Genomic DNA, 71766 nt, shown 5'->3' with positions numbered 1-71766 from the left:
TCTAAGAGAGGATCCTTCCTGCCTCTTTCAGCTCCTGGTGGCTCCAGGTGTCCCTGGGCTTGTGGCCACATCACTACAGTCTCTGCCTCTGTCTCCACGTGACCTTTTCCTCTGTGTCTGTGTCTCCTCTTCTGTCTCTTAGAAGGACACTTACTGGTCATTGGATTTAAAGGCCACCTGGGTAATTTAGAGTGATCTAATCTCAATAATCTTACCTTAATTACATGCAAATACTCTTTATCCAAATTAGTGTGCATTCACAAATTCTGGAGCTTAGTACTTGGGCATATATTTTCGGGGGTTGGTGGTTGGAGGGGCTTTTATTCAACTCAGTACATCTTAATAAGGAACGAATGCTCCCCAACTTGCCTTACAAGTCATATATTAAAAACAGTGTTGGTGGCTGGGTGCGGTGGCTCAAGCCTGTAATCCCAGCACTTTGGGAGGCCGAGACGGGTGGATCACGAGGTCAGGAGATCAAGATCATCCTGGCTAACACGGTGAAACCCTGTGTCTACTAAAAAATACAAAAAAACTAGCCAGGCGAGGTGGTGGGCGTCTGTGGTCCCAGCTACTCGGGAGGCTGAGGCAGGAGAATGGCATAAACCCGGGAGGCAGAGCTTGCAGTGGAGCTGAGATCTGGCCACTGCACTACTCCAGCCTGGGTGACAGAGCGAGACTCCGTCTCAAAAAAAAAACAAAAACAAACAAACAAAAAAACCCACAGTGTTGGCCTAACACAGTGGCTCATGCCTGTAATCTCAACATTTTGGGAAGCCAAGGCAGGAGGATCACTTGAGCCCAGGAGTTGGAGACCAGCCTGGGTAACATAGGGAGACCCAGTTTCTACAGAATATTTAAAAATTAGCCAGGCATGATGGTGCATGCCTGTGGTCCTAGCTATTCAGGAAACTGAGGTGAGAGGATCACTTGAGCCTGGGGGTTCAAGATGGCAGTGAGCTATGCTCACACCACTACACTCCATCCTGGGCAACAGAGCTGGACTCTGTCTCAAAAAAAAACAAGACTAAAACATCAAAATAAAAAAGCAATAAAAAAAACTAATTACTCTTTCTTGAAAATATTACACTTTTTTTCTTCTATATCTCTACTCATAGCTCTCAACACCTTTCTTAAGCCCACATCATAACCTGTCTTGCATAACTTTGTGAGTGCCCGACTTTTCACTGGACTAGATTGTAGAGCTACATCCTTCTTAAGAATAAATCCGGCCAGGCGCGGTGGTTCACGCCTGTAATTCCAGCACTCTGGGAGGCTGAGGCGGGCGGATCATGAGGTCAGGAGATCGAGACCATCCTGGCTGACACGGTAAAACCCCGTCTCTACTAAAAATACAAAAAATTAGCCGGGTGTATTGGCGGGCGCCTGTAGTCCCAGCTACTGGGGAGGCTGAGGCAGGAGAATGGCATGAACCTGGGAGGCGGAGTTTGCAGTGAGCCGAGATCTCGCCACTGCACTCCAGCCTGGGCCTCAAAGCGAGACTCCATCTCAAAAAAATAAAATAAAATAAAACAAAAAAAAAGGAATAAATCTACACTTTAGGTACCAGTAAATCCATGCAATGCCTCAGACATTATAACCACATAATGCCTGGAAAATCGACATGAATTTATGTGAAGCATAAGCCTTTAATTTTTTTTTTTTTTTTTTTTTTTTTTTTTTTTTTTTTTTTTTTTTGAGACGGAGTCTGTCTCTTGTCGCCCAGGCTGGAGTGCAGTTGCGCGATCTCGGCTCACTGCAAGCTCCGCCTCCCAGGTTCAAGCCATTCTCCTGCCTCAGCCTCCCGAGTAGCTGGGACTACAGGCGCCCGCCACCGCGCCCGGCTAATTTTTTGTATTTTTAGTAGAGACGGGGTTTCACCGTGTTAACCAGGATGGTTTCGATCTCCTGACCTCGTGATCCACCCGCCTCGGCCTCCCAAAGTGCTGGGATTACAGGCGTGAGCCATTGCGCCCGGCCAAGCCTTTAATTTTTTTAAAGAAAAGTAGATTGTTGTTTTTCCACATCATTTCAGAGTTGTTCTCTAGTTATGCATGCCCTTTATTGCAGAACCATACAGATTTTGCTCTCCATTTCATACATCATTTGTTGAAATGCCCTTTAAAATGTAATGGAATATAGAGCTTTATGGGAAAAAATGCTGTAGAAAATAAATTATCTTCCCTCTTTGCATTGGGAACCAAAAGGTCTCACCTTATTAATGACCACAGAGACTCTCCTAAAGCAATTCTGGAAGTCAAAGACAGCCGGAGTCTAGTTTAATGGGAACCCTCATTTATTAGACAAGAGCATCAAGGCTATGACCACAGCAGCTGGTAGCAGCAGCCCTGCAGTGAAGTTGACTCTCAGAGGACACAAGGAAAGAGTGTGTTGATAAGAAATGTACAGCAAAGGTGTAGCACATCATCATTTGATCTTGACGCACTTGACTGTGGGCAAAGTACCTGTTATGTAAAACACGCTTTGTTAGTTAGGGCCATGCTAAGCTGCTTAAACTGATGAATGAACACCAAATCTCAGTTTTTGTTTTGTTTTGTTTTGTTTAACAAATAGCTGGTGTTAAGCCCAAAGTGTGTGTTCCTGGTTGGCTGGTGATGCTCTTTCAAGTCCTGAATCAGGGACCCAGTAACTTTCAACATTGTGGCTCAGCTCTCTTCAACAGCTGCCTCCCAGTTCTCTTGAGATATTGGTATTTATCAGAGGAGAGGGGATGGAGAAGGTATATGCATTTGCTAGAGTTGCCATAACAAAGAACCATAGACTGAGGGGCTTAAACAACAGAAATTTATTTCCTTACAATCCTGGAGGTTGGAAGTCTGAGATCAAGGTGTGGGCAGGGCTAGTTCCTCCTGAGGCCACTCTCCTTGGCTTGTAGACTCGGTGTTCTCCCTTTGTCCTTACACAGTCGTCTCTCTGTGTGTGTCTGTGTCCTCATCTCTTCTTATGAGGTGTCTTAGTCCATTTCAAGCTGCTATAACAGAATACCATAGGCTAGGGGGCTTAAACAACAGACATTTATTCTCCCACTGTCCTGGAGGCTATCTATCTACCTATGTATCATCTATCTACCCATCTATCTATCATCTATGTATAATCTACCTATCATCCATCTATCTACTTGTCATCTACCTATCATCTTTCTATTTATCTATCATCTATCTACCATCTATGTATCTATCTACCTACCTATCATCTAGCCATCTATCATCTGTCATCTATCTATCTACCTATCATCTATCACCTATCTATCATCTATCTGTCTCACCTATCATTTATCTATGTATTTTTGTATCGTCATCACCTATCTATGACCTATCTATCATCTATGATGTATCTATCATCTGTGTATCTACCTATCTGTCTGTTATCTTGGTCAAATATACATAATATAAAACTCACCATTTTCGCCATTTTTAAGTGCACGGTTCAATGGCATTAAGTGGAGTCACACTGTTATGCAACCATCACCACCACCTATCTCCGGAACTTTTTAAATATCTTCAGTGAAATTCTGTCTCCATTAAACACTAACTCCTCATGTTCCTTTCCCCCAGTGCCCAGTACCCACCATTCTGCTTTCTGTCTCTATGTATTGGATGACTCTAGGGACCTCATATGAATGGACTCATAGAGTATTAGCCTTTTTGAGCCTGGCTTATTTTGCTTAGCATAATGTCCTCAAGGTTGATCTATGTTGTAGCATGTGTCAGAATTTCCTCCTTTTTTAAGGCTGAACAGTGTCTCACTGTGTGGATGGGCCACACTTCGTTTATCCGTTCCTCTGCTGACAGACACTTGGGTTGCTCCCACCTCCTGGCTACAGTGAATAATGCTGTTACGGACATAGGTTTACAAGTATCTCTTTGAGACCCTGCTTTCAATTCTTTTGAGTATATACCCAGAAGTAGAATTGCTGGATCCTATGCTAACTCTGTGTTTAATTATTGGAGAAACCACCACACTGTTTTGCACAGGGGCTGCACCATTGGGCATTTTCACCAACAGTGCACAGAGATTCCCATTTCTCTACATCCTGGCTGACACCTGCTATTTTCTGGATTTTGTGAATCGTAGCCATCCTAGTGGGTATGAAGTGGTAGAGCTTTTATTTAACACTGAAGGACACAGCACAGCAAGAGAGAGAAAAAGTGTGTGTGCAGGCCAGCATTGGGGTACAGAGACACCCTTGTGCAAGCTCCCAGGGTTCGTATTGATGCATGAATTGAACCACCTAGATCTGTATGCAGAATCTTGGCTTCTTCAGGAGGGCTCAAAAGCAGACCTTTCCAGATTGTTGGACAAATAGTGAAACCATACTGACTTCACAAGTGGTTAGGCCAGTTGCAAGCCATAAGTAAAGAAATTGACCCTCAAAGGATTTCTTTTTTTTTTTTTTTTTTTGAGATGGAGTTTCCCAGGCTGTAGTGCTGTGGCATGATCTCGGCTCACTGTAACCTCTGCCTCCTGGGTTCAAGCAATTTTCCTGCCTCAGCCTCCTACTGAGTAGCTGGGACAACAGGTGCATGCGACAACGTCCGACTAATTTTTTGTATTTCTAGTAGAGATGGAGTTTCACCATGTTGGCCAGGCTGGTCTTGATATCCTGACCTCAGGTGATCTGCTAGCCTTGACCTCCCAAAGTGCTGGTATTACAGACCTGAGCCACCCAGCCTGACCAAGGGATTTCTTAATTGTACATTTTAAAAGAACTTAAAGAATGTCACTGAATTGTTTGTAGCTCAAAGGATAAATGCTTCAGGGGATGGATACCCCATTCCCCATGATGTGCTTCTTTCACATTGCATGCCTGTATCGAAACATCTCATGTAAGGCTGCGCACGGTGACCCATGCATGTAATTCCAGCACTTTGGGAGGCCAAAGCCAGCGGATCACTTGAGGCCAGGAGTTCGAGACCAGCCTGGCCAACATGGCGAAACCTCATTTCTACTAAAAATACAAGAATTAGCCTGGCATGATGGTGCACACCTGTAGTCCCGGCTACTCAGGAGGCGGTAGGAGAATCGCTGGAACCCAGGAGTCAGTGGTTGTAGTGAGCTAAGGCCACATTATTGCACTCCAGCCTGGGTGACGGAGCCAGACTCTGTTTCAAAAAAAAACCAAAAAACAAAACAAAAACAACTCATGTACCCCATAAATATATACACCTACTATGTATCTGCAAAGATTAAAAATTAAAATTAAAAATTTAGAGAAAGAAATCTTATCCCACCATGCAAAGCATGGAACCACTCTATTCTACAATTACCAAGCCCAGTATGAGACTTTAAGCAACATCTCATAAAACCCACTGACCAGGGGTCAAAGACCATACCTCTAGCATTTCCAAGAGATAGATAGAGCTTGTCCAGTTCAGCTATAAATCAACTTTATTTCCACAGAGGGTCACATAGCCCTTTCAAAAACAGCCATATTGGATCAAACACAAAATCCGTAAAAAATATTCTTCCTGTTCCCCCAACCTCAAAATACATGTTGGAGGTCATATGGCCAGGGGCAATGCAGATTCAAAGCCACTATTGTGAGCCGCATTGACTATACCACCATGTGATTCATAATGTGTTGAAAATCAGATGCTCATGATAAATGATCATTGATTAGGGCCCCTAGTCATGAGTGTACCTATGTTTTTTCATTTTATAAAAGCAAATATTAAATCAACATGAAGAGTAAATAATTACCCTTTATATTGACAGGCAGAAATTGGTTTATATTCCATTTAAAGTTCAATTGACCATTATTTTCATCCTTGACACTTGGGCTTATCCATTCTCCAAACCACTACTTTGGAAGAGCAAGTTAATATACAATTACTGCTAAAGAAGGTACATACCTCCAATTTTGTGTTGTGTTGAAAATTCACTTGTTTGTTCTGTCCTTCTGATTGGGAGTATTATTTTCCTAGGTCTGTTTTAACAAAGTACCATAAATCGAGATGCTGAATGGGTCTCAATAAATGTGTGTTCTCACATTTCTAGAGACCAGAAGTCTGAAATCAATGTGCGGGCTGAGACACACTCCCTCTGAAGGCTCAGCCTGGCCAACATGGTGAAACCCCATCTCTACTAAACATACAAAATTTATCTGGGCATGGTGGTGCACACCTGTGGTCCAAGCTACTTGGGAGGCTGAGACAGGAGGATCGCTTGAACCCGGGAGGCAGAGGTTGCAGTGAACAGAGATTGTGCCACTGCATTCCAGCCTGGATGACTGAGCAAGACTCTGTCTCAAAAAAAAAACACAAAAAACAAAAAAAAACAAACAAAAAAACCAGACACTGACACTCACAGATTATGTATTTCAGACTGCCAAGTTAATTCAGCATTGGCAGTGACATCATGTTCTTCCAAACAGCATCCCCTTTCTCCTTCTGGGTAGCGAATTTTTGTAAATGGCAAATGAATTCCTTCATTAAGCCACAAACAGTGACATGACAGCTGCGAATTCAGCAATCTATAAGGTTTCCAGATAAAAGACACAATACCAATTAAATGTGAATTTCAGATAAATACTGAATAATTTTTTAGTATCCATATGCCCCCAGTATGACATGGGGCATACTGATACTTAAAAATGTGTTACTTGGCCAAGTGCAGTGGCTCACACCTGGAATCCTAGGACTTTGGGAGGCTGAGGTTGGGGGATTATTGATCCCAGGAGTACAAGACCAGCCTAGGCAACATGGTGAAACCCTGTCTTTATAAAAATACAAAAATTAGCTGAGTGAAATGGTGCACACCTGTAGTCCAACTACTCAGGAGGCTGAGGTGTGGGGATCGTCTGAACCCGAAGAGGTAGAGGCTGCAGTGAGCTGTGATCACACCCACCGTACTCCAGCCTGGGCAACAGAGTGAGACCCTGTCTCAAAAAATAAAAATGAAAAAGTAGAATAAATAGAATAAAAATTCAAAACTTTTAAAAATGTGTTATTTATCTGAAATTTAAATTGATTACAATTTTTATTTGCTCAATGTGGCCACTCCAAGTGCATGGAGTATTTATTTTACCATGCAGTTTTTAACACTTGCATCTCTGCATCTGCTTCTGTTCCAGGACAGAGAAAAATTAACACCCTTCTGCTGTATCTAAGAATAGGTAGATACACCTGTGTTTTGATTCTTTCTGAGTTTAGTACTAGACATTCCTCATTATCATTCTCAGGGAAAAGATGAATGTAGAATCTCCACTGAGCTAATATTTCCTGACACCCTGTTTATGCACCTTGTGAATTATGGGCATTGCCTTGTGGGTTATTTCATTTTATCTTCACAATCACCCTCCAAAAGCAAAAAACAAAAACTGCCTCACTCAAATATCCACTGCCATCAGTGCCCCATGAGTATACATATGGTGCCAAGCTCTGCCATGAGCTCTCCAGAGAAGAGGAGTAAAACCAAAGAAGGGAAGATGTGTCTGCCTGGAAGGGAACATCTGTGACACCTTCTTTTCCAAATGTTCTTAAAGTTTCAGCAGATTATTGTAAAGGAAATATGAAGAAGTTAGTACTTAAAAAAAACCTCCTTGTATCAAAATGTCCCATTCCCAGCCTCTATTCAATTTCAATCCTTTAAATGTTTGTTTTCATATTTCCAGTCATGGTCCTATGTAATATTCTTATACTACAGTTTCAAGATTTGTCAATTTTATGTCTTACGGTTATTGAGGATTTGGTCTTGACACTGAGATTGCAGAATTATAAGAAATGTGAGAAATCTTGGCCAGGCGCGGTGGCTCACGCCTGTAATCCTAGCACTTTGGGAGGCTGAGGCGGGCAGATCACTTGAGGTCAGAGTTCAAAACCAGCTGGCCAACATGGTGCAACCCTGTCTCTATTAAAAAAAAAAAGAAAAAAATAATTAGCCGGGCATGGTGGCAGGTGCCTGTAATCCCAGCTACTCGGGAGGCTGAGGCAGGAGTATCACTTAAATCCAGGAGGCGGAGGTTGCAATGAGCTGAGATCACGCCATTGCACTCCAGTCTGGGCAACAATAGCAAAACTCCATCTAAAAAAAAAAAAAAGAAATGTGAGAAATCTAACGTGACTGACTCTATTTTCCTTCAAACCTCACATGCTACATTGTTTTGTTTTGTTTTTGCTTATTCTAGTGTGGCAGCCAAGATAACTGTGTAAGGAAGTTAGTTTAGAGTTAAACTTTGAAGCCAGGTGTGGTGCCACCCAGCACCTTGGGAGACCGAGGTAGGAGAGGATTGCTTGAGCCCAGGAATTGGAGACCAGCCTCAGGAACATAGTGAAACCCCTTCTCAACAAAAAATTTACAAAAATTAGCCAGGCATGGTGGTGTGTACCTGTAGTCCCAGCTACTCAGGAGGCTGAGGTGAGAGGATCACTTGAGCCCAGGAAGTTGAGGCTGCAGTGAACCGAGATCACACCACTGCACTCCAACCTGGACAACAGAGCAAGATCATGTCTCAAAAAATAATAATAAATAAATAAATAAATGTGTATATATTTATATACACACACAGAGAGAGAGAGAGAGAGAGAGAGAGAGAGAGAGAGACAGAGAGAGACAGAGAGAGTTAAACTTTGAGGCAAGGAAACTGACCCCACTCCTTGACTGCAGATTAAAGCCACATTCAGAAAACAAGGTTAGAATTACTGTAGGGTCTTGAACTTTGCTAAAGAATAGGCATAATCAATGACCTGCCATCACTTAGTGTGTTTTCCTGTAAGTTTTCCACTGCACCAGAGTCATGTAACCAGTGATCACAAGATGTTTAACTTCCCAAACTACTCCTGTAGATAACATTACTATTGTAAAGCCTAAACAATGGTCTTTGAAATATTTTTCAGATTTAGCATTTTGGCAGACCAAGAGATGCCACCTGGTCCTGAGATACCCTCTCCTGGGAGCTAACTCACCTGCACAAAGACAGTTTTAGACACCCCTGACGTTTCATCCCTAGCCAATCAATTGTTGCAGTTCCCCAGCCTTCTGCCCACAAAAGTACCTTGAAAAACCATAGTTTCCAACTTTTCTGGGAGACAGATTTGAGAAAGCTCTCCTATTCTCCTCAATTAGCTGTCCCTGCAATTACTAACCTCCCTCTTTGCTGCAACATCTGCTGTTCTCAGTGCATTGGGTTTTTGGGGGGCTGCAGGAAAGTAGAACCCCTCAGACTGTGACACTCTCCTGCCTGCCTTTCCATCCAATCACAAATGTCCTTTCCCTCCTACCACATTCCTTAAACATTTAGGTCACAATATTTGGTTTAAGAAATCATCAGTGTTTCCATTATAATGACCATTGCTGTCAGGCCTCTGAGCCCAAGCCAAGCCATCGCTTCCCCTGTGACTTGCACTTATACGCCCAGATGGCCTGAAGTAACTGAAGAATCACAAAAGAAGTGCAAATGCCCTGCCTGCCTTAACTGATGACATTCCACCACAAAAGAAGTGAAAATGGCCGGTCCTTGCCTTAAGCGATGATATTATCTTGTGAAATTCCTCTTCCTGGCTCATCCTGGCTCAAAAAGCCCCCCTACTGAGCACCTTGTAACCCCCACTCCTGCCGCCAGAGAACAACCCCCCTTTGACTGTAGTTTTCCTTTACCTACCCAAATCCTATAAAACGGCCCCACCCTTATTTCCCTTCGCTGACTCTTTTCCGATTCAGCCCGCCTGCGCCCAGGTGAAATAAGCAACCATGTTGCTCACACGAAGCCTGTTTGGTGGTCTCTTCAACGGACGCGCATGACAATTGCAATGATATTCAAAGATGAACCAGTGACTATAATGATTATGTCTTCTTTCTTTCCTTTTTCCTGGAGTTAGTGATTTTTTTTTTTTTTTTGATACAGGGTCTGTCACCTAAGCTAGAAGGCTGGAATGCAGTGGTGCAATTATAGCTCACTGCAGCCTCAAACTGCTGAGCTCAAGTGATCCTCCCAACTCAGCCTCTGGAGTTGCTGAGATTACAGGCATTAGCCACTGCACTGGGCTGCCTTCTTTTTATATATAAATTACTTAGTGCCTGAAATTATTTTATCCCAGTGCTCCAAAAGGCCTGCCATGTGCCCCTCAATTCATCAGTTTTTCTAACTCGCACACTTTTTGTCCATTCATTCCTGCTCTTTCTTCCTGGATGGCTCCCCCTAGCATCTTTTGAACCCCATCTCCAACATGAACTGTTTGCCTACAGAACCTGGTGAATGGCTGTCACCCTGGCCACCAACTGCACTTCTCTCCTCCACTGGATCTCCTAATTTTCTGCATCCACGTCTTACTTGTTCTCAGTTTGCGCCATCCTTTTTCTGAAGAACATATTGTAGTAGCTGTCTAAGAAAAGGTGTTAACAAAAAGAGTCAAACTCTGTAAAATATTTGAAGAAATTTATTCTGAGCCAAATACGAGTGACCATGGCCCATGACACAGCCCTCAGGAGGTCCTGAGAACATGTGTCCAAGGTGGTTGGGGTGCAGCTTGGTTTTATACATTTTAGGGAGGCATGAGACAGCAATCAAATACATTTGAGAAATACATTGGTTTGGTCCAGAAAAGAGACAAGTAGAAGTGGTGCGCCGGGCCGGGGGCAGGGGGGAGGGATGTGGGTGAAGGGGGGGTTCCAGGCTGTGGGTGAATTTAAACATTTTCTGGTTGACAATTGGTTGAGTTTATCTAAAGATCTGGGATAACAGAAAGGAATGTCTGGGTTGTGATAAGAGGTGGTGGAGACCAAAGTTTTACCATGCAGATGAAGCTTTTAGCTAGCAGGCTTCAAAGACAAGAGAGAATAGGTTGTAAAATGTTTTCTCCCTCCTGAGTAGCCGGGTGTGGACCTGTGCGCCTCTGCGCCTAAGAGGGTCGGGGCGCTCGGTCGCGGTCAGAGGTCGTCCTGGGTACCACCCGAGGGGCGCCTCGGGCGCGGAGGGGGCGTGAGCACCTCCCCAGCGCCGCGCCTGCCCACGATGACGGGGCACGCCCAGGTCTCCGGCTCCTGGGCTGGGTCGCGGCAGGGGCGGGGCGGGTGCGAAGGCGACGCCCCCAGCCCCTAGGCCTCTCCCAGGCGGCTTCCGCTCGCCTCTTCAACGCGCCCGCGGCTACCGAGCTGGAGGAGGCAGCGGGCGCGAGACTGGGAATGCGCAGGGCCCCTGCCTCGCTCTACAAGCCCGGGCCGCGGCCTCCGCCTTCCCCGCCGCCAGCTGGCGCTCGGTGCCCGCCCCCCGAGGCGTGCGGCTGCTCCCACGTGGGGCCGTTGCTGCTCGTGCCCTGAGCGCCGCACCGCCATTGTCCCCGCCGCGCCGTCAGCCGCGCCGGGCCGCGGGCGTAACGGAAGGCGCTTCGGCGTCTTGGGGGCTCCGGGCCGCGTGGGCCGAGTCCTGGCCTCCACAAGCCGCATGGCGCGCATAGGGAGCCTCAGTTGATGCCGCCGCGCCGCCCTCCTAGGCTGCGTCCCCAGAAGCCCGGCTCCCCGAGCCCTCCGGCCCGGCTCGGTGCCATGAACCTGAGTGCGTCCCCATGGAGGCGCCCGGGCTGGCCCAGGCGGCGGTGGCGGAGGAGACCCCCGACTAGGCGCCCGCGCTCTGCCCCAGCCCCGAGGCGCGGTCGCCGGAGCCGCCTGCCTACCGCCTGCAGGACTTTACACGCTGTTCACCGTGGGTGAGTGAGTGTGCGCGGGGACTCGGCCCATAGGGGTGCGCGGCGCGGCCGGGACGCTGTCGTAGGACAAAGGGCCCCGGGTGCCGGCCTCCTGGGGAGGGCCCTGCCCCGCCGCTCCGGCTCGGGATCCCAGCGCGGGGATGCCCCTGTGCCCTGGGTCTCCCTGGGGGGCGCTCGGGGAAGTGGAGCGCACCCCCCAGCCCCGGCGAGTACCCCTGACCGACCGGGTGCCTTCCCTGGAACGCCGACGGCTCCTCTCGCAGACCACCCTCCACCCCCAGCACACACAGCACTCTGGGACCTGGGCCGTCCAACGTCACCAGATTTCCTGTGGGTCACCTCGCCCGGGCTACCTCGTGCGCCCTCCCAGGCAGCGGCCCCAGGGACACTGGCGCGGGATCCGAAGATCCCTGCGGGCCTCCCCCAGGCCAGCCTCCCCGAGTGCCCAGCGGCAGGGTCCTCGGCGGGAAATGTACAGATTCCTCCAGGGGCTGCAGGAGCAGCTGGGCTCCGGGGCATAGGTGTTCCGTGGCTTTGTGGGGATGAAGACGGCGGAGTTGGGGACGCATCCTAACATGTCCTGACACCGCCTGTGCTCTTCGTCTTGTGCGTCTGAAATGGGTAATTCTTGTATTGGACGCTTTATCCGTGTCCTTTGTCCTCTGCCTTTGAACTTAATCCCGAATGGGCAGCTTGACAGGTTTCGAGTTCTCGGTGCGCTGGGATCCGGACACGCGCTGGCTTATGGGGCAGCCCTGAGTGGGTCAGAATATCCCAACCGGACATGGGCGCTGGATTTAAACAGTTGTCAGTGGTCAGCCTGTGCCTTCTTAGGGCAGGGCGGTGTTGCTGGAACAGGACTTCTCAGACCCTCTAACTCCTGTTTGTCCTCTCGTTCTGGACAAGAGGAAGCTGGGCTGGGAAGCCCAATGGCTCAGGGTCATAGCTTCTGGCTTAGGAAGACCAGCGGGCATAGCCCAGGAACCTTCAGGCCTGCTGAGGAAGAGGAGACTCTGCTTCCTTCAGTGACCTCTTTGGCACCTAGGCCTTGAGGAAGGGGTCGCGAGGAAACCCTGATTTTGGAAGGATAGTGGGAAGAGTGCCCTCTCTTTTTCTCCTCTCCCTCCCTTCCTCCTTCTATCTCATTCTCTCTGTCTCCCTCTCTGTGTTTCTCTTTTTGTCTTTCCCTCTTTCTGTGTCTCTGTGCATTACTCTCTGTATTAGTCGTTTTTATGCTGCTGACAAAGACATACCCTAGACTTGGAAGAAAAGGAGGTTGAATTTCTTTTTTTTTTTTTTTTGAGACGGAATCTTGCTCCTGTCACCCAGGCTGAAGTGCAGTGGCATGATCTAGGCTCACTGCAACCTCCACCTCCCGGGTTCAAGCAATTCTCCTGCCTCAGCCTCCTGAGTAGCTGGGATTACAGGTGCGTGCCCCAACGCCTGGCTAATTTTTGTACTGTTGGTAGAGACGGGGTTTCACCATGTTGGCCAGGCTGGTCTGGAACTCCTGACCTCAGGTGATCCACCCGCCTCATCCTCCCAAAGTGTTGAGATTACAGGCATAAGCCACCATGCTGGGCCAGGAGGTTTAATTTGACTTACAGTTCCACATGGCTGGGTAAGTCCCATAATCATGGCGGAGGGCGAAGGGTACTTCTTACATGGCAGCAGCAAGAGAGAATGAGGAGAAAGTAACAGCGGAAACCCCTGAAAACCCATCAGATCTCGTGAGACTTACTCACTATCATGAGAATAACACGGGAAAGACTGGCCCCTATGATTCAATTACCTCCCCCTGAGTCCCTCCCGCAACACGTGGGTATTCTGGGAGATACAACTCAAGTTGACATTTCGGTGGGGACACAGCCAAACCATATAATTCCACCCCGGCCCCTCCAAATCTCATGTCCTCACATTTCAAAACCAATTGTGCCTTCCCAACAGTCCCGCCAAAGACTTAACTCATTTCAGCATTAACCCAAAAGTCCACAGTCAGACAAGGCAAGTCCCTTCCACCTATGAGCCTGTAAAATCAAAAGCAAGCCAGTTACTTCTTAGATACGATAGGGATACAGGTATTGGGTCAATACAGCCGTTCCAAATGGGAGAAATAGGCCAAAACAAAGGGGTTACAGGGCCCATGCAAGTCCAAAGTCCAGCAGGGCAGTCAGATCTTAAAGCTCCAACATGATCTCCTTTGACTCCAGGTCTCAAATCAGGTGCAAGAGGTGGATTCCTATGGTCTTGGGCAGCTCCGCCCCTGTGGTTTTGCAGGTTACAACCTCCCTCCCAGCTGCTTTCATGGGCTGACATTGAGTGTCTGTTGTGTTTCCAGGCCTAAGGTGCAAGCTGTTGGTGGATCTACTTTTCTGGGATTTGGAAGACAGTGGTCCTCTTCTCACAGCTCTATTAGGCAGTGCCCCAGTAGGGACTCTGTGTGGGGCCTCCGACCCCACATTTCCCTTCTGCACTGCGCTAGCAGAGGTTCTCCATGAGGGCCTCGCCCCGCCACAGACTTTTGTCTGGACATCCAGGCATTTCCATACATCTTCTGAAATCTAGGCAGAGGTTCTCAAACCTCAGTTCTTGACTTCTGTGCATCTGCAGGCTCAACACCACATGGAAGCTGCCCAGACTTGGGGCTTCCACCCTCTGAAGCCACAGCCCGAGCTCTACATTGGCTCCTTTCAGTCACAGATGGAGCAGCTGGGACACAGGGCACCAAGTTCCTAGGCTGCACACAGCGTAGAGACCCTGGGCCTAGCCCACAAAACCACTTTTTCCTCCTGGACCTCTGGGCCTGTGATGGGAGGGGCTGCTGTGAAGGTCTGTGACAGGGCCTGGAGATATTTACCCCATGGTCTTGGGGAGTGACATTAGGCTCTTTGCTACTTATGCAAATTTCTGCAGCTGGCTTGAATTTCTCCCCAGAAAATGGATTTTTCTTTTCTACTGCATCATCAGGCTGCACATTTTCTGAACTTTTATGCTTGTATCCCTTTTAAAACAGAATACTTTCAACAGCACCCAAGGCACATTTTGAATACTTTGCTGCTTAGAAATTTCTTCCGCTAGATATCCTAAGTCATCTCTCTCAAGTTGAAAGTTCCACAAATCTCTAGGGCAGAGGCAAAATGCCGCCAGTCTCTTCGCTAAAACATAACAAGAGTCACCTTTGCTCTAGTTCCCAAGAAGTTGCTCATCTCTATCTGAGACCACCTCAGCCAGGACCTTATTGTCATATCGCTATCAGCGTTTTGGCCAAAGCCGTTCAGTAAGTCTCTAGGAAGTTCCAAACATTTCCACATTTTCCTGCCTTATTCTAAGCCCTCCAAACTGTTCCAACCTCTGCCTATTACCCATTTCCAAAGTTGCTGCCACATTGTTGGGTATCTTTTCAGCGATGCCCCACTCCCGGTACCAATTAACTGTATTAGTCTGTTTTTACGCTGCTGATACAAAAAAGACTGGGAAGAAAAGGAGGTTTAATTTGACTTACAGTTCCACATGGCTGAGGAAGTCTCGTAATCATGGCAGCGGGTGAAAGGCGCTTCTTACATGGTGACAGCATGAGAGAATGAGGAGAAAGCAAAAGCGGAAACCCCTGATAAACTCATCAGATCTCGTAAGACTTACTATCACCAGAATAGCACATGAAAGACTGGCCACCATGATTCAATTACCTATCCTGGACCCCTCTCACAGCACGAGGGATTCTGGGAGATACAATTCAAGTTGAGATTTCAGTGGGGACATGGCCAAACCATATCATTTTCTGTTTCTCTATTTCTGTCTTTCCTTGTCTCTATTTTTTTTTCTTTTCTTTCTTTCTTTTTCTTTTTTGATACGGAGTCTTGCTCTTGTTGCCCAGGCTGGAGTGCAATGCGCGATCTCGGCTCACTGCAACCTCTGCCTCCCGAGTTCAAGCAGTTCTTCCACCTCAGCCTCCTGAGTTGCTGGGATTACAGGCGCCTGCCAGCATGCCCATTTAATTTTTGGACTTTCAGTAGGCTTTCGCCATGTTGTCCAGGCTGGTCTTCAACTCCTGACCTCAGATGATCCGCCTGCCTAGGCCTCCCAAAGTGCTGGGATTACAGGTGTTAGCCACCGTGTCCAGCCTCCCCGGTCTCTATTTCTTCCTGTTTTGTTTTTGAAACGGTGTCTGGCTCTGTTGCCCAGGCTGGAGTGCAGTGGCGTGATCTTGGCTCACTGCATCCTCTGCCTCCCATATTCAAGCAATTCTCATGCAATTCTCCTGCCTCAGCCTCCCAAGTAGCTGGGAATACAGGCGCCTGCCACCAGGCAGCTAATTTTTTTTGTATTTTTACTAGAGACGGGGTTTCACCATATTGGCCAAGCTGGTCTCAAACATTTGACCTTGTGATCTGTCGACCTCGGCCTCCAAAACTGCTGGGATTTCAGGCGTGAGCCACCGCGCTGGTCCTAAGGTGGTTGCTAATGTGGTGTGGTGGACTCGGTTCCCGCATCAGCCACACACATAGCCTTTTTTTTTTTTTTTTTTTTTTTAATTCCATGAGCTCTTTATGCAACTATTTGTGAAAATGCGCCCGCAGCCCAGGCTAAGAACATGGTTAAGCACAATATACTAGTTCACTGCAGGACTTACCACCCTGAGTGGTGATGACTGATTTGTAACCACAATGGCCAGCACAGTGCCTGAATACACACTGAATGTTTGGGATATGTGAAAGCACCCTGTGTACACACAATACATCCTTTCTCAGTAGGTTTACTTCCTGGGCCACACAGCTTTCAGCTGCTGGGGGACTTGGAACTACAGCATGGTCTCCCAAGTCCAGAGGGTGTAGCATAGCACCTGAAGCCACAGGTCCTACATGGCATCTGTAAAATTCTGTGTCATTTCAGTGCTGGGGTTGTAAATAAAATTAGTCTCATCCCAAAACTGCCAAAAGAAGAGAGCTTTTTCCACTAGAAGCGATGCATTAGAGAAGAGAATCGGCCATCTTCACTCCTGAGTTTTTTTGACTTCACTCGTGCTTTTAGCTGCCTGGGGTGGTTGTATCCAGTTGATCATCAAGAGTGGAGAGTTGTCTTACTAAGGTTTAGGAAGACGCGTATGATCCTGCCCAGATGCCACACTCTCTAGAGGTGTGACCTTGGGTAACTCGACCTTCTTGGACTTTGGTCTGGGTCAGAAGGCTGCAAGATGCCATCCCGGGACAGCCATCTGCAGAGCCTCTGCTCTGTGCCGGGCACCGTGCTGCGTTGCTTAGCTTGCCGCAGTGTTTCCGTGCCAGCATTTTGCAGGTGGGAAACAAGCTCAGGGAGGTTGAGTGGCTTTGCCCAAGGTCCCTCAGGTGTGGCTGCTCTCCAGAGCCCTTGTTCTCCCCAGCACACCCTGCTGAATGTGACCACAGCTTTTTGGGTTTGGAATGGAGTCAAAAAAATGACATATTTTTCATAAAGTAAAAGCAAACTTAGTCAGGGTTAGGCAGCACGATGGGACTTATTCTGTAGCTAATCTGATGGAGATGATATCAGTTCTACCTCCAATAATGTACCTTTGTAGCACATTCTGCTAATACTTTTTCAGCCCCAGCTGTGTCATGGAGGCCACGAAGGCAAACTGGATGTGTACTTTGCCCCTCAGTAGCTTATGAACTAACAGGAGATAAAACACGACCCAGATACCTGCTAATCAAGGCCAGAAAGCTAAAGATAGTGAGGAAGAACTAAATGTAGTTCGTGGAAGGGAGACTGTTTCTGGCTGAGGCCATCAGAAGCAGCTTTGTGGAAGAAGCGGTATCGGAACTAGATTTGAAAGGGTGAGTCTGAGTTGAAAATGCAGAAGAGGAGAGGCAGGTTCTGGGGCACGTGGTGGGGTGCATTTCAACAACCACAGCAGAAGGCCCAGTGGCCTGCTGTGCATCAGAAGCACGGACCAGTGTACACACTTGGGTCAGATGGAGGCCCGTGTCTCTCCCCATCCTCCCTCTTCCCACCCCCTAGAAATGTCCAGTTCCATCCAACATGCCTGCCCCTTTTCATGCATCCATGCATTTACATGTTTTTCTTTATACTCAGAATGCCCTACCTGGCAACAATTCCCAGCCTTCAAAATGCCTCTCAGAGATCACTGCTTCTGGGCAGCGCGCCACCTCTGGGCCACTCTGCCTCTTTATTGCACCTGTGGTACCATGATGACATTTTTCCTGGCTGCCTCACCTGTCTGCATTCCATAGGGAACCTTGTCTGCCTTCAGAATCAGTGGAGCTTTTGAAAGGCAGATGGGGTCTCCGCCCCGGGAGATCTGATTCAGCAGGTCTTCGAGGACTAAGGCATGGCAGGGAAACTTCCCACCATCTCAAGGGTGAGGCTAGGTCTTGGCTGGTGTATATGTATTTATCCAGAAATATGTAGTAAACGTTCGCTGAATGAAATAAACACACAAGCAAGCACGAAGCATAATACCCACAGGGTAAGCCAGTCAGGATAGAGGATGAATATTAGGCCAGCTTTGCTGCTGTGGTTATCCTAAAACAATAGGGTTTAGGTTGTCTGTCTGTGTGTATACATATTTTATTGTTGTTTTGGGGTTTTGTTGAGACGAAGTCTTGCTTTCTCACCCAGGCCGAACTGATCACAGCTCATGGCAGCGTCGAACTCCCAGGCACAAACGATCCTCCGGCCTTAGCCTCCAGAGTACCTGGGGCTACAGTCATGCACCATTATGCCTGACTAATTTTTAAATGTTTTGTGGAGACAGGGTCTCGCTATGTTTCCCAGGCCGCCCTGAACTCCTGGCCACAAGCAATCCTCCCGTCTCAGCATCCCAAAGCACTGGGATTACAGGTGTGATCTACTGTCTCTGGCCCATAGAGAAATATTTTATGTTACTGGTAGTAAAATGAAAATGAAACAGTGTGACTGGTAGATGAAACAGATACAGTTTTTTTGTTTTGTTTTGTTTTTGAGACAAGTCTTACTCTGAGGCCCAGGCTGGAGTACAGTGGCGGGACCTCAACTCACTGCAACTTCCACCTCCCAGGTTCAAGTGATTCTCCTGCCTCAGCCTCCTGAGTTGCTGGGGTTACAGGTGAGCACTGCCACACCCAGCTAATTTGTATGAGTGTGTATGTTTTGTTTTGTTTTTTTAGTAGAGATGGGGGTTCACCATGTTATCCAGGCTGGTCTCGAACTCTTGACCTCAAATGATCCACCCACCTCGGCCTCCCAAAGTGCTGGGATCACAGGCGTGAGCCACCATGTCCGTCCTCCCCCTGTCTCTATTTCTTCTGTCTATATGTCTCTCCCTCTTTCTCTCTTTGGATCTCTCTCCGTATCTCTATTTCTCTCTGTTCCTCTTTCTCTGTCTCTCCTCCCTTCCTCCTTCTATTTTGAAGTCTCTCCCTTCCTGTCTCTTCATCTCTCTCTCCTTACCCACTCCCTTCTCTCTCTCTTCCTTCTTCTCTTCATCCCCCCTGGAAAACTGTCCTGGGCTAATCATATCACAAACCCTACCCCTTGGAACCTTCCAGAAGGACTCTGGATGAAGAGACACTGCTTGGTTCATTTTCCTCTGTGAAGAATGGCTTTAAATCCCTACCATTCATAGTTGTACCTTTTCATTTTGTTTGCTCGCTGGTTTTTTTTTTCCCCCCCTTTCTATTATTATTTTTTAATAGGGTTGGGTCTTGCTGTGTTGCCCAGGCTGGTCTCAAACTCCTGGCCCCAAGCAATCCTACTACATCGACCTCTCAAAGTGCTGGGATTGCAGGTGTGAGCCACTGTGCTTGGCCCCAAAGCTGACTTTTCTTAAAATAGCTAATCTGGCAGGCAAAACTGACTTAAACACTTTACTCCTTGTCCATCTTCCTCACATGTTTCAGCAAAATGTCTCTTTCATTTTGTCTCTTTGCCGGCCTCCCAAAGTGCTGGGATTGCAGGCGTGAGCCACCATGCTTGGCCCCAAAACTGACTTTTCTTAAAATACATTATCTGAGGGGCAGATCTGACCTAAACACTTTACCCCTTGTCTTCTGCATCTGTTTAAGCAAAATGGTCTCTTTTCCACTGCTCATCAATTGCTGGGGTCTTTCCTGCAGCATTAAAATTAAAAAGACACTCCTTTTTTAGAGGAAGACTGTCAGGTTCAGGGTCAGGTTGAGGTCAGAGGGGAGTGGGTGGATAGCTGAAGGAACACTCAGGGCCGTTGGCACATGAAGTATGTTTTATTCAGCAGCTCTCTTACACTAGCTTTCTCATCAGCAGCTCTCTCACACTGTCTGTGTCTGTCTTGGCTGTCTGCTTCAGCTCTATGGCTTCTGTCGTTCCACGCACAGCTGCATGGCTGAGTTTCCCTACAGGGTCAGCCGCATGACTCTTTCTGTGGGCACAAGCTGTGCTGTGTTCTGGCTCCCCCATGTCCCTCTGCAAGGTGGGCAGTTCTGGCTGTATCTCTCTCTTTCTCTGGGTGTGCCTCCATATGCCCAGTGTCAGCAGGACAGTCATACCTTTTGCAAACAATAGTGGCTCTGAGCCAGGTGATGAGCCTTCCCATGTTATGGCTACATAGCTGTGATTATATAACAAGTGGAGTTATGCACTTGCACACCAAACTCGCCGAGTCATGCAGGATGTTTACCTTGCCCTATCCTTGACCAAAGCACATCTGTGTACCTTACACTCTGTCTTCTGCATCTGTTTCTGCAAAATGTCTCTTTCTTTTATCTTTTTTTCTGCTGATCATTATTGCTGGAGTCTTTCCTGCATTAAAATGTAAAAGACACACCTTTTTCAGAGGAAGACACTGTTGTGGACACTTTTCATGGAGAAATGTAGTATTTGTGGACTTTTTTGGCTCTTTGCCAATTAAAGCTTTAAAGCAGAGTGATACATGAAATCACTGAGCCCATGACCATTTTACAGAGGCATTTTTGCAAGCCCTATGGGGTTCAAGTCCCGGTGAACAGCCCACCACAGGTCAGACTTGGACATGAGGACTGCTCCCAACAGGAAGAGGTCAGATACAGCACAGATACTCTTTTAGTATAAATATGGCCCAAATATGGCATGGGACATACACTAAAACAATGCTTCATTGTTTTTCTGCAATTAAATTTTAACTTGACATCTTGATCTCTATTTGCTAAATTTGGCAGACCTGTTAGGGCTGGTCAAAAGGGGAGAGTGTGAACAGAGAAATGACTTGATCTGCCGGGTTTAAACGCATGACTCTTACCTATTGGAGGCATGCTATGCCAGAGAGTGTGCTAGGCTCTGAATGTTCATTCAGCTGTAAGCAAAATGGAAAGGATGTCTGCACCCCCACCAGTACACTGAGAGGGCTGCACCCCTTTGGCCTGCTCATCCATCCATCCTTGTCCTTTGCACACAGTACGTGTCCCAGACTTCAGGAAACTAGCCCAGCCTCCCAGCACAACACCTAAACTTCTCTCTTCACTGTAATACCTGCCTGCTTTGCTGTGTGGTGAGCTCCATGAGGATAGGGATTAGGTTTCTTTGACTCACAGCTAATTGGGGGCCAGGGCACTGCCAGGCTGAATGGGTATGTCTTGACTGAGTGTCCATTTTTCTTAACCGAGTATCCTCTAGCCTCGCTCGTGGTAGGTTGACTAGCCTAATATCCTTTATATAAAAACTTGAAATCAGGTAGATTCAGTTTCTGCCGCTTGTGACAGGGAACCCTGATGATACATCAGTCCAAGCAGTTTAGTGGAATAATCAGGGCAGAATGTACAGTGTTAGAAAGCTAGTGGTCCCTTCTTGTGTTCCTGGAGTGGGAGGGCCACAGCAGCATACTATAGTCAGGCCCTCTAAGAGACCAGCATGCCCCTGGGTCATACAGTCTGGGTAGTGGACACGGTGGTGGTTTGTCTTCTCAGCATTTTCTTTGTCTCTCTCTATATATTTTTGCATACAGATACTATGCTTTTACGGTGGGTACTGTCATTGTCCACCCAGCAGCTGTTGCAACCCTTCTACCTTATTCCATATGATTCATTCATGTTGTCAGTTTACAACTGAGAGCAAAATGAATACATTTTCCAATACTGAAAGAAAAGACGAAAAATGAAAGGAGAGATAGCTATAGTTTGTCCACTCAAAACACTCAGGAATCATTTAAAATGACATTTGAAATTATTTAGGCATATGCTTAATGATAGACTACTAAGTGCAAAAAGGAAGACAAAATACACTGTTTCAAGCAAGGCCTCGGATTCCATCAATTTATTAATTTATTCCGGAGTGCTGGGATTACAGGCATGAGCCACTGCTCCCAGCCCAAGGATTCCATGTATATATATTGAAATACACGTGGACAGTGAAAGAAAAAAAAAATCAACCAGAAGGAGGTCAAGACCCCTGCAGCCGTTATTTTTTGGCGATAGGGAATTCGGTGGTTCTTTTGGCCTTTGGTTTTCTGTGTTTTCTGAGCTTGATTTAACCATGCTAAAAGACTCATGATACACGATGTTGCCAGGCCGCAGGATTTTCAGAGTTAAAAACAGCATTGAATTGAATGTGAACCTCACTGCAGAGCCAAACCTCCCATGTGCAATTTGCATTTTCCCTGTGAAAGCGTGCGGTTCCCTGTAGGAAGCCGCCTCCCTTCTCCTTGAAGTCCCCTAGGTGTCAGTTTCTGCATCCACCCAATGGGGATGACAGTGAGGAGGTCAAAAGTCGCAGCTGGGGCCACACGGGAGGCAGCCAGTGGCGTGGGGTCTGTAAGGAGTCAGTCGCGGGCCGGCGCGAACGTGCAGCCCTTTTAGACGCTGGGGCAACACTAGGTGGTCTGGGGCAACACTAGGTGGTCGGGTGGTCGGTTAGCTCAGTTGGTGGACGCGTGGTGCTGATAATGCCATGGTGGTGGGCTTGATCCACGCATCGGCCGTAGTCCCAGTTTTTTGTTTGTTTGTTTCTTGTTTATTTCCCATGAACTGTTTATGCAACTCTTTTTCAAAATGTGCTTTTCAGGTTCTGTAAGCCCCGTGAAGGCAGGAGCGACTTGCGGAATTTCTTGGACTCTATAGGTTGTCGAGGGCAGCCTGGCAGGGAAGAGTGGGAGGCACCCGGCCAGCGCTGGGACGATGGCTCCTCACCAGAGTCCCCGCAGCTCCAGGAAAGCAGCAGGCAGCCAGAGGCGTGCGGGCTTGGCAAGGAATCGCTCGTGGACGGGCGTGAACGTGGAACCCTTTTATAAGCTCCAACGGCACCGTGGCGTCAGGTGGTCGGTTAGTTCAGTTGGTAAGAGCGTGGTGCTGATAACGCCAAGGTCGTGGGCTCGATTCCCGCACCGGCCATAATTTTAGCATTTTTTTTCTCGCCACCCCGCAAGGAACTCTTTATATAACTGTGAAAAATACGCGTTTCAAGTACTGTGAGCGGCATGCAGGTGGGAGCGAATTGCGGGATCTCTCCGTCTCCGGCCAGGGGTTGTCGAGGGCAGCCTGGCAGGGAAGAGCGGGAGGAACCCGGTCAGCGCTGGGGTGGTGGCTCCTCACCAGAGTCCCCAACTCGGGGAAAGCTGGAGGCAGCCAGCTGCGCGCTGGCTTCACAAGGAATCGCTCGTGGACGGGCGCGAACGTGGAGCCCTCTTATATGCTCCAGCGGAATTATGGCGTCAGGAGGTCGGTTAGCTCAGTTGGTAAGAGCGTGGTGCTGATAACGCCAAGGTCGTGGGCTCGATTCCCGCACCGACCATGGTCTTACGTTTTTTCCCCCTGCTGCCACCCCGCAAGGAACTCTTTATATAACTGTTTGTGGAAAATACGCCTTTCAAGTATTGTGAGCGGCGTGCAGGTGGGAGCGAATTGCGGGATCTCTCCGTCTCCGCCCATTGGTTGTCGAGGGCAGCCTGGCAGGGAAGAGCAGGAGGAACCCGCTCAGGGCTGGGGCAGTGGCTCCTCACCAGAGTCCTCAACTCGGGGAAAGCGGGAGGCAGCCAGCTGCGCGCTGGCTTCACAAGGAATCGCTCGTGGAGGGGCGCGAACGTGGAGCCTTTTTATACGCTCCAGCGGCACTGTGGCGTCAGGAGGTCGGTTAGCTCAGTTGGTAAGAGCGTGGTGCTGATAACGCCAAGGTCGCGGGCTCGATTCCCGCACCGGCCATAGTCTTATCTTAGCCTTTTTTTTCTGCCGCCACCCCACAAGGAACTCTTTATACAACCGTTTGTGAAAAATGCCCATTCAGGTACTGTGAGCAGCGTCCGGGTAGGAGCGAATTGCGGGATCTCTTGGACTCCCCGCCCAGAGGTTGTGGAGGGCAGACTACTGGGGAGATCGGGAGGTACCGGGCATGCGCTGGGGCAGTGGCCCCCCCCCCCCCCGAGTCCCTGCACCATCCGCCACCTGCAGGGCACTCAGGACATCCAAAGCCATCCATATCTCTGGCCCTCAGTCCCCACCCGCTGCCATCCCCGCGGTTCCTGAGGCTGTGGAATCGCCCAGTGAAGACAGGTGCTCCCATATGTCACCGTGTTCCCTTGGTCGCCTTGCGGGGAAGTCTTAGGATTGTAAATCCAGGTCTGGAATGAATGCATTCCACAGATGGTATCTAAGGCTGCGGCATGTCCAGCACCGTTCTAGGTGAGGAGCAAAATGGTAAGTGAGACACAAATCCCAAGCCACGTGGAGAAAGTGACCAGCCAGTAGATGACTGCCATATTTTTAGAGAGGCGTTGTGGTTGTGGAAGCCTCTGGAAACCTTCTCTTGCTCTTTTTTTTTTCCCCCTCGTTTCTTTTCAGAGACATCTTAGGCTTCACATTTTTTCCTGTTGGTTCTGCATTTTGCAGCCAGAGCAAGTGGATGAATTTCCCACTGGTGGTTCAAGTTTCCAGGATGTTCAGGTGTGCTCAGTTGAACAAAGCCAGTTGTGTAGGGTCAGTGCCATTTTCTGTCAGGATCCAGCGGGGGCTCCACCTGTTTTTGAAAATTCTCCAGTGGAAACATCTACCAGCTCTGACCTAAATCAGTAGCTGCTCAAAATCTACAGACTACTGGCTTAAAACCTTGGTAAGTGCCAGGGTGTAGTAAAAGTTCTCAACAAATGCCAGCTGATGGCGCTGCTGTTATTATAAGCAAAGTTAGGAGAGCCTGGGTAGGCTGACAACTAAAATAGAAGCCTGTACACAAGTTGGATGTCACATCTTGTAATAGTCGTGCCGGGTTAGATGAAGGGACAGAGCACGGAGGAGTCGGTGGAGGTTGCTGCCCTCAAGTTTCCTGAACTTGAAGGGGTTTAGAATGTGCCACGGTGGCATGAAAATTATTTTGAGCAGAAGGCATTTGAATTGCTGAAATTTCTTACCTGCTGAAAAGCAGAGCTTCCAAAAGATCTCAAAAGAACTCAGTTGTCATAAATCCCTTCTTGGGAAGCAGCTAGGAAAGATTGACTCGGGCCAGGTGCAGTGGTTCATGCCTGTAATGCCAGCACTTTGGGAGGCCGAGGCAAGCGGATCATCTGAGCCCAGGAGTTGGAGACCAGCCCAGGCAACATGGTGAGATCCTCTCTCTACTAAAAAAAAACACAAAATTAGCTGGGCATGGAGCACATGCATGTAGTCCAAGCTATTCCAGGGGCTGAGGTGGGAGGATCACCTGAGCCTGGAGGATCAAGGTTGTAGTGAGCTGAGATCGCGCCACTGCACTCCAGCCTGGGCAACAGAGTGAGACCCTGTCTCAAAAAATAAATAAATAAATAAAAATGCTGTAAGATACCCATAATAGGAAATTCATGATTAAAAATAGCAGGGAGCATCGTGAATTCAATATATTGATGACGACGATGATGATGATGTTCTACAACTTTCTCTGACACCAGCCTGGCCCCCCAGCCTTTCCTGGCTTCATGGTACTCATCATACTGTGCTTCAAATGCCAGTTTCGCCACCTAGACCTGTGTACCCCACAGGGCAGGAATGGCAACTCACCCACCAGGTGCTTAATATGTGTTTGTTGACCATTGGACCTCCTACCCTTCCTGGGGAGAGGAACTGGGACATGTGTACACACCTGCAGCTACAAGACTCGATGGGGAGGGTGCCCAGAGCCTGGACCCTGTAAGACAGGCGATCATTCTGACTAAGATGGGGCAGTGGAGCTGGATGGTTAGGACGCACATGTGGAGAGGGTGGGTTCATTCATTCGTTCACTCATTCATTTATTGGTTTCTATGCATCCGTCCATCTTTCATGCCTTGAGCATGCGTTCTGGGCAGGGCCTGTGCTGGGCACCGAATGAGTAACATATCATGTCTCTCTTCAAGGTACACGCAGTCTGGGTGGGTGAGGAGAGAGACAGTAGGGTGACATGGGAATAATGTGGGGAGTTGGGAAGCACTCTTCTTAAAAATTCAAACTTTGCAACCCCTCTCAGGACTCCGCATGTCCAGACAGGATCCTCCGCTGATTGGGATGCATGATGACATCAGAGCATGTGGATAATGTGATAACTTTAGGGCCAGGGACTTTGGGACCTCAAAGACCTCCGCCTGGGAGATCCGTGACAGCTTCCAGAGGTGACATCTGGGTGTTAAACACATCCGTGACAGGCAATGAGAAAATAAGGTGAGTCCGCTATGCTGATCAACTCTAGGCGCCGCGGTGGCTGTCAGCGACGGCAGGGCTGGCTCCCGGACCTTCCCGGCCGGGCACGGTCGCCTTCCAAGGTGTCTTGGCCTGCGGGCACTCCTAGCCCACCGCTTTACCAGGTGAGGTATGTTGGAGGTGTCATCGCCCAGTGACGCAGGTTCGAGTCCCCGCCTTGTTCGCCATGGCGGATGCGGCGGCCAGCCTTCTCCGGGCCCGGGCAGCGTCGCATATGTGGCCCCGCTGGGCCCTGAGCAGCTGCGGCGGGTCCCGAAGCAGGTGATGAAGGCGCAGCTGCTGACGCCTCGGCCCAGCAGGCTAACCTCCAACGGGACACTGGCGCCGAGCCCCCATGCCGCGCCTGCTGCCACCCCAGCAAAGGCTCCGGGAGGGACATGGGGAAACTGAGGCCCAGAGGGGGCTGAGGCCATGCGGCGGGGTTAGCTGCTTAGCTGGGGAGGCCAGTATCCGGACCCGGTCACGATTCAGGGTTTCCCGAAGCTGAGTTCCTTAGGGACGGCGTTCAGTCCCCACCTGCCACCACCCTGGCGTTTTCACTGCAGGAGCTTCACTTGATGAGCCGATGCTCACGCTGGGCCCTCTGCCTGGGACGCCATCGTGTCCTCTCTGCCTCCACAGCCCTGCCCGGGGCCACTCTGTGTTGCCTGGCTCTTCTTAAACGCCTTTGACCACTTGTTCAGCCTTTGTGGAGCGCTCAGAGACGGGGTATCCAGCACTCCCACCTAAATGCAGGAGGTGCAGCCTTCAACACACTGGAAGAACCTACATCAGGTAGGTTCTGGGTGTGATGGGGCCGCTTTAGAGTCAGTGGTCCCTTAGGCCAGACACCGCAGCTGAGACCTGAATGAATTCAAAGGAACCAACGGAGCTTTTCAGGTCTAAGGCGCACAGCAAGTGCCATGGCCCAGCATTTTCTTCTCTTCATTGCTGCTTCTCAGCATTTTCTATCTCTGTCTGTCTCTGTCTCTCTCTGTCTCTCTCTCCTCTCTCTCTCTCTCTCTGTCTGTCTCTCATTTTCGCATACAGATACTATCGTTGTCAACCCAGAGTCTGTTTCAACTCTTCTACCATGTACCATGTGATTTATTCATGTGCTCACTTAACAAGCAACAGCAAATGAATAGTTTTCCGACACTTAAAAATAAATAAGTAAAAGAAAAAAGGAGAGATAGCTATAGTTTGTCCACTCAAAACACCCAGGAATCATTTAAAATGACATTTGCAATTATTTAGGCATATGCTTAATGATAGACTATTAAAAGCAAAAAGAAAGACAAAATACACTGTTTCAAGCAAGGCTTTGGGTTCCTTTTATTAATTTATCCCAGAGTGCTGGGATTACAGGCATGAGCCACCGCTTCCGGCCCAAGGATTCCATGTATATATATTGAAATACACGTGGACAGTGAAAGAAAAAACAATCGACAAGAAGGAAGTCAAGACCCCTGCAGCCATTATTTTTTGGGCGATAGGGAATTCGGTGGTTCTTTTGGCCTTTGGTTTTCTGTGTTTTCTGAGCTTGATTTAACCATGCTAAAAGGCTCTTGATACATGAAGTTGCCAGGCCGCAGGATTTTCAGAGTTAAAAACAGCATTGAATTGGAATGTTTGAAAACCTCACTGCAGAGCCAAACCTCCCATGTGCAATTTGCATTTTCCCTGTGAAAGCCTGCGGTTCCCTGTAGGAAGCCGCCTCCCTTCTCCTTGAAGTCCCCTAGGTGTCAGTTTCTGCATCCACCCAATGGGGATGACAGTGAGGAGGTCAAAAGTCGCAGCTGGGGCCACACGGGAGGCAGCCAGTGGCGTGGGGTCTGTAAGGAGTCAGTCGCGGGCCGGCGCGAACATGCAGCCCTTTTAGACGCTGGGGCAACACTAGGTGGTCGGGTGGTCGGTTAGCTCAGTTGGTGGACGCGTGGTGCTGATAATGCCATGGTGGTGGGCTTGATCCACGCATCGGCCGTAGTCCCAGTTTTTTGTTTGTTTGTTTCTTGTTTATTTCCCATGAACTGTTTATGCAACTTTTTTTCAAAGTGTGCCTTTCAGGTTCTGTAAGCCCCATGCGGACAGGAGCGACTTGTGGAATCTCTTGGACTCGGCCCAGAGGTTGTCAAGGGCAACCTGGCAGGGAAGAGCAGGAGGGACCAGGCCAGCGCTGGGGCGTTGGGTCCTCACCAGAGTCCCCGCAGCTCCAGGAAAGCGGGAGGCAGCCAGAGGCGCGCGGGCTTGGCAAGGAATCGCTCGTGGACGGACGCGAATGTGGAGCCCTTTTATAAGCTCCAGCGGCATTGTGTGGTCAGGTGGTCGGTTAGCTCAGTTGGTAAGAGCGTGGTGATGATAACACCAAGGTCGTGGGCTCGATTCCCGCACCGGCCACAATTTTAGCTTTTTTTTTTCCCGCCGCCACCCCACAGGGTACTCTTTATATAACTGTTTGTGGAAAATACACCTTTCAAGTATTGTGAGCTGCGTGGGGGTGGGAGCGAACTGCGGGATCTCTTGGTCTCCACCCAGAGGTTGTCGAGGGCAGCCTGGCAGGGAAGAGCAGGAGGAACCTGGTCAGCACTGGGGTGGTGGCTCCTCACCAGAGTCCCCAACTCGGGGAAAGTGAGAGGCAGCCAACTGCACGCAGGTTTCGTAGGGAATCGCTTGGGGACGGGCGCGAACGTAGAGCCTTTTTATATGCTCCGGTAGGGGTATGGCATCAGGTGTCGCTTAGCTCAGTTGGTAAGAGCGTGGTGCTGATAACGCCAAGGTCGTGGGCTCGATTCCCCCACCGGCCATAGTCTCAGGTTGTTTTTTTTTTTCCGCCGCCACCCCGCAAGGAACTCTTTATACAACTGTTTCTGAAAAATGCGCCTTTCAAGTACTGTGAGCCGCTTGCAGGTGGGAGCGAATTGAGGGATCTCTCGGTCTCGGCCCAGAGGTTGTTTAGGGCACCCTGGCAGGGAAGAGTGGGAGGAACCCGGCCAGCGCTAGGGCGGTGGCTCCTCACCAGTGTCTCCGCAACTTGGGGAAAGCGGGAGGCAGCCAGCTGCGCGCGGGCTTGGCAAGGAATGACTCGTGGACGGGCGCGAACATGGAGCCCTTTTATACGCTCCAGCGGCAGTGTTGGGTCGGGCAGTCGGTTAGCTCAGTTGGTAACACCGTGGTGCTGATAACACCAAGGTCGCGGGCTCAATTGCTGCATCGACTACGGTTTTAGCTTTTTTTTCCACCGCCACCCCACAAGGAACTCTATACAACTGTTTCTGAAAAATGCCCCTTTCAGATACTGTGAGTAGCGTCCGGGTAGGAACGAATTGCAGGATCTCTTGAACCTCTCTGGACCCGCCAGCCTTCTCCGGGCCAGGGCAGCATCGCACATGTGACCCCGCTGGGCCCTGAGCAGCTGCGGCGGGTCCTGAAGCAGGTGACGAAGGCGCAGCTGCTGCCTCCGAGGCCCAGTAGGTCGCCCTCCAGCGGGACCCTGGCGCTGAGGCCCCTCGCCCACCGCGCCTGCTGCTGTCCCAGGTGAGGCTCCGGGAGGGACATGGGGAAACTGAGGCCCGGAGGGGGCTGAGGTCCCGCGGCGGGGTTAGCTGCTTGGCTGGGGAGGCCAGTATCTGGACCCAGTCAAGACTTAGGGTGTCCCGAAGCTGAGTTCCTTAGGGACGGCGTTCAGCCCCCACCTGCCACCACCCTGGCGTTTTCACTGCAGGAGCCTCATTTGATGAGCCGATGCTCACGCTGGGCCCTCTGCCTGGGACGCCGTCGTGTCCTCTCTGCCTCCACAGCCCTGCCCAGGGCTCCTCTGTGCTGCCTGGCTCTTCTTACACGCTTTTGACCACTCGTTCAGCCTTTGTGGAGCGCTCAGAGAAGGGGTATCCGGCACTCCCACCTAAATGCAGGAGGTGCAGCCTTCAACACACTCGAAGAAAGAACATCAGGCAGGTTCTGCGTGTGACGGGGCCACTTTAGAATGGGCGGTCCCTTAGGCCAGACACCGCAGCTGAGACCTGAATGAATTCAAAGGAACCAACTGAGCTTTTCAGGGCTGAGGCACAGCGAGTGCCACAGCCCAGCATTTTTTTTTTCATTGCTGCTTCTCAGCATTTTCTTATCTGTCTCTCTCTCTCTTTTTGCATACAGATAGTATGCTTTTGGGGTGGGTATTCTCGTTGTCCACCCAGCAGTTCTACAAGGCGCCTGTACAATTCCATCTCATTTCAGTACTGAGGTTGTAAATAAAATTAGTCTCATCCCAAAACTGCCAAAAGAAGAGAGCTTTTTCCACTAGAAGCGATGCATTAGAGAAGAGAATCGGCCATCTTCACTCCTGAGTTTTTTTGACTTCACTCGTGCTTTTAGCTGCCTGGGTGGTTGTATCCAGTTGATCATCAAGAGTGGAGAGTTGTCTTGCTAAGGTTTAGGAAGACGCGTATGATTCTGCCCAGATGCCACACTCTCTAGAGGTGTGACCTTGGGTAACTCGACCTTCTTGGACTTTGGTCTGGGTCAGAAGGCTGCAAGATGCCATCCCGGGACAGCCATCTGCAGAGCCTCTGCTCTGTGCCGGGCACCGTGCTGCGTTGCTTAGCTTGCCGCAGTGTTTCCGTGCCAGCATTTTGCAGGTGGGAAACAAGCTCAGGGAGGTTGAGTGGCTTTGCCCAAGGTCCCTCAGGTGTGGCTGCTCTCCAGAGCCCTTGTTCTCCCCAGCACACCCTGCTGAATGTGACCACAGCTTTTTGGGTTTGGAATGGAGTCAAAAAATGACATATTTTTCATAAAGTAAAAGCAAACTTAGTCAGGGTTAGGCAGCACGATGGGACTTATTCTGTAGCTAATCTGATGGAGATGATATCAGTTCTACCTCCAATAATGTACCTTTGTAGCACATTCTGCTAATACTTTTTCAGCCCCAGCTGTGTCATGGAGGCCATGAAGGCAAACTGGATGTGTACTTTGCCCCTCAGTAGCTTATGAACTAAGAGGAGATAAAACACGACCCAGATACCTGCTAATCAAGGCCAGAAAGCTAAAGATAGTGAGGAAGAACTAAATGTAGTTCGCGGAAGGGAGACTGTTTCTGGCTGAGGCCATCAGAAGCAGCTTTGTGGAAGAAGCGGTATCGGAACTAGATTTGAAAGGGTGAGTCTGAGTTGAAAATGCAGAAGAGGAGAGGCAGGTTCTGGGGCAGGTGGTGGGGTGCATTTCAACAACCACAGCAGAAGGCCCAGTGGCCTGCTGTGCATCAGAAGCACGGACCAGTGTACACACTTGGGTCAGATGGAGGCCCGTGTCTCTCCCCATCCTCCCTCTTCCCACCCCCTAGAAATGTCCAGTTCCATCCAACATGCCTGCCCCTTTTCATGCATCCATGCATTTACATGTTTTTCTTTATACTCAGAATGCCATACCTGGCAACAATTCCCAGCCTTCAAAATGCCTCTCAGAGATCACTGCTTCTGGGCAGCGCGCCACCTCTGGGCCACTCTGCCTCTTTATTGCACCTGTGGTACCATGATGACATTTTTCCTGGCTGCCTCACCTGTCTGCATTCCATAGGGAACCTTGTCTGCCTTCAGAATCAGTGGAGCTTTTGAAAGGCAGATGGGGTCTCCGCCCCGGGAGATCTGATTCAGCAGGTCTTCGAGGACTAAGGCATGGCAGGGAAACTTCCCACCATCTCAAGGGTGAGGCTAGGTCTTGGCTGGTGTATACGTATTTATCCAGAAATATGTAGTAAACGTTCGCTGAATGAAATAAACACACAAGCAAGCACGAAGCATAATACCCACAGGGTAAGCCAGTCAGGATAGAGGATGAGTATTAGGCCAGCTTTGCTGCTGTGGTTATCCTAAAACAATAGGGTTTAGGTTGTCTGTCTGTGTGTATACATATTTTATTGTTTTGGGGTTTTGTTGAGACGAAGTCTTGCTTTCTCACCCAGGCTGGACTGATCATTCCTCACTACGGCACAGCCTCAAACTCCCAGACTGAAACGATCCTTCCCCCTCAGCCTCCGGAGCAGCTGGGGCTACAGGCATGTACCATGAAGACTAATTTTAAAATGTTTTGTAGGTGGGGCACGGTGGCTGACGCCTGTAATCCCAGCTGTAATCCCAGCACTTTGGGAGGCTGAGGTGCGTGCATCACCTGAGATCAGGAATTTGAGGCCAGTCTGGCCAACATGGTGAAACCCTGTCTCTACTTAAAAATACAAAAATTAGCCAGTCGTGGTGGCGCATGTCTGCAAGCCTAGCTACCAGCAAGGCCAAGTCAGGAAAATCACTGGAACTCGGGAGGTGGAGGTTTCAGTGAGCCAAGAATTTCGTGCCACTGCAGTCCAGCCGAGGCAACAGAGTGAGAGTTTGTTTTTTGCAGGTTGTTTTTTTTTTTTTGCGTTTTGGTTTTTAATGTTTTGTAGGGACAGGGTCTTGCTCTGTTGCCCAGGCTGGCCCTGAACTCATGGCCTCAAGCAATCCTCCCGCCTCAGCATCCCAAAGCACTGCTATTACAGGTGTGATATGTGTTTGGCCCAGAGAGAGAGATTCTATGTGACTTAGTAAAATCAAACAGACATTATGTACAATCTAGTTGTCATTTGATTCACAAGTAGCCCAGAAATGGGGACTCCCAGGGCTGTGGTGCCAGCTCGGTACACTTGACCTCTGTTATTTGTACTAGTGTATAACAAGAGACAGACGAGAGACACACTCCAGCCTGATCTCAGCGAGGGTCTTTATTCTGTCCTGTTTGACATTTTTATTGACTTTCTACTGTTTTAGGGTCACACCAGAAGGCTGAGTCCAAAGAGAGCCAGTTGGTGGTCCCAAATAAGTGGTTCTCAACCGAGGGCAGTTTTGCCCCACAAAGGACACTTGGCAATATCTTGTCAGGACTTGGGATCACTACTGGCATCTAGTGGGTAGAGGCAGAGATGCTGCTGGGCATCCTCCAGCCACTCATGTCAAAGGATTATGTTCTGAAATGTTGGTTGGGAAATCGTGCTCTGGATGATGAGGTTTGCCTCTTTTTCTCTGTGGAGGAAAATGCTCATTATTTCTGCTCTGTGAGGGCAGGAGCCTTGTTTCTTTTGCTTCCCGACCTTCTCCCCTGAGCTGTATGAGAGCTGTTTCCCTGACACCTGTAGCAGTGTCTCATGCACATGGTCAGTACTCAATAAATATTTGTGGGATGTTGTTGAAGGTAGCTCTCCCCTTTGGTAGGTGTTTTGCTATTACAGACAGTGCTGCCTGGATCCTCGTAGAACATAACATCTTTATGGCTGAGTTTTTTTTAAATTTTGGAATCCAGGAAGTGGAATTACTGGGTCAAAAAGCACATGTATTTGAAATTTTGTTAGATATATTTGTAAAAAGTTGTTGAAGATATTCAGCCCGGCCAGGCACGGTGGCTCATGCCTGTAATTCCAACACTTCGGGAGGCTGAGTGGGGCAAATCAGTTGAGGTCAGGAGTTTGAGACCAGCCTGGACAACATAGTGAAACCCCATCTCTACTAAAAATACAAAAATTAGCCAGGCGTAGTAGCATGTGTCTGTAATCCCAGCTACCCAGGAGGCTGCGGAAGGAGAATCACTTGTACCTGGGAGGCGGAGGTTGCAGTGAGCTGAGATCATGCCATTGCACTCCAGCCTGGACAACAGAGGAAGACCCTCTCTCAAAACAAGAAAAGATATTCAGCCCTACTCCTAGATACGTGCCCCTGGACAAACTGACACATGTCCACACATACATCCATGGAGATTCAGAGCAGACTTTAGAGCAGAAAAAGTGTTGGAAAGTACCTGTCCATCAATAGGAGATTGGTGTACTCATACTGCAGAGAAAATCAACCCAAGAGCTACACATGTCAATGAGGATAAAATTCACAAAGCAAAATGGAGTAAAGAAACCTGAAAAAGCCCTATCAAGTTGCAGGAGATGATATCATTTCTATAAAGTTTTAAAGCATTTCAGAACTGAACTATATATTTTTAGAAATATCTGCATATGCCATGTAAATATTTAAAAAGCGTAAGAATGCTGAACAGCACGTTCAGGACAGGGTGAAGAATCGGGCATGCACGTTGGGCAGGAGGATCCTGGGTAACATTGTTCTTTATGGCTTTCTTGTGGCTTCTAGAATTTCATTAGAAACTTTTTTAAAAACATGGGGCCACATTATGAATTACATCTGATTTTAGAGTACTGAAAACTCCAAGCAAAAACACATGGGTAAAACTGTTAAGAAGGCTTTTATTATCTCCTAATTCATCATGAAACCAACTTAGTGGATTATGACTAACATTTTTTTAAAAGTGATGTAGATTAGGGCCAAGTGCAGTGGCTCACACCTGTAATCCCAGCACTTTGGGAGGCCGAGGCGGGTGGATCACTTGAGGTCAGAAGTTTGACACCAGCCCGTCCAACATGATGAAACCCCTCTCTCTACTAAGAATAGAAAAATGAGCCAGGCACAGTGGCGGGCACCTGTAATCCCAGCTACTCAGGAGGCAGAGGCAGGAGAATCACTTGAACCTGGGGGCGGAGGTTGCCATGAGCTGAGATCACGCCACTGCACTCCAGTCTGGGCGACAGAGTATGAGACCCTATCTCAAAAAAAAAAAAAAAAAAGAAAAAAAAGTGATGTAGAATAGATACAATCAGCAGGCATTTACATAGGAATGCTAAGTAGTTCCATCAACTTCTCACTTCGTTTATGTATGCAAATATTTATATTCATGTGTACTAGGTCGTAATGTAAAATGTGTCACTGTGGTCTGTTTTTGGTTTTTTGTTTTTGAGACTGAGCTTAGCTCTATCGCCCAGGCTGGAGTGTAGTGGCACGATCTCAGCTCACTGCAGCCTCTCCGCCTCCCAGGCTCAAGCAATTATCCTGCCTCAGCCTCCCAAGTAGCTGGGAGTACAGGAATATGCCACCACACCTGGCTAACTTTTGTATTTTTAGTAGAGATGGGGTTTCACCATGTTGGCCAGGCTGGTCTCGAACTCCTGGCCTCAAGTGATCCACCCTCCTCGGCCTCCCAAAGTGTTGGGATAACGGGCGTGAGCCACCATGCCTGGACTTTTTATTTGTTTTCTGAGATGGAGTCTTGCTCTGTCACCCAGGCTGGAGAGCAATGGCGCGATCTTGGCTCACTGCAACCTCCGCCTCAAGGTTCAAGCGATTCTCATGCCTCAGCCTCCAAAGTAGCTGGGATTACAGGCGTGCACCACCACACTTGGCTAATTTTTGTATCCTTAATAGAGAAAGGGTTTCACCACGTTGGCCTCAAACTCCTGACCTCAAGTGATCTGCCCACCTTGGCCTCCCGAAGTGCTGGGATTACAGGCATGAGCCACTGCACCCAGCCTGTATCACTGTGGTTTCTGGTCAGAAAGGTCTGAAGAACACTTAATACAAACACGTTACATAAATTGTATATGTTAAGATGTAATTTAGAAAAAAATGTCAATAATGGATTTACTATGAGAGCAAAATTGCAGACATGTTGATAAGCACAATGCTTCTTTTCCCTTACTTGTCTTTCTGTAGGAAAGCAACTAGACGCCATTTGTGTCAAGGTAACGTCTGGAGAAACAAAAGGTCAGGAACGGCCAACGTCCCTACTGGCCACAATCCAGCCCCAATCTGCAAGACAGCCAGCCGCCCTGGGGGAATTCCCACCTGGTGGGGCTCCACATCACCAGCCTTCAGCTGCTCAGGGTACGGCCCCTCGTGAGAACCGAGCTACAGTCATGTTTCCTAAGTGACCTACATCAGCCTCCTGCTCAGGGGTTTGTATAGAGACCACTGCCAGCCTTCCAGGTGGTCCCTGCAAAGAGAGTCCCAGCCCTCAAGGCTCCAAATGGACAGGGCTCCATGTTGACCCCTTTGTCGGCCTCCATTCGGCCGGCTGTAACATGTTTAATCCAGTTCAGCACATTTATTTATTTCCAACTTGCATATAAAACATACTGAGAAACTAAAACCATCGTTAAAAGTGAAGACACATTGAGACGGGTATCTCGACCTGCCAAGTATAAAGCTAAAGATAAGTTCATAAAAAGGGATGATTTGGCGGGCGGTCATTTGTCAGATTCTGATGATGATTCAGAACTCAGCGTGGAAGAAGATCAGAGGGAGAGGCAGGTGCTCTTCGACTTATCAAGCTGCTCCCTGAGGTCCCAAAGCTTTAAGTGTCAGACTTGTAAAAAGTCATATGTAGGGAGGTGGGGACTGGCGCAGCATTTTAAACTTAATCCAGGCCGTGGCCAGCTGGACGCTGAGATGGTGCTGTCTGAGAAAGCCAATGAGAGCACCGTCCGGGGGTGCACGGCGGAAAGGACGCTCGGCCTGAGCTCCCCGGGGCTGTCCATGCCAGCGGCTCCGCATGAGGGAGGGGCCGGCTCCTGCTTGGTGACAGTCAGCATGCGGTGGCCTGCAGGTAATGTTTGCGTCTGAGTGGTGTTTCCGGCCATTCTCACACTGTTATAAAGAAATACCTGAGACCGGGTATTTTATAAAGAAAAGAGGTTTAGTTGGCTCACAGTTGCACAGGCTGTACAGGAAGCATGGTGCTGGCATCTGCTCAGCTTCTGGGGATGCTTCACAAACAGTCACGGTGAAGGCAGAGTGGGAGCAGGCACATCACATGGCCACAGCAGGGACAAGGGGTTGGGGTAGGTACCACACACTTTTAAACCACCAGCTCTCATGAGAACAGCACCAAGGGGATGGTGCTAAACCAATGTGAGATTGGGTGGGGATGGATTCAAACCGTATCAGTCCTTATTCCTGCCTCTGCCTGCCCATCATCCTTAAGTTGACCTTTACAATGTGTGATGGGGACTCAGGCGAAGGCTCAAGCAGGACCAGAATCATTCTAGTGGAGGATCTGAGACCCCCCATGTTTGCACTGCTGCCGAACAGGCTGGAAGCTGCGTGTCTGTGTGTCGGCATGATTTAGTGAGCACATCTGATGGGAACGCAGCTGTTTCTTGAGGTTTGGTCAGGAAAACCAATGGCAGTGCGCTCTTGGCTGGCGCTGCCATTCCAGAGGGTGATGTTGAGAAAGGCAGTCCCTGGGGGTGCTTCTGGAGTGTCAGTAGCCCCTGGCTGCTTAGCGTGTCCTCTCCCTCCTGCCCCTTCTGAAACTCCCAATAAAGCAGGTATGAGTCGCTGTAAGTTTGCATTATCACATCAAAATCTTTTTTCCAAAATATTGTAATAAAATACACATAACATTTACCATCTTAGCCATATTGAAGTGTGTGGTTCAGAGGTATTAAATACATTCACAATGTTGTACAGCCATCACCCCCACACATTTCCAGAACTCTTTTCATCTACAGCTAAAACTCTGAGCTTCAAGGTGGGGTAAGGGGGGAAAAAACAAACAAAAGAAAACTAAAACTGTCCCCATAAACACCAACTCTCCATTCCCTTTTTCCGCAACCCCGGCAGCCACTATTCTACTTTCTGTCTCTATGATTTTCACTATGCTACTTTCCTCACAGAAGTGGAATCACAGAATATTTGTCTTTCTGTATCCTCAAGGTTCATGTTGCAGGAAGTGTCTGCATGTCCTTCCTCTGCAAGGCTGAGTAAAATCTCGCTGTTGTGCGTATACCACATTTTGCGTATTCATTCATCTATCAATGGACACTTAGGTTCTTCCACCTTTTGGCTATTAGGAATAATGCTGCTATGAACATGGGTGTTCAACTACCTCCCTGAAACCCTCCTTTCAGTTTTTGGGAGTATATATCCAGAAGTGGAATTGCTAGATTTTAAGTGGAATTTTCATTTTCTTTAGTTCCTTTTCAGACTATTCATTGTTAGTATTTAGAGATGCAGCTGATTTTTGTGTATTGATTTTTTTTTTTTCCCAGTCTCACTCTGTCGCCCAGGCTGGAGTATAGTGGCACAGTCTGAGTTCACTGCAACCTCCGCCTCCCAGGTTCAAGTGATTCTCCTGCCTCAGCCTCCCGAGTAGCTAGGACTACAGTCACACACCATCAGTAACTTTTTATATTTTTAGTAGAAACAGAATTTCACCATGTTGGCCAGGCTGGTCTTGAACTCCTGACCTCAAGTGATCTGTTCACCTCGGCCTCCCAAAGTACTGGGATTACAGGTGTGAGCCACCACACCTGACCTGTGTATTTACTTTGTATGCTACTACATTGCTGATTTCATTTATTAGTTTTTTTTTAAATTATTATTTTTTCTTTTTTAAAAGAGACAGAGTCTCACTCTCTTGCTGTGTCACCCAGGCTGGAGGGCAGTGGCACAATCTTGGCTCACTGCAACCTCTGCCTCCCAGGTTCAAGTGATTCTTGTGCCTCAGCCTCCCAAGTAGCTGGGACCACAGGCTCCCACCACCATTCCTGGCTAATTTTTGTATTTTTTATAGAGATGGGGTTTTGCCATGTTGACCAGGCTGGTCTCGAACTCCTGACCTCAAGTGATCCGCCCACCTCTGCCTCCCAAAGTGCTAGGATTATAGGCATGAGCCACCGTGCCTGGCCTCGTTTATTAGTTCCTGAGTGTGAGTGTCAGTGTGTGTGTGTGCGTGCACGCACTCTTCAGGCATTTCTACTTATAAAATCCTATCTGCAAATAGAGATAATTTTACTTCTTTCTTTTCAATTTTGATGCCTTTTATTTCTTTTTCTTGACTAAGTGTGCTGGCTAGAACTTCCAGCATTGTGTTGAATAGAAGTAATGAGTGCAGGCATCCTTGTCTTGTTCCTGATTTTAGAGGAAAAGCTTTCAGTTTTTCACCATTGAGTGTGATGTGGGTTTTTCATATATACTTTTATTATGTTGAGGTAGTTTTCTCTATTCTTTGTTGAGTGTTTTTAATCATGAAAGGGTGTTGAATTTTGTCAGTGCTTTTTCTCCGTTAACTGAAATAATCATACTTTTTTGGAAATGGAAATGGCAGCCACAAATAATGGCCAGCCTGAGCTCTCCTGGTGCCCACTCGCCCCAGCTGGCCTCTTCCACCCCAGGTTCTGCTCCGCTCTGAGGCTGCAGTCCAGGCTGCCTGTGCCTCACACTTCCCATGGATGCAGGCTCAGTGCGCCCCTCGGGAGCTGACAGCCCAGCCCGTGCCCAGGGCCTTTCTGCCTTCCCTTCCCGCCCTGTCCTGAGAGCTCACTGTGCCCTCTGCGGCCCTGACCCAAGGCTTGTTTCTTGGCCTGCTCCTCCCTGCCCTGCGCCATACAGAGCACACAGTAGGTGCTCACTGGGGACTGAAGGAAACGCCCACCAAGTGGCTGCTCAGGGGCTGAGAACTGAAACTTTGTTTAGGTTTTCTTTATTTTCCTTATCAGTGCCTCGGGTTTAAACTTTTTTCTTAATCTTTATCTTCACAAAGGCTGAAAAAGATCATCTAGCAAAGCCTTTTTTCCCAGCTACATATAAGGAATTTGAAAGTCGCATAAAATGGTTAAGAAAATGTGCCAAGATTACCTCAGTAATTCTGGTCTGTGTTCTCAGGAGACCCTGGAAATAAACAATGGTAAGGTACAATCTCCCATGGCAGAAAGAGTTTCACTCATAGAGTTAGCCAAAACAAGGGCCAGGTGCAGGGGCTTACACTTGTAATCCCAGCACTCTGGGAGGCTGAGGCTGGTGGATCACTCGAGGTCAGGAGTTCGAGACCAGCCTGGCCAACATGACAAAACCCTAATACAAAAATTAGCTGGGTGTGGTGGTGCATGCCTCTAATCCCAGTTATACAGGAGGCTGAGGCACAAGAATTCATTTGAACCTGGGAGGCGAAGGTTGCAGTGAGCTGAGGTTGTACCACTGTACTCCAGCGTATGCAACAGAACGAGACTGTCTCAAAAAAAAAAAAAAAAACCATGAAAGAAGAATGTTTTTAGTAATGATACTTTTCTAGGCAACCTCATTTTAGCTTTTTTCCATCAAGTGAAATTTTTTTTTCTTAAAGCAATAAATGTGGCCGGGCACAGTGGTTCATGCCTATAATCCCAGCACTTTGGGAGGCCAAGGCATGTGGATCACGAGGTCAGAAGATCAAGACCATCCTGGCTAACACAGTATGAAACTCTGTCTCTACTAAAAATGATACAAAAAATTAGCCAGGCGAAGTGGCATGCGCCTGTAGTCCCAACTACTCAGGAGGCTGAGGCAGGAAAACTGGTTGAACCCGGGAGGTGGAGGCTGCAGTGAGCCGAGATCACGCCACTGCACTCCAGCCTGGGCAACACAGTGAGACTCCATCTCAAAAAAAAAGCAATAAATGCTCTTCCAGAAAACTCAAAATGAAGATAAGCTAAAAGAAAATGGAAAACACCAGAATACCAGAACCTTTGCACTCAGTGATGATCAGAGTTAGTAACTCAGGTATCCTTTTCTTCTTTTTGTTTTTGAGACAAGGTTTCACTCTGACTCCCAGGCTGAAGTACAGTGGGGCAAATACAGCTCACTGTACCTTGATTTCCCAGGCTCAAGCAATCCTTCCTTCTGGGCCTCTCAAAGTGCGGGAATTACAGGCATGAACCACCACGCCCAGCCCTGTCTTCTTCTCTACGTGGGTTTTGGGGGATGGGTTATAGAGGAGCCATTTCATTATTGTTTTTGGTTTTTCTGACACAATTCTCATGTCGATGCCATTGTTATTATCAAATTGCCTTTAGCTACATTGGATTTTTTGGGGTTTTTTGCATAGAGTCTCGCTCTGTTGCCCAGGCTGGAGTGCAGTGGTGCAATCTCGGCTCACTGCAACCTCCGCCTCCTGAGCTCAAGTGATTATCCATCCTCAGCCTCCCCATTAGCTGGGATTTACAGACACCCACTACCATGCCCGGCTAGTTTTTGTATTTTTAGTAGAGATGGGGTTTCACCATGTTGTCCAGGCTGGTCTTGAACTCCTGATCTCAAGTGATCCACTTGCCTCGGCCTCCCTAAGTGCTGGGATTACGAGTGTGAGCCACTGCGCCCAGCCCCCTGCTGCGCTTTAAACAGAGAAAAACACTGCAGTATTAAGACGTATTAATATTTAAGACGTATTTAAGACGTATTAAATACAGTACATAATCTTAAAACATTGTTGAAACACAGAAAACACATCCTCTTTTGACCACAGGAGTTAGTAGGGGAGGCTTGCACACATCCATGCTTTTGAGCGTGCACTCACACATGCATGCACATGACCACTCATTCACATACCCTCACACACACTTGCACTCATGCCCTTTACACTTGCCCTTGCACACTTGTACACACATGCCCTTTACACTGTGCACACTCAGATCCACACCACGTACACTCATACACTGGCACTCACACCCACACATGCATCACACCCCTACACTTCCACTGTCACATGCACATACACATACATTTACACACATTCACACACTCACACGCACAGCCTCACATGCACACTCATACACTCATTCAACACTCATTTACATGCTCTCACATTTATACACACACATCCACACACACCATCACATGACACACTCTTACATGCTTTCACATATACCCACTGGCACACACATGGACACACCCACAAGTGCTCATTCCCACACACGCACACACACTGACACATTACATGCCTTCATAGGTAACACACATTCCTATACACTCATTGACTCCACACCCTTGTGCACACATTCACACTCCCATCACAACACTGACACACTTCTGCCTGTCCTCACATGCCTACACACTCGCCACACACACACTGACAGTGTTCCATGCACACTCACATATCCTGCGCATTTGGTCACTAACCCTCATGACCACACACACACACGGGCTTTCAAATGCACTTATCCACACATATTCTCATATGCATACACACTTGCACACACGTTTGCACGCTTGTTCACACTCCCTCACATGCAGTCACACTAGCCGTCACATGTGCTCACACGCATACATACACCCCTTGGCGCGCACGCGCACACACACACCCACTCACCCCAAGCCCACCTGACAGGTGACACACTTTACCTGTGCGGCTGGGATGGCTGGTCCTCTGCCTGCGCTTTGAGGTTCCTTGGGGCAGCGGCTCATGCTGGTTTTCCCACTGCGGTGTCTTCTGTGGCTTCAGCTTCGCCTAGTGCAGGCTGCCATTCAACAAACACGTTGTCAACAGTCGATCAAAAGAAACCCATTGGCCACCGTACCCTGAGGACTAACCCTGAGGCAGCTGCCCTTCCAGATGCCCTCAATAGTCTAACTGATTCCATCCCCCAGCCTCGGGGGAGAAGAACTGCTGCCGATGCACTCCACTCACAGGTGAGACTGGGAGAGCTTTAGGGAGTGGCCAAGTCCCCTGCCTACACAGCTGCCTCCCAATCTATCTTCTCACCCTCCCCTTTCTCAGGCGAAAATCATACTCAGTGTTTCTGTGGGATCCTTTGATCTGGACATTGTCAAAGAAAACATTGCACCAGACAAGTTAACCCTTCAAGGAAGGCCTCAGTCAGGACTACTGCAATACGGAAGAGAGAAGGAGCTTCACTTCGTTGAAACAAAAGGCTGGAGTTTTTAAGTGCTGGGGTGAGATGCTGAGAAGGAACTGGAGACATAAGGAAGAGGTTAGGAAATGCAGTAAAGCTATGTGTTGGCTTATTGGAATTTTTCAAAACTAGGAACCTGCCCTTCTGCAAAGACTGAGAGACAGATGTATCATCTTCAATAATTACATTTTAAAGGGATGGCTCTGAGGTCTTGAGAAAGACATTCCTGGGTTGCAAAACTAGCAAGAGGCTAGAAGAAAATTTGGGAGAAGATTTGCATCTCAAAGAGGTAGAGAAAGAACTCACAATTGCAAGTTTCCTAAAATAAATCCTCCGTGACAAAGGAGGCCTGATGGATGGAGCTGGAGGTCATTATGTTAAGTGAAATAAGCCAGGCACAGAAGAAAAATACTGCGTGTTCTCACAGGTGGGAGCTTAAAACCTGGATCTCATGGAGACAGAGAGTAGATTGGTGGCTACCAGAGGCTGGGAAGGGGGCAGAGAAGGGAGATAAAAATAGTTTGATTAATGGGTACAAATAAGTAGGAGTTGTTTTGTTTTTTTGGAGACAGGATTCTGTTCTGTTGCCCAGACTGTAGTACAGTGATACGTATGATCGTAGCTCACAGTAACCTGGAACTCCTGAGCTCAAGTGATCCTCCTACCTCAGCCTCCCCAGTAGCTGGGACTTCAGGTGCGTGCCACCATGCCAGGCCAATTTTTGTATTTTTTGTAGAGACAGGGTCTCACTAGGTTGCCCAGGCTGATTCTCGAACTCCTGGGCTCAAGCAATCTTCCTGCCTTGCAAATAGAATTTTTGATAAAAGAAATAAGACCCACCGTTCAATAAATCAGCAGGGTAAGTGACTGTGGTTTACAGTAATCTATTGTACATTTCAGAATAGCTAAAGATAAGAATTTAAATGTTTCTAGCTAAACAAAAAGGCAAATATGCAGAGTGATGAATATCTTGATCACAATGATGTAATCTTTACAAATTATGAGTGTATTTAGTAATCACATGTACCCCCAACATATGTGCATCTATTATGTATCAAAAAAATTAAAACTGAAAATAGAAAGACAAGGTCGGGAGGAAAACTGTAACACTCAAGCCGAGGGAAACATGAAGGCTGTCTTAGTCAACAGATTAGCCCTTTTCCCTTTAATCTGCTAATTATCAATTGATATGGTTTGGCTCTGTCTCAACCCAGATCTCACCTTGAATTGTAATAATCCTCACATGTGGTGGAAGGGAACTGGTGGGAGCTAATTGAATTATGGGTGTGGGTTTTTCCCATGCTGTTCTCGTGATAGTGAATGAGTCTCAGAAGATCTAATGATTTTATAAAGGGCAGTTCCCCTGCACACCGTCTCCTGCCTACCACCATGTAAGATGTGACTTTGCTCCTCCTTTGCCTTCCGCCATGATTGTGAGGCCTCCGCAGCCATGTGGAACTGTGGATCCATTAAACCTCTTTCCTTTATAAATTACCCAGTATTAGGTATGTCTTTATTAGCAGCATTGAGAACAGACTAATATATCAACAACTCCCTTTGAGGACATTTTAATTGTTTGGAAATGTCTGCTCTATCTTTTTTTTTTTTTTTTTGAGACAAGGTATTGGTCTGTCACCCAGGCTGGAGTGCAGTGGCAAGATCTTGAAACTCAATATAAATGCCTAAAGTGCAACACTTGGCAGATAAGAAGCCATATGCAGACACATTCTTTTAAAATAATATGTCATTATTTGGTTCTTTATCATGTGAGAATCGGATGACTCAGAGCCAACATAAATTCCAAGTGGTAGGCAGAAAACCAATGCATAGCTGGAGAGGGGAATGAAGGTTAGTATCTGCAGTAAGGCTGAGTTGATGCAAACGGCCACACAGTCATGGATTCACAATGATATGGATCTCCATCATCCTGCAACCCAACACCTTGCACAGCCTTCAAACACCAGCTGGGAAATCAAAAGTGTCCTGTGCAGTAGCAGGAGATCTGTTCACCCTCTATTTCCTCTCATCCCCATGCAGCAATCTGGTGCGATCATAGCTCACAGTAACCTCGAAATCCTGGACTCAAGTGATCCTACCACCTCATCCTCCCTAGTAGCTGGGACTACAGGTGTGTGCCACTATGCCAGGCTGATTTGTGTAGTTTTTGTAGGGACAGAATCTCACTAGGTTGCCCAGGCTAGTCTCCTGGGCTCAACTCCCGCCTTGCAAATACACAATTTGATAAAAGAAGAGAAGTCTTTAAACTCCAGGGTCTGCTGCCCTGCAGAGACAATTTGCGTTTTTCTCACCACCCACAGAATGCTAACTAGGCAGCCCAGAGTACCCGGGAGCTCAGGCCATCCAGTGTCTTTTGAGATGTTAGGAGGAAGCAGAACAGCCAGCTCCCAAATGAAACACAGCAAAATGCTCACGCTTCAAGGGTCTGATTTTGTTTTGTTTTTGTTTTTTGAGACAGGGTCTCACTCTGTTGCCCAGGCTGGAGTGCAGTGGTGCGATTTCGGCTCACTGCAACCACCACCTATTGGGTTCAAGCAATTCTCCCACCTCAGCCTTCCAAGTAGCTGGGACTACAGGCACGCACCACCATTCGGTTAATTTTTGTTTTTTGGGTTTTTTTTGGGTAGACGGGGTTTCACCATGTTGGCCAGGCTGGTTTCACCTGACCTCAAGTGATCTGCCCACCTCAGCCTCCTAAAGTGCTGAGATTACAGGCATGAGTCACCGTGCCCAACCTCCTTCAAGGGTCTGAATCCAGCCAGCGTCCTACATCATACCTGCTTCAGCCTATGCAATGGAGAGAGCCTGAGATTTTATTTCAATAAGAAAATAAGAGTTGCATTATATCAAACTAAAAGGGAGAAACACAAACATAAAAAAAAAAATTTAAAACCCAGAAATTCCAATACTAGGCAACCCTCCAAAATTGGCAAAGCTCTGTGTATATTAAAAATGTATTGAGTCCAGGCATGGTGGCTCACGCCTGTAATCCCTGCACTTTGGGAGGCCAAGGCAGGTGATCACTTGAGGTCAGGAGTTCAAGACCAGCCTGGACAACATGGTGAAACCCCATCTCTACTAAAAATAATTAAAAAAAAAATAGCCGGGCATGGTGGCAGGAGCCTGTAATCCCAGTTATTCAGGAGGCTGAGACTGGAGAATCCCTTGAACCCAGAAAGCAGAGGTTGCCATGAGCTAAGATCATGCCACCGCACTCCAGCCTGGGCAACAGAGCGAGAGCCTGTCTCAGAAAAAAGAAAAAGCACTGAAACATGCGACATCCACCTTTTTGTAATAGTTCCCACGACCTACACAAATGCATACAAAATGCTTAATATTTTGCTTGCGCTATTCTTTTCTGCTGGAAGGGTGGTTCTGAATAAAAAATTTTATTTTCCCATTCTTTGTTTTTTCATTAATGCTACTTTCTTTGCCCCAGGGTTACAGAGTGGAAAGTCCCACAATCTTTTTCTTCTCTATTTTCAGGTAGATGCATTTTATTACTATATTCTATCTGTCTGTTTATTCTATCCTATTTATCATCTACCTACCTATTATTATCTGTCATCTGTATTCCATCTACCTATCATTGATCTGTCAATCTACATTTTGTCTTGTAGAAAAACACTGACCTCTTGGTGAGAATGCACAGAAGGGAATGCTTATACACTGTTGGTGAGAATGTAAAATTGTACAACTTCTATGGAAAACAGTAGTAGATTTCTCAGAGAACTAAAAATAGATCTACCCTTTGACCCAGCAACTCCAGTAATGGTTATCTACCCAAAGGAAAGAAATTATCAGAAAAGACACCTACACTTACATTTTTACTGCAGCACAATTCACAATAGCAAAATCATGGAATGAACCTAAGTGTTCATTGGATGAAGAAAATATGGTATACACACACCAACGAGTACTATGCATCTATGAAAAAGAATGAAACTATATCTTTTGCAGCAACATAAATGGAGCTGAGGGTCAATATCCTAAGTGAAATAACTCAGAAACAAAATCAAATACCACATGTTCTCACTTATAAGTGGGAGCTAAAAGAAATGGGTACACATGGACCTATAGAATGGAATAACAGACACTGGACACCTTTAAAAGGGGGAAGGTGGGAGTGGACGAGGGTTGAGAAATTACCTATCTGGTATTATGTTCACTGTTTGGGGGAGAGAAGGCCAATCCCCACCACTGGGCAATATATCCCTGTAACAAACCTGCACCCTTATGCCCTGAATCTATTTGTTTTTTCAACATTGACTTCCACGGTCACTATTTGTGAAATCACTCCTCATCAACCAGGACTTGCATGTTTTTTTGTTTCTCAGGTGAATTGTCACCCCTGCAACTCAGCCTGCAACCAGCCCTGGCCACCACCAGTTTCCCCACACTGAGCTGAATATTGGACATGCCCATCTTAGACATTCCAGCCCATTCTGAAATTCCACATCGATTCACCTGACAAAGTCTGAAGTTCCAGGGCAATTTATCTGGAAAAGCTCACCTGGAATCACGTGTCATTTCAACCAACAACTATGGAAGAGGACGTGGCATCAAAACCAAGGGTATCAATTATTTATAAGGGTTGTGTGATAGTTGGTCCAGGTATCTCTCCTTCACGCCATCACTCCTTTCAAGAGCTGCCAGTTTTCTAATTTAGCACAGGAATTTAGATGCCCCTAAATAAGTAGGCATCCAATATCCGCCCACACCACTTTTTGTGAGAGTCCGTATGGAGACACTACCACCACCGCTGCTCTCCTACTGCATACCCCACCATGCCAAAGAATGGTGGCTTATACCTGTAATCCTGGTGCTTTGGGAGGCCAAAGAGGAGGAACACTTGAGATCAGAGGTCTGAGACCAGCCTGGGCAACATAGTGAGACCTCATTTCTACAAATAAGTTAAAATATATATATATATATATAGCATAGTGGCACACACCTGTGTTCTCAGCTTTTCAGCAAGCTGAGGCCGGAAGATGACTTGAGCCCAGGAGTTTGGGGCTGCAGTGAGCTAGGATTATGCCACTGCACTCTAGCCTGGGCAGCAGAGAGACGCCATCTCTAAAAAGAGGAGGGAAAATACTGCTCCTTCTCAGACCCAAGGTAAAAAGGTTTTTGGTCTCACACTGACCAAAAAACATTTGATATTTACTTAAGCAATATAAAAAGGGTCACTGTTTTAGAACAGAGGATTAAAGAGAAAGTAAAATCAGCACTGAGATAGGAGGACGGAGGACATTAACTGAGTTCCGATCCCAATGAAAAGAAGAAAAAGCTCCATCTACGTGAAATATCTACTTATCCTAGAAAAAGCCTTTTGACAGCAACATAAAATTCATACCTCTTAGTTTTTAAATTCTTATGGATGCTGTAGCAAATAACCACAATTTGGGTGACTGAAAGCAATGGAAGTTTATTCTTTTCCAGTGCTGGAGACCAGGAATCTGAGATCAAGTTGTGGGCAGGGCTGGACTCCCCCTGGAGGCTCTAGGGGAGGATCCTTCCTGCCTCTTCCAGCTCTTGGTGGTTCCAGGCATCGACGCTGTCATAGGACAAAGGGCCCTGGGTGCCGATTTCCTGGGGAGGGCCGTGCCCCGCTGCGGTTCGGGGTCCCCCGCGAGGCTACCCCTGCGCCCTGGGTCTCCCCGCGGGGGCGCTCGGAGAGGTGGAGCTTCCCCCGCAGCCCCGGCGAGTCTCCCCGACCTGCCGGATGCCTTCCCTGGAAAGCCGACGGCTCCTCTAGGAGACCGCCCTCCATCCCCGGGTCCGACGTCACAAAACCTCCTGCGGGTCACCTCGCCTGGGGGACCTCGTGCGCCCTCCCTGGCAGCGACCGCAGGGACACTGGCCTCCGTTTGCCCAGCGGCAGGTCCTAGGCGTGGAAAGTACACATTTCTCCCAGTTCGCCCGCCCCCTGCGGCTCGGAGCCCGAGAACCGCCTGCTCTCATTTCCAATCGGATAATAGGGACGCTGAGAATAACAACTAGGACCAGCACCGCGAAGGCGCTCCTCTCGTGGGTCAGAGGTCGGCGCCCCTGCTCCGCAGCACCCAGCACCCACCCAGGGACCCCCGGTGGCCTCAGGCCTCCAGTCCCGCCCCGGGCTCCCGAAGCCCTCCGGCCCCCCAGGCTCGTCCCGAGACCTGCGGCGCAGCTCCGCCGGCGGGGAGGGCCTGCAGGCCGCAAAGCTGCGCGAATGCCCCGCGCCCTCCGTCCACCGTCCTCAGACCAGCGGCGCCTCTCACCGGGCTTCGAGGGCTGCGCGGCTCCGCGACTGCGGTTCTCGGCCCGAGTGGGAAGGCGACGGCGGCGCGGACTCCGAGCCCAGCCGAGCTGCGAGGGCCTACGGAAGGCGAGCCTGCCCCTCGGGTGCGCCCACGGCTTAGGCGGGCGCCACTGAGGGGGGCGTCTAACTGCGGGCTCCGCAGCGGCGCCTCTTCGGCAAGAGCCCTCGATACACTGCGTTCAGGGCGGCTCCGGCCCCTAGGACCCAGGAGCGACTGCGGCGGACGCCAGCCGCACACCACGTTCCCGCCCATTGGCCCGCCCCGGCCGGCCGCTGTGCACGTCATGGCGTCGGAAGGAAATACGCCAATGGGGTGAAGGGGTCAAGCTGAATTTACACGCTCTGCGATGGCCCTGAGGCGGGACTAGGAGGGCGTTCCCGGTAACGATTGGACAGGACCTTTCGCAAGGGCGCCCCCGACAATAGAAGTAAGGAGGAACTGGAGTGGCTGCCTCCGTCGCAAAGTGGGCAGGTCTTGCATTGTCGGGCCTGACGATTGGTCTTTCCAATTGCCGGAAGCGACCGGCATATGGTCTGGAAACAACCTGTGGTATCGAATCCCTGAGAGCTAAAACGTCCGTTCCCGGGCCGGAGAGTCCCGTAACCGCCACTTACCCGTGGTCTGTTGCCTGCCGTCCCTGCCGTGGAGCATCTCGGTCCTCGTTCGACCTGGCCCCCGGAAAGCCCGGCTCGTGGCAGCGCTACCCTGGTGCGGCGGCGAGAGGAGGGGACCGGGGCCTCGGGGCGGGTGGCGGCCGCAGCGCGAGAGCCCTGGACCTCGCGCCCTCAGAGCCTGAGCCGCGTGAGGGAGGGGAGCCGCAGCCCCTGCCTTGCTAGTTCTCCAACACGCGAAAAAGGTGGATGAGAACTGGTGTGGGGATAGAAGATTTGGGTAGGGTTCACTTGACACCACCCAATTTCTAAATTAGCCATATTTTCTGAGTAGTTCTACCAACAAAGGTCAAGCTGGAGCCAAGTGCTGTAATCCCAGCACTTTGGGAGGCCCAGGTGAGGGTATATTGAAGCCAAGAGTTCGAGACCAGCCTGGGCAACATAGCAAGACTGTCTCTACAAAAAGTTTTTGGTTTTTGGATTTTTTGAGACAGAGTGTCCCTCTGTCGCCGAGGCTGGAGTGCGGTGGCACAATCTCAGCTCACTGCAACCTCCGCCTCCCGGGTTCAAGCAGTTCTGCCCCAGCTTCCCGAGTAGCTGGGATTACAGGCGCCCTCCACCACGCCTGGTTAATTTTTGCGTATTTACCAGAGACGGGGTTTCACCATGTTGGCCAGGCTGGTCTTGAACTCCTGACCTCATGTGATCCGCCTGCCCCGGCCTCCACAAGTGCTGGGATTACAGGCGTGAGCCACCGCGCCCAGCCACAAAGTTTTAAAATGGCCCTGGCATGGCGGTGCGTGCTGGTAGACCCAACTACTGAGCAGACTGAGACGGGAGGGTTGCTTGAGGCCAGGAATTTGAGACTTGCCTGGGCGTCATAAGGAGACTCCATATCTAGAAAAAAAAAAAAAATATATATATATATATATTAGCTGGGTGTAGTGGTGTACGCCTGTGATCCCAGCCGCTCAGGAGGCTGAGGTGGAAGAATCGCTTGAGCCCAGGAGGTCAAGGCTGCAGTGAGCTATGATTGTACCACTGCACTCTTTCCTGGGCCAGAGACCCCTGTCTCCAAAAAAATAAAAGGACACAGACACGCACAGAGGGATGACCATGTGAGGACACAGGGAGGATCGCTTGAGTCTGAGAAATGGAGGCCGCACTGAGCTGTGATCATGCCACTGCACTTCCCAGGCGGAAGCGATTCTCCCGAGTAGGCAGGATCACAGGTGTGTGCCACCATTCCCGGCTAATTATTTGTAGAAATGAAGTCTTGCTATGTTTCTCAGGCTGGTTTTAAACTCCTGAGCTCCAGTGATCCTCCCACCGTGGCCTCCCAAAGTGCTGGTATTATAGGCATGAGCCACTATGCCTGGACCAATTCTTAATTGGTGACTTGACTTTATTCATCTGTCTCACTCAGCTTCCTTCAAATGCTGAGCCTCCGTCTTTTAAGAAGGTAGTGTACCATGTCAACCTGTTCTAAATATTTGATGAGAGAAAGTTCTAGAATTCACATCCCCACCAACTTTCTTTTTTTCTTTAAAAGAATTTTTTAAGAGACACGGTCTTACTCTGTTGCCTGGGCTGGAGTGCGGTGGTGCAATCATAGCTCACTGCAGCCTTGACCTCCTGGTCTCAGGTGATCCTCCTACCTCAACTTCCCAAGTAGCTGGGACCATGAGTGTGCATAACCACACCCAGCCAATTTTTTTGTTTGTTTACTTTTTGTATCGGTGAGGTCTCGATTTCCTGGCTTCACATGATCCTCCCGCCTCAGCCTCCCAAAGCACTGGTATTACAGCCATGAGCCACCGTGCGTGGCTGCCACTGACTTTCTGAACCCCAGGTGTGTTAGCCACCATAACAGACATCTTTTGTCTGATATATTCTGTGGATCATATTGTTTGGGTGGTACAGGTGCAGGTTTGTTTCATGGGTATATCGTGTGACACTGAGGTTTGGAATACAGATGATCCCATCACCCAGGTGCTGAGCATAGCACCCAACAGGTAGTGTTTCGGCCTGGCGCCTCCATCTCTCCATCCTGTAGTATTACCCAGTATCTACTGTTCCCAACCTTATGTCCATATATAGATTATGTTTCTTAGAGTTCTCTAAATAACGGGGCAGGGAAGGTAGTGTGAATGATGTAAAGGTGTGACAAATTGATTCTGCAAAATTAACTTTTTTTGAATAAAATATTCAATTTTCTGAAGCCAACAGGCTGCTTTCTCAAGCAAAATTTCATTTGAATCCACCCCCAGCCTGCAGAGAGGGAGGGAGGGAGACCTATTAAGAGTTTTGTTTGTTCTCTTGAGTCTTATGACTTACTTCTTAATGAAAACCCTTATTGTTTTCTAAGAGAAAAAAAAGAATGAATGCAGTGTTCAAAATGGGATTATGTAGAATTTTTAGGAGCATAAAGAGAAATTGAAGAATTATGAAAACAAAGGCCAGAAAAGCAAAGTGTTCTTCCTCTATGTAGCAGCCAGATGGCGTTTTAGGCAAATACACCGCAAACTGCACAGCCGGGGATCCCCATCTCAAAGGGCTTTCCACGGAGCAAAAGCAGTTTCGATTGTATTGTCATCACCACCATCAACTTTTTTTTTTCACTCATATGATGTATACCAATATCATTATTCTCGTTGTTTGTATATCCATCATCATCATCATCATCATCATTAATGTCTGTTAATTTTTGCATGTTATTTTTAACATAGCATGTAAACAGCATCTCCCCACAAAAAAAACTAGCTCAGGATAAACATCTCTAAGAGTATTTCATAGCAGCTGATAGTTTGACCAACAAAAAAATGTTTTCTTTTCCCAAAATAAAGTTCTGTGGCTTGTCTCAGGGAAAGTTGTTTGTTTATTTGTTGGATTTTTGGTTTGGTTTGGTTTTGTCTTTTGTTTGTGGGTTTGGTGGTTGGTGGTTGAGTTTGTTTATGGCTTAAAGGGTACCCTTGATGAATAAATGTTTATGTTTTCAGATAGGTAGGCTTTAGTGAACTATCTCATTCTGAGAAATCTAAAGTTTCAGTTGTTCTGTCTGTGAACACCACTGAAAGAATCCACCTTCCTTCTCAAGCCACATTCTCAGGGACAGACTTGGGGATGCTAGAACTCCCCTCCCATCTCCCCTCTCCCCTCTCCCTTCCCGAGACAGTCTGGCTCTGTCACCCAACCTCCGCCTCCCGGGTTCAAGCCATTCTCCCTGCCTCAGCCTCCCCAGTAGCTGGGATTACAGGCGTCCACCACAATGCCCAGCTAATTTTTGCATTTTTAGTAGAGACGCAGTTTTGCCATGTTGGCCAGGCTGGTCTCGAACTCTTGACCTTAGACAATTAGAATTATGTTAGAAAAAGAGCCAAAGAAACCTGATCCATGTTTAACACAGGGGAGACACTTTCTTTTTCTTTTTTTTGAGACGGAGTCTCACTCTGTCATCCAGGCTGGAGTGCAGTGGTGTGATCTTGGCTCACTGTAACCTCCACCTCCCAGGTCCAAGCGATTCTCCTGCCCAAGCCTCCCGAGTAGCTGGGATTACAGGCGCGTGCCATCACGCCCAGCTAATTTTTGTATTTTTAGTAGAGATGGGGTTTCACCATGTTGACTGATCTCGAAACCCTGACCTCAGGTGATCCGCCTGCCTAGGCCTCCCAAAGTGTTGGGTTTATAGGCATGAGCCACCACACCCAGCCAACACTTTTATTTCAAAAACAAATAAAATTTGAGTTAGGAGGAATAAGTTCAAGGGATCCATTGTATAATATGGGGACTATAGTTCACAACAATGTATTGCATACTTGAAAATCACTGAGAGCAGGCCGGGCGCGGTGGCTCAAGCCTGTAATCCCAGCACTTTGGGAGGCCGAGACGGGTGGATCACGAGGTCAGGAGATCAAGACCATCCTGGCTAACATGGTGAAACCCCATCTCTACTAAAAAATACAAAAAACTAGCCGGGCGAGGTGGCGGGCGCCTGTAGTCCCAGCTACTCGGGAGGCTGAGGCAGGAGAATGGCGTGAACCCGGGAGGCGGAGCTTGCAGTGAGCTGAGATCCGGCCACTGCACTCCAGCATGGGCGACAGAGCGAGACTCCGTCTCAAAAAAAAAAAAAAAAAAAAAAAAAAAAAAAAAAGAAAATCACTGAGAGCAGATTTTCTTTTTTTTTTTTGAGACGGAGTCTCGCTCTGTAGCCCGGGCTGGAGTGCAGTGGCTGGATCTCAGCTCACTGCAAGCTCCGCCTCCCGGGTTTACGCCATTCTCCTGCCTCAGCCTCCCTAGTAGCTGGGACTACAGGCGCCCGCCACCTCGCCCGGCTAGTTTTTTGTATTTTTTAGTAGAGACAGGGTTTCACGGTGTTCGCCAGGATGGTCTCGATCTCCTGACCTCGTGATCCACCCGTCTCGGCCTCCCAAAGTGCTGGGATTACAGGCTTGAGCCACCGCGCCCGGCCGAGAGCAGATTTTAAATATTCTCATCACACACATAAAAGATAAATATATAAGGTGATACATATGTTAATGAGTTCAATTTAGCCACTCTGCAATGTGCACGTATTTCAAAACATCATATTGTACACCATAAATATATGCAATTTTTATTTGTCAATTTTTTAAAATAAAAAAAGAGGCTGGGCATGGTGGCTCATGCCTGTAATCCCAGCACTTTGGGAGGCCGAGGTGGATGGATCATCTGAGGTCAGGGGTTTGAGACCAGTCTGGCCAACATGGTGAAACCCCATCTGTACTAAAAATACAAAAATCAGCCAGGTGTGGTGGCCTGTGCCTGTAATCCCAGCTACTCGGGAGCTGAGGCAGGAGAATTGCTTGAACCTGGGAGGTGGAGGTTGCAGTGAGCCGAGATGGTGCCACTGCACTCCAGCCTTGGCAACAGAAACTCCATCTCAATAAATAAATAAATAAAAATCCATCCTGCCAAATCCTTTTTAAAGAATTTTGTTGTTTCCATTGATATATAATAACTGTCCACATTCCCCACATTCCTGGGATACACAGTGATATTTCAATATATATATAATGTATAGTGGTCACAGCAGGGTAATTGGCATATTCATCATCTCACACATGTACCATTTCTTTGTGTTGGCAACATTTAATATCCTCTCGGCTACTTGAAACTGCATATTATTGTTGCCTAGAGTCATCCTACAGTGCTATAGAACACTAGAACTTATTCCCACTCTCTAACTGTAACTTAGTATCCTTTAACAATTCTTACTTTTAAGTAGGCAGTTGGGTTCACAGTTTCACGCAAAACTCATGCCTGCAAATGATGTACAACAGTCTCCCATGTGAAAAGGCAACTAAAAATGATAAAGTTCAGGCTTTGCTTCTGGTACTTAGTGATTTGTATTTTGTAGCTTGCCCACTTCCCAAAAACTCATGATCCACAACTACACCAGTAGTTACCATTTTAGGGAGACCAAAAAGAAAAAAAATTAAAAAACCTTTTTTGAGAAGAAGAAAATGACCTTAGTTGTACAACATTGGGGCAAAGTGATTTTGATGAAATACGTAGTCAAACAATGACTTGCATTGATAGAGCTTGCTAAAGACAAGATTTATGTTACCCCCAAATCAAAATTGAACCCCCAAGGTGATGGTGTTAGGAGGTGAGGCCTTTGGAATGTGATGAAGTCAGGAGCCTCATGAATGGCACTAGTGCCCTTATAAAAGGGACCTCAGAGAGCTCCTTCGCCTTTTCCACCATGTGAGGACACGGCGAGAAGGTGCCAAGTCTGTGAACCAGGAAGCCCTCATCAGACACTGAGTGTGCCACACCTTGATCCTGGACTCCAGAGCTGTGAGTAATACATGTCTTTTGTTTAACCCCTTTCCCGTTTGCCCCGAGAATACTCTTGTCTCTAAACCCAATGTAACAGAAATGTATATGATTTTACATTAGGATGAGACACAAGTTCTGTTTAGAAATAACTCCAAGAACAAGTTTTGTATTTTATTTTCACGTTGAAAATCAATTAGATTTCCTTCAGCCTCAAGGAGCGAGCGTGTTTATGTGAAATTAAATGAGTGCAGGCAGCAAGCTGTACCTTTTTTTTTCTAAACAGGAAATGGGTTAAAAGTCATTCATTGTATAGTATTTTGTCATAGCAGTCCAAATAAACTAAGTCAGAGCTCCAATGGGGTACCCCAGATGATAGGAAACACTGGTGGCATCTTGCTACTGTTTTGATGTTCTTTTTGTAAAGGAAGAAGGAAGGAAACACCCCATGAATTCTATCTGGGCCAGACCTTTTATCTTTTTTATTTTATTTTTTTTTAAGGTGGAGTTTTGCTCTCGTCGCCCAGGCTGGAGTGCAGTGGTACAATCTTGGCTCATTGCAACCTCCACCTCCAGGGCTCAAGAGATTCTCATGCCTCAGTCTCCCAAGTAGCTCGGATTACAGGTGTGCACTACCACACCCAGCTAATTTTTGTATTATTAGTAGAGATGGTGGGGGTGGGGGGGGGTTCGCCATATTGGCCAGGCTGGTCTCGAACTCCTGGCCTCAAGTGATCCATCCACCTCGGCCTCCCAAAGTGCTGGGATTACAGGTGTGAGACACTGCGCCCAGCCCCAGATAAATTTTATTTATTCATTTATTTATTTATTTGAGACAGAGTCTCTTTCTGTCGCCCAGGCTGGAATGTGGAGTGCAGTGGCGTGATCTCGGCTCACTGCAAACTTCACCTCCTGGGTTGAAGCGATTCTCCCACCTCAGCGTTCCAAGTAGCTGGGATTACAGGCGTGTACCACCACACCCGGCTAATTTTAGTATTTTTAGTAGAGACGGGGTTTCACCATGTTGTCCAGGCTGGTCTTGAACTCCTGACCTCAGGTGATCCGCCCACTTCGGTCTCCCAAAGTGCTGGGATTACAGGTGTATGCCACTGTGCCCAGCCCCAGCTAATTGTTTTATTTTTTGTAGAGACGGGATCTCGCTGTCTTGCCCAGGATGGTCTCAAACTCCTGGGCTAAAGAAATCCTCCCACTTCAACTTCCCAAAGGGCTGGAATTATAGGTGTGAGCCACTGCGCCCAGCAAGAAGCACTTCTTAGGTGTCAAATGTGTTTACCCCAAGTGACTTTCCCGAGGCTGCCGTAATACAGTATCACAACCTGAGCAGCTTAAAACAACCAGAGTTTATCGTCTCCTGGTCCTGGAGGCCAGGAGTCTGAAATCAAGGAATGTCGGGGCTGCGCTCCCTCCGGAGGCTCCAGGGGAGGCTCCTTCCTGCCTTTCCCAGCCTCTGGGGGCTCCAGGCATCCCTGGGCTTCTGGCCGCATCGCTCCAGTCTCTGCCTCCATCTCCACTCAGCCTTCTCCTCTATGTCTGTGTCTCCTCTTTTGTCTCTTAGAAGGATACCTGTCATTGGATGCAGGACCCTCCCTAACCCAGGATGAGCTCATTTTGGAATCCTTAACTAATAACTGCAAAGACTCTATTTCCAAATGAGATCCCATTCACAGGTTCTGTAAATTTAAAGGGGTTAGGAATTGAATGTATTTTGGGGGATCACTATTCAATCAATTGCAATTGTGTTTGGTTCCTTTGAGAGGCTCAAGTGGAGGATCCTTCCTGCCTCTCCAGCTCCTGGGGGCTCCCGGTGTCCCTGGGCTTGTGGCCACATCACTCCAGTCCCTGCCTTCCCATGCAGCCTCCTTCTCTGTGCCTGTCTCCTCTTCTGTCTCTTAAAAGGATACTTGTCAGGGGACTCAGGGCCCATCCTAATCCAGGATGAGCTCATCTTCAGATCCTTAACCTGCATCTGCATCACCTACATCACACACATCCTTCAGTACATCTGTGAAGACCCAATTTCCAAATAAGGCCCCATTTACAGGTACTGGGGCTTCAGGTTTCAACATATCTTAGTTGAGCATACAATTCAACCCTCAACAAAGGAATGTGAATCCATGGTAAACTCTTCTGTGCTTTCAAGCATTTCTCTATCCCCTTCATTATACGGGCTTTCCCTTTCTGCAAATTTATTTTTACAAATAATAGCCATAGCTGTGACTGTTGAAGCACTCATGATGTGCCATCCACTTCTTAACTTCTTTGCAAACGACAATCATATAATTGTCACCCAAATCCTACCAGGAAAGTACTACTGCATTTTATAAATATGGACACAAAAGTTTGGAGACATTAAGACAAGTCTGATATTTTACAGCTAAAACATGGTGGGTTTCCACTCCGAAGTATATTTCCAAGAGAAATGAAAACGTGTTCACGTAAACTCTGAAACACACATTCACAGCAGCATTGTTCATAGTAGCCTAAAGGTGGTAACAACCTCAAATGGCCTGTCAGCAAATGAATGTGTAAACTTAATGTGGTCCATCCATATCATGGAATATTCTTCAGCCCTAAAAAGGACTGAAACTCTGACACAGGCTGCCACATGAGTGAACCTTGAAGGCATTTTGCTAAGTGACGGAAGCCAGTCATAAAACGCTGTGTTCTGTGTGATCCCATGTATAGGATAATTCAAAACAAGGAAGTCTATAAAGATGGAAAGTAGATTCGTGGTTGCTTAGGGATGGGGCAGGGGGTGTTAAGGTGGTTATAGCTAAAGGGTACAAAGTGTCTTACCGAAGAAATCAAGTGCTCTGCGGGGCGCAGTGGCTCACGCCTGTAATCCCAGTACTTCGGGAGGCCTAGGCAGGCGATCACCTGAGGTCAGGAGTTCGAGACCAGTATGGGCTACATGGTGAAATCCCGTCTCTACTAAAAATACAAAAATTAGCTGGGCGTGGTGATGCATGCCTTAATCTCAGCTACCCAGGAGGCTGAGGCAGGAGAATTGCTGGAACCCGGGAGGTGGAGACTGCAGTGAGCTGATATCGTGCCACTGCAGTCCAGCCTGGCGACGGAGCAAGACTCTATCTCCAAAAAAAAAAAAAAAAAAAAGAAATCAAATGCTCTAAAACTGATAGTGGTGATGGTTGCACAACTCTGAATATACTGCAAAACACTGAATTGCATGCATTAAATGGGTAAATGATATCGTATGTAAGCTATATCTCAATAAAGTTGTTAAAAACGAACAATAGTTTCTACCCAAAGGAAAATAAATCATTCTACCAAAAACACACATGGACATATATGTTCATCACAGCACTATTCACAATAGCAAAGACATGGAATCAATCCAGGTGCCCATCCGTGGCAGACTGGATAAAGAAAATATGGTACATCTATACCAAGGAATACTACACAGCCATAAAAAGAACAAAATCATGTCCTTTGCAGTAACATGGATGGAGTTGGAGGCCATCATCCTAAGGAAATTAAGGCAGGAACAGAAAGTCAAATAACGCATCTTCTCATTTACAAGTGGGAGCTAAACATTGGGTACCCATGGACATAAAGATGGGAACAATAGACTCTGGGGACTGCTATAGGGGAGAGGAAGGGAAGGTGACAAGGGCTGGAAGGTACTTATCAGGTACTAGGCTCACTACCTGGGTGACAGGTCCATTAGGAGCCCAAACCTCAGCATCATGCGATATACCCAGATCAGAAACCTGCGCATGTACCCCTGAGTCTAAAATAGACATTTAAAAAATTAAAAATTAAATCATTTTAATTTAACTTACATTTTTAAAAAATTGGTCAGGCACAGTGGCTCCGGCCCGTATTCCCAGCACTTTGGGAGGCCGAGGTGGGCAGATCACTTGAAGCCAGGAGTTCGAGACCAACCTGGCTAACATGGTAAAACCCTGTCTCTATGAAAAATACAAAAATTAGCTGAACTTGGTGGTAGATGCTTGTAATCCCAGCTACTCAGGTAGCTGAAGGAGGAGAATTTCTTGACCCCGAGAAGTGGAGGTTGCAGTGAGCCAAGATTGCAGCACTGCACTCCAGCCTGGGCAACAGAGTGAGACTCTTATCTCAAAAAATAAAAATAAAAATAAAAAATTAGCTGGACATGGTGGTGTGTGCTTTTCATCCCAGCTACTTGAGACCACGCCACTGCACTCCAGCCTGGGTGACACAGAGAGACCCTGTCTCAAATAAATAAATAAACAAACAAACAAGTTAGAAATACCCATAAGAGCATTAACTCCACCAGAAACCAAAAATACTTCAAATGAAAAATAGCATGTAATTTTACCGAATGTGGAAAAGACAATGATTTGAAATGCATTGAAGTTTTGTTTTAATAAAATAATGATGAAGTAGTGGGTTGAAGATTTAACGCCAGACTCACACCTGGGTACCTTCTCATCCTCTGAACACAATTAGGACACATTCTCTCCGTTGTATAGCGCCTTTTATAATCCATTGCACACCAAAAACTTTATCATTATTTCCCTGTTGCAGTTTCAATTTCTTCCCAGGTACTTTTCACAGCCCGTCTGTATCTTCTCTTCTTTAAACTTCTTCTTCCTATCTATTGATATGCTTCACACAGTACTAGCACATATGATCCAAATGGCACACTGCTATTTATTTAAATCTAAGATCGCAGATCTGGAAGCAATCATGAATAACCTAGTCCAGGTGTCCCGAGTCATAGGTTAAAAAACATCTCAAGTGGAATCAACCCAAATGACCATGAGTAGATGAAGACAAACACAACATGGTCCATCCACACAAGGGAACATGATGCAGCCCTAGGGAGGAATGTGGCTCGCACACAGGTTCCAGTGTGGGTGCACCTGAGTAACACCACACTCAGCGAAACAAGCCACACACAAAAGACCATGTGCTAAATCATGCCATTTCTATAAAGTGTCCAAAATAGGCAAATCCACAGAGACAGAAAATACATGGTCATTAGAGGCTGGGGAGGCGGAATGGGAAGTGACTGCTAGTGCGTACAGGGTCTCGTTTTGGAACAATGAAGATGTTCTGGAACTAGATAGAGATGTGGTTGTGAACATACTAAATCTCACTGAGTTGTACATTTTGAAATGGTGAATTTCGCTGGGCGCTGTGGCTCACACCTGTAATCCCAGCACTTTGGGAGTCCAAGGTGGGTGGATCACCTGAGGTCAGGAGTTCGAGACCAGCCTGACCAACATCGTGAAACCCCGTATCTACTAAAAATACAAAAACTAGCCGGGCATGGTGGTGGGCGCCTGTAATTCCAGGTACTCAGGAGGCTGAGGCAGGAGAATTGCTTGAACCCAGGAGGCAGAGGTTGCAGTGAGCCAAGATTGCACCACTGCACTCCAGCTTGGGCGATGGAGTGAGACTCTGTCTCAAAAATAAATACATAAATAATAAAAATAACAAAATGGTGAGTTTCAAGTTCTATAAATTTTCTCTCCATAGAGAAAAAGTTAGTCTTCTCCTAACTCTCAAAGCCTACGGTAGGCATCACTTCAGGTACCCCAAAAGTTAAGAGCCAGGGCCAGGCACAGTAGCTCATGCATGTAATCCCAGCATTTTGGGAGGCCAAGGGAAAAGGATCACTAGAGCCCAGGAGTTCAAGATCACTGGGGCAACACAGCACCACCCCATCCTTACAAAAATTAAAAAACTGGGCATGGTGGAGCACACCTGTGGTCCCAGGAACTCAGGAGGCTAAGCTGGGAGGATTGCTTCAGCCCAGGAAGTCAAGGCTACCTCATCTCCAAAAAAAGTTTAATTTATAAAGAAAGTTAAGAGCAGAGACAATCCTATCCTCCCCATCCCTGCATCGTCCAATACTCAACAGACAAACAGATACCAGTCTTCCTTTATATATTTTTTTCTTTTTTGAGACAGAGTCTCACTCTCTTTCCCAGGCTGGAGTACAGTGATGCAATCTCAGCTCACTGCATCCTCTGCCTCCTGAGTTCAAGCAATTCTGCTTCAACCTCCCGAGTAGATGGGATTACAGGCATGTGCCACCACACCTGGCTAATTTTTGTATTTTTAGTAGAGATGGGGTTTCACCATGTTGGCTAGGCTGGTCTCAAGCTCCTGATCTCAAGTGATGCGCCCACTTTGGCCTCTCAAAGTTCTGGGATTACAGGTGTGAGCCACTGCACCCAGCCCTTCCTTTATATTTTCACATGGCTTCATCTTAAAAGATTTATCTGTGCACCTCTTTGGGGAAATTTTGCAAACAAATGTTTCTGTCTGGCCATTGGGAATTTGAAAGATGTTTAAATCTTATTGACTTTACAATCTTTCCTGTGTTTCCTAGAAGATGATGCAGGAACCCGATGGACGTAGAAGGGAAGGGTAATATAGAATTAGCAGAAAGTTTATCAATTAAGATCCATACTTATTTATTAGATAATAACATTGGCCTCATCATGAAAAAAGTGCAGGTAAGTGACACACCAATTATATCCCAGCTAGAAGCAGCAAACAATCAATGGGGTGAAAAGATAGCTCTACTTATCATGTGGTCAGAAACACCTGAAAGTACCTCAAGCATATAGAGCTTCCAGTGCTGGGTGACCAGGGGAGAAAACCATGAGTTTTCAAACCTGTCCCAGCATGTCCCTGAGGTTTACACTTACTTTTTTTTTTTTTTTTTTTTTTAAGATGGAGTCTCGCTCTGTCACCCACGCTGGAGTGCAGTGGCGTGATCTCGGCTCACTGCAAGCTCCGCCTCCAGGGTTCATGCCATTCTCCTGCCTCAGCCTCCCGAGTAGCTGGGACTACAGGCACCCGCCACCACGCCCGGCTAATTAGTAGAGATGGGGTTTCACCAGGTTAGCCAGAATGGTCTCCATCTCCTGACCTCGTGATCCACCCGTTTCGGCCTCCCAAAGTGCTGGGATTACAGGCGTGAGCCACGCACCTGGCCAGTTTTCACTTACTTTTTTGGGGGGGGGATTGGGGGACAGGGTCTCCGTCTGTTGCTCAGGCTGCAGTGTAGTGGCACGATCATAACTCACTGTAACCTCAAACACCCAGTCTCAAGTAATCCTCCCACCTCCCAGCTTCCCAAGTAGCTGGGACCACAGGCATGCACCACTGTACCTGGCTAGTTTCAAATTTTTGGTAAAGACAGGGTCTCACTATGTTGTCCAAACTGGTCTTAAACTCCTAGGCTCAAGGAATCCTCTGTCCTCAGCCTCCCAGAGAGCTAAGGTTATGGGCATGAGCCACTGTGCCCCGACTTTCACTTACTTACTTTGGAAACAAGCTGCATCCCACTAGAGAAGTCCCAGCGTCTGCAGGTGCTGTACAGGATGACGATGAAGTTCTTCCTACTCCATCAAGACCATCAGCCAAAGGAAAGAGAGCACATTGTTCCAGGCTGGAGCAGGTGTTATGGACTGAACCATGTCCCTTCAAAATTCACATGGGGAAACCCTAACCCTAATGTGGCTGTATTTGGAGATAGAGTCTATTGGCGTATAATAAAGACCCAATGAGCTCGTAAGAGTGGTGCCCTCATCCTATAGGACTGGTGTCCTCATAAGAAGATGAAGACAGATCTCTTTCTTTCTCTCTCTCTCTCTCTCTCTCATTGTGATAAGAGCCCTTAATATGAGATTTACTCTCTTAAATACTTAAGTACACAATATGGTATTGTTAACTATAGGCATGATTCTGTACAGTAGATCAGAGCTTATATGTCTTGCATAACTGAAACTCTACACCCGCTAAACAATTCCCCATTCCTTCTCCTGCCAACCCTGGACCACCACAGTTCCTTCATTCTCTCTCTTTCTCTCCTTCTCTCTCTTTCTGTCTCCACCGCTGCCTTTCTGCTTTAGGACAAAGGAAAGGCCATGTGAGGATACAGCAAGAAGGTGGTCGTCTGCCAGCCAGGAAAAGAGTCCTCACCAGACCCCAATCTTAACAGCATCCTGTTCTTGGACTTCCAGCCTGCAGAACTGTGAGGAAATAAATTTCTGAGCACTGTGGGACCTAGCAGACTAATATGGTCAGGGTTTGTCCCCAGACAGGAATGCCTGAAGTTGGGACTGTCTGACTCGATAGAGCTGTATGTGTCCATTCTCACACTGCTATGAAGACATACCTGAGACGGAGTAATTTCTGGAGAAAAGAGGTTTAATTGGCTCACAGTTTCACAGGCTGTACGGGAGGCATGGGTGGGGAGGCCTCAGACAACTCACAATCATGGTGGAAGGCGAAGAGGAAGCAGGCACAATCTTCACATGCCCAGCAGGAGAGAGCGAGAGTGCACAAAGCAGGAAGTGTCACGCATTTTTAAACAACCAGATCTTGTGAGAACTCACTCACTACGAGAACACCAAGGAAGAAATCCACCCCCATGATCCAATTACCTCCCACCATTGTGAATTACAATTCAACATGAGATTTGGGTGGGAACACAGAGTGAAACCATATCAAGAGCTAGGTCAGGATCAAGCCTCTGTTTCCTCCTTTTATAAGGACACCAAAAGCATTAGCTGCAAGTCACTGAATTCACATGGTTTAACTGTACAGACTGTACCCAAATCTTATTTCAAAGACAACACAGATAAGCTTTTTGAGACCAAGTTGTTTCCAAAGGTAAGGGAAGATTCAACTATACAGTGTGCAAAGCAGTTAACTTATATATGATACACTATGCACAACTACCAGAAAAGAACATACAGGAAGGTGCTGGAAATTAACTCAAGGCTCCTCCTCTCTTCCAGATGTGGTTTTAAAAAATGCCCATTTCCTGTTCCTCAAAAAATTAAAAATAAATCTACCATGTGACCCAGCAACCCTACTTGTATTGGTCCAAATGAAATAAAATCAAGATCTCAAACAGGCATCTGCACCTCCATGTTCACTGCAGCACCATTCACTATAGCCTGGGCATGGAGACCAAGTGTCCGTGGGTGGAAGAATGGGTAAAGAAAATGTCATGTATATATACAGTGGAATACTATTCAGCTTTAAGAAAGAAAGGGAACCAATCATTGGCAACAACACAGATGAACCTGGAGCACATTATGCTAAGCAGAATCAGTCAGGCACAGAAAGACAAATACTGTCATGTCTCACTTATACGCAGAGTCTAAACTCATCAAACTCATAGAAGCAGAGGATGAATGGTGGTTGCCAGGTGCTCCAAGGAGGGGTAGTAGGGAGTTGTTCTGTGGATATAAAGCTTCAGTTACACATGACGAATAAGCTCTGATCTGCTGTCTACAACACTGTGCCTGTAGTTAATAACACTGTGTTCTGTACTACTCACCCATAAAAAGGAATGAAATAATGGCAATTGCAGCAACCTGGATGGAATTGGAGACTATTATTCGAAGTGAAATCATTCAGGAATGGAAAACCAAACATCGTATGCTCTCACTTATAAACAGAAGCTAAGCTATGAGGATGCAAAGGCACAGGAATGGCATAATGGACTCTGGGGACTCAGGGGTAAGGGTGGGAGGGGGGTGAGGGATCAAAGAGGACACATTGGGTACAGTGTACACTGCTCGGATGACAGGTGCACCAAAACCTCAGAAATCTCCATTAAACAACTTATCCATGTAACCAAATACCACCTGCTCACCAAAAACTATTTGAATGTTTTAAAGAGTTAACAAGTAATAATAATACTGTATTCCTTACTTAAAAACTTGAGAGGATAAATCTCACGTTAGGTATTCTTACTGCAATTTTTTAAAATGTGTCTGTTTCCTGGTTCTATCCAAATCTTCTGATCTGCCACTATCTGACTCTCTGCCACCTAAGAATTTCCTTCAGTGGTCCCCACTAAGACATCCCGCATCCTACTCAGCTATGGGACACCTGTAGCTTTATTCCAGGTCACACAGGTTAATATCAGGGAATCCACTACTCTCTGTCAAACCACAGGTACACAGCATTTCTTAACGCCAAAACGTCTCTATAATTCCACCGGATTCTCTTGTCATAGTCCAATTCCATGCCATACTGAAGTTTGAGGAGATTCATTCTTTCGTTTTCCAATTCACTTTAGAGAAAAAAATTAAATAAATAAAGCACACACTCTAGAATCTCATCCTTTCTCTCCCCAAGAGGTAAAATCTCTGAGCAGGTGCCCTGGGAACATGCTGGGAAGGTTCTAGTCTTGGATGAGGGTTGGAGCATGTGTTCCTAGTGGAAACTTTTAGAATAAAATTGGACCACAGCCACCAAGTATGGGTATAGGAATGCATCCAGGTGAGGGGACTGGACCCAGCAGACCAAGATGGGAAGCAGAATTTGTAAATTCCCTCAGCTGTAGGAGTCCTGAGACAGACCCTTTTCACGGGGTGCACCTGGAAACATTCAAGACTTAGTTCAGAGTCCTCCTGACCTGACAGCCGGGCCCCCTGCCCGAACTTGGGAACGCCTCCATAGACAGCCATCAAAGACTAAACAACGGGTAAACAATGACCCGGAACAGTCTCCCCATGGTGCAGGTGCAGTGGTAACTTCCAGGTCATGTCAGACATCTCTTGGGCTGCAAGACCTCCCCACTCTCCTTCCCACTCTCTTCCTCCTTTTAAAAAAACCATCTAACACCTTCACATGCTGCTGAGAAGACACAAACCCACACCAACCTGTGAAACTTAAATGTGTCCAGGAGTGCCCTCTATTTTGTTGAATTTTTTTTTTTTTTTTTGCTACATTATATTAGAGCCTTGAATTAATCATATAACTGCACAGAAATCTGTGTGGATAATGTAAAAGAGTTCTCAGGGTGTGAATACCCTTCCTTCCTCCTCCTCCAGCTCCTTCTTCCTCCCTCCTCTTTCTCCTCCTCCCTCCAAGTTTTCTTTCTTTTTCTCCTCCTCTTTCTATTCCTCCTCCTCCTTCTCCTCCTATTGTTCCTTCTCTTTCTCCTCCTTCTCCCTCCATTTTTTTCTTTTTCTCCTCCTTCTCCTCCTATTTTTCCTCCTCCTTTTTCTCCTCCTCCTTCGTCTCCTTCTCCCTCCTCATCTTCCTCTTCCTCTTCTCCTCCTTCTCCTTCCCCTCTTCCTTTCTCTTGCTTCCTTTTACCTTTCCTCCCTCCCATCTTCCGTTCATTCCTTCCTTCTTTCTTCTCACTTTGAGCACTCCACACAACCAACCCCACACAGTCAAGCATTCCCAGATATGTGTCAAGAAAATGTGACGAAAGACATATAAAAAAGAGTACCAATCAGCCAAAAGAACAAAAGTGGGTCTGATAAGGTCAGATATAATTATGAAACCACCAGGACCTCTATTCCGGGATGGGATGGAGGTTGAAAGCTGATGCACAGCCAACATAAAACAGTCTCAACCGCATGACCAGCAATTCCACTCCTGGGTAAATACAGAAAATAATTGGAGGCCAGGCACAGTGGCTCACATCTGTAATCCCAGCATTTTGGCAGGCCGAGACGCGTGGATCACCTGAGGTCAAGAGTTCAAGACCAGCCTGGCCAAATGGTGAAACCCTGTCTCTACTAAAACTAAACGTGTAATCCCAGCTACTCAGGAGACTGAGGCATGAGAATCACTTGAATCTGGGAGGCAGAGGTTGCAGTGAGCAGAGACCGTGCCACTGCACTCTAGCTTGGGCAACAGAGTGAGACTCTATCTCAAAAAAAAAAAAAAAAAAAAAGGGGGGGGCTGGGCATAATGGCTCACACCTGTAATCTTAACACTTTGGGAGGCCAAGATGGGAGGGTCACTTGAGACCAGGAGTTTGAGACCAGCCTGCCTGGTCAACACACTAAGACCCCCATCACTAAAAATAAAAACAATTTAAAAAAGAATTGAGACTCCAACAGATATGTACACATCATATTCATAGCAGCACCATGGGTCGGGCAGTGTGGCTCATGCCTGTAATCCCAGCACTTTGGGAGGCCAAGGTGAGGAGATCACTTGAGCCTAGGAATTTGAGACTAGCCTGAGCAACATGGTGAAACTCAGTCTGTACAAAAAATACAAAAATTAGCCAAGGGTGGTGCACACCTGTAGTCACAGCTACTCAGGAGGCTGAGATGAAAGAACTGCTTGAGTCAGGGAGGCAGAGGTTGCAGTGAGCTGAGATCATGCCACTGCACTCCAGCCTGTGTGACAGAGCAAGACCCCGTCTCAAAACAAATGAACAAATAAATAAATGAAGAGCAGCTTCATGCACAAGAGCCAAAAAGTAGAAACAACTTAAACATTCACTGGAGCATGAATGCATTTACATAAATGTAGCTCACACATACGACAGACTATGATTGCACAATAAAAAAGACTGGAGCTCTCATACATGCTGCAACTGAATGAACTTGGAAACATGATGCTAAGTTTAAAAAGACAGACACAAAGGTCTCATATTGTATGATTCGATTTATATGAAAGGCCCAGAATAGGCAGAGAGACAGATAGCAGAGCGGTATTTGCTGGAAGCTTCAGGTGGGGAGAGGATTGCAGGGTGAGGGGCTGATAACTATTGGGTGTAATTTCTTTGCAGGTAATAAAAGTGTTTCATTAGGCATGGTGACTCGTGCCTGTCATCCCAGCACTTTGGGAGGCCAAGGCGGGTGGATCACTTGAGGCCAGGAGTTCAAGACCAGCCTGGTCAACATGGTGAAATCCCGTCTCTACTAAAAACACAAAAATTAGCCGAACTTGGTGACGGGCGCCTGTAATCCCAGCTATTGGGAGGCTGAGGCACGAGAATCACTTGAACCTGGGAGGCGGAGGTTGCAGTGAAACGAGATGGTGCCACTGCACTCCAGCCTGGGTGATAGAGTGAGACTCTGTCTCAAAAAAGACAAACAAACAAGTGTTTGATCATTGATTGGCATGATCATTGCACAACACCATTGTGCACTAAACACGAATTCAATGTTGCGAATGCACTAAATGCCATCAAATTGTACAAAGTGGCTAAAATGGTAAACTGTATGTTATGTGCATCTTGCAACAATTGAAACAGAAAACTAAAACCACACAGTCTCAGAGATACCACACCCATCCCTCCATGGCCGGTGGCCGGCATCCTGCTGGGACCTGGAGCCAGGAAGAAGGCCCAGGACGGGCAGTGGTTTCCGAGTGTCTTCACTGGCAGTTTTCTATAGACACCCTTTATTCATCATGCCATTTTTTGGAGGGCTTTGTGGTATCCAGGTCAAACCCTGAAGGACATGGGATACCGTCTGCTGCTCCTGTCTGGGACTGCGTTTCTCCCAGTTCCCAGCAGTGGCTGCATCTCATCTATCCTCTGAGCTCCTCTGAGGCTGAGACTCAGGCAGCCGGTGGGCGCCAGGAGCCCGCCTGTGCACACCTGCCCAGCAGGGACCCTTCCTCCTCTGGGAACTGCTTGCTTTCCTGGGTGCCCCATTTCCCAGCCATCTGGAGAGTTGTGGAGAGCAGGCACCTGGGAAGCACTGGAGTAGTGGTGTTACCGGCGGTGAAGCCACACCGGGCTGCAGCAACCTCAATTCCTGCCTCCTCAGGAGAAACAATTTGACTGAGGGGCATAAGGCAGAAGGAGAGACTGAGGCAAGTTTGAGAGCAGGAGTGAAAGTTTGTTAGAAAGCTTTAGAACGATCGAAAGAAAGGAAAGTATACTTGGAAGACGGTCAAGTGGGCAAGTTCAGAGTCAAGTGCATGGTTTGACCTTTAGACGTGGGGTTTTATGCGTTGACCTTTAGACTGGAGTCTTGTGTCCCTTCTCCCCTTCTTCCTTTGGTGTGGGCTGTCCGCATGCACAGGGGCCTGCCGGCGCTCGGGAGAGGAGCATGCGCAGTGTGTTTACTGGAGTTGTACGCGTGCTCACTTGAGGCGTTCTTCCCTTACCAGTCGCGTGTTCCTAGAGGGTTATAGACCAGTTAAACTCCGCCGTTTTGCCTCTTAGTGCGCATGCTTGAGCCCACTCACTCACCTGCTGAGATCGTATTGGGAAGCTGCTGACCACCAGTTTTAGGTGTTTTCTATTTACTGGGAGACGGCCTTTCCCTGGTGCTGACTGTGACCAATTATTATTTTAGAGAGACGGTTTATCAACCGCCTGACCATCACCTGATGGCCTTCTGACATTTCTGGTGTGTGTGGGGCGGGGAGCAGGGGGAGCCCGTCTCCTACCCTGTTCATACCTGCACGCTACCTACCCTAACAGTAGTGTCAGAGGCGTGTGAACCAGAACAACTCCATCTTAAATAAGAGCTGGGTAAAATGAGGCTAAAACCTACTGGGCTGCATTTCCAGATGACTGGGGGATTCTAAGTCACAGGATGAGATAGCAGGTCAGCAAAAAATGCAGGTCATAAAGACCTTGCTGATAAAACAGGTTGCAGTAAAGAAGCCAGCCAAAACCCACCAAAACCAAGATGGCCATAAGAGGGATCTCTGGTCGTCCTCACTGCTACACTCCTACCAGTGCCATGACAGTTTACAAATGTCATGCAACGTCAGGAAGTTACCCTATACGGTCTCGGTCTCGGGATCCCTGTCCTTAACAGTAGGAGGCACAAGATTCCAAGTTTGTTTAAATCCCCTTAGGGGACCTCCCAAGCCTTGCAGTGACCTGCCTTGCTGAGGGTGGGAGACCCGGCCCCATATCCTATCACTCGAAGGATCTCATTGTTGGTAACCTCAGGTAGGACCCACCTGTCTGCAAAAAGCAAACAAAACAAAAATTTAACCAGGCTCTCCTTCTGCTTGGGGTGAGGCTTCTGTAGACAGATCCAGGGCAGGTCTTCAAAGGGACAGTTTGAAAGAGGAGTCGTGAGGTCTGCCTTTTCCCAAAGCCTCCTCCCCTGGGGACCTGCAAGGGAAAGGACGGAGATTGGATTCCATTGACATTGCATCTGCTTTGTTCTGAAAACTCCCCAGGTAGCTCTGCGGAGCCGGTCGCCTCCCTAAAGCCCCACGCCCAATCTTTTCTCTTCTTTCTCTCTCTCTCTCTTTTTTTTCCTTTTCCCTTTTTATTTTCTTTCTTTCTTTCTTTCTTTTTTTTGAGAGGTCTCCGAGCTAGATGCATTCAAGTCTTTCTGTATCCAACAAGATAACCTCTAAAAAAAACCTGTCTGCCAGGTTTTAAGTATTCCAGTAGAGACACATGCAGAGAAAAACATTTGCAGTGAAATGAGAGCTGTGACTGATGTTTCTGTTCCTTAGATCCTGGGGAAGCAGGAAGATACTCCAAGGAAACATCAGAAACCCAGGAGGCAGACAGAAGAGGATCCTGGCTTCCCCAACAGCCAAACCATAGCACTCACTGCTGTAAACTGCCTTTCTGAGAGCTGATTATTTTCCACATTTGAAAAGTGGCCAAGCTGAGTCAGAAAATCCTCCCGTGAAACAGCTAGCTCACCCAGGGGTAATTCTAAGCGCTGTAGATTCCTCCAAACACCCGTCTTTGCAAACCAAGCAACTTTTCCAGTGTACAATAAGACAATTAAGAGGAACAAAAGCATTCTGGCTCTCTCTTCACTCACCTTTTTCTTTGTCTATGTGATTTCAACATCAAGTTAATTGGCAATTGCGGTTACCATAAAGTGCTTCCTTGCCAGTTTTAGAGTGTCTTTCAAATTGCCCACGTATTTAAAATTGTCTTCTTCTTGGAATATTAAGCCCTGCCTGAAAGCTTTTGTTTCAAATTGTTATTGATTGAATCATTCAGCCTTCAAAGGGAAGGAAATTCTAACACGGGCTACAATGCAGATGAAACTTGAGGCTGTGATGCTAAATGAAATAAGCCAGGCACAAAAGGACAACTAGAGTGTGGTTCTGCTTATTTGAGGTGGTCAACCTAAAAGGAAGAAGCTGAGGCAAAATTAATATAAATAGAGAGTTTATTTGAGCCAAGCTTGAGGCTTGCAACCTGGAAGAATAGATTCAAGTTGCCCTGAATATACACCTAGACGTTCTGATTAGCAGCTGTTGCAAGTGGATGTGTTTGTTTAAGACAGGGTCTCACTTTGTCGCCCAGGCTGGAGTGCAGTGGCGTGAACACGGCTCACTCCAGCCTTGACCTCCTAGGCTCATGCGATCCTCTTGCCTCAGCTCCCCAAGTAGCTGGGACTACAGGTGCACACTACCACGCCCAGCTAATTTTTACACTTTTTATAGAGAAGCAGTTTCACGGGGAGTGGATTGATACAAAATTGTTCGTCAGAAATTCTTGCTGTTTACAGAAATAATACTGATTCGTGATTGGCTGTCTCT

General features: G+C 47.6%; 4 non-coding genes and 1 pseudogene across 5 annotated transcripts; all 5 read left to right on the top strand.

Annotated features, from left to right (window-relative positions):
* The first annotated feature begins 22895 nt into the window (after positions 1 to 22895).
* On the top strand, positions 22896 to 22969 carry TRNAI-GAU (transfer RNA isoleucine (anticodon GAU)). The gene has a single exon. It is a non-coding gene; the product is annotated as a tRNA-Ile (tRNA).
* Positions 22970 to 23295: 326 nt separating this feature from the next.
* Positions 23296 to 23369, top strand: TRNAI-GAU (transfer RNA isoleucine (anticodon GAU)). The gene has a single exon. It is a non-coding gene; the product is annotated as a tRNA-Ile (tRNA).
* Positions 23370 to 23702: 333 nt separating this feature from the next.
* TRNAI-GAU (transfer RNA isoleucine (anticodon GAU)) lies at positions 23703 to 23776 on the top strand. The gene has a single exon. It is a non-coding gene; the product is annotated as a tRNA-Ile (tRNA).
* A 3170-nt stretch (positions 23777 to 26946) lies between these two features.
* Positions 26947 to 47708, top strand: LOC126946810 (zinc finger protein 839-like; annotated as a pseudogene). The gene is made up of 3 exons (XR_007722760.1): positions 26947 to 27046; positions 35815 to 36706; positions 47126 to 47708. The product of XR_007722760.1 is annotated as a zinc finger protein 839-like (transcript).
* On the top strand, positions 28575 to 28648 carry TRNAI-GAU (transfer RNA isoleucine (anticodon GAU)). The gene has a single exon. It is a non-coding gene; the product is annotated as a tRNA-Ile (tRNA).
* Positions 47709 to 71766: the final 24058 nt, after the last annotated feature.

The sequence above is a fragment of the Macaca thibetana genome, chromosome X (assembly GCF_024542745.1).
Source record: "Macaca thibetana thibetana isolate TM-01 chromosome X, ASM2454274v1, whole genome shotgun sequence".
Taxonomy (NCBI): domain Eukaryota; kingdom Metazoa; phylum Chordata; class Mammalia; order Primates; family Cercopithecidae; genus Macaca; species Macaca thibetana.
This window is presented reverse-complemented; position numbering and strand designations above follow the sequence as displayed.